The sequence below is a fragment of the Polistes dominula genome, unplaced genomic scaffold (assembly GCF_049000335.1).
Source record: "Polistes dominula isolate Pdom_NZ unplaced genomic scaffold, Pdom_raw_medaka contig_26, whole genome shotgun sequence".
In the NCBI taxonomy this organism is placed as follows: Eukaryota; Metazoa; Arthropoda; class Insecta; order Hymenoptera; family Vespidae; genus Polistes; species Polistes dominula.
Genome location: NW_028300939.1, coordinates 2,558,990 through 2,631,078, shown reverse-complemented (window position 1 = coordinate 2,631,078; position 72,089 = coordinate 2,558,990). Strand labels below are relative to the sequence as shown.

Below are 72,089 nucleotides of genomic sequence, written 5' to 3'. Positions count from 1 at the left end.
TTAATTTTATTTATTTTAATACTAAAAATAATTTTAAAATTATTAAAAAAATAATAATTATATTTATTTTAATATAAAAATAAAAATAATTTTAAACCTATTAAAAAAATAATTGTATTTATTTTCATAATAATTTTAATAAATATATATATATATAAAAAAAAATAATTTTATTTATTATTTAATGTTAACTCTAAATATTATAATTTTATTTATTATTTAATGTTAATTCTAAATATTATAATTTTATTTATTATTTAATGTTAATTCTAAATATTATAATTTTATTTATTATTTAATGTTAATTCTAAATATTATAATTTTATTTATTATTTAATATTAATTCTAAATATTATAATTTTATTTATTATTTAATGTTAATTCTAAATATTATAATTTTATTAATTTTTTTAATAGTAAAAATAATGTAATAAAAATTAACACAAAAAAAAATAGTTTTTTTATTTATTTATTAATATTAATTATAAATATATATTAATTTTATTTATTTCGATAATATTTATCATATATAATAATTTATAAATTTTGTCATAAACACACAATAGAAAATATTAATCAAATAGTCAAATAATCTTCTAATAATTTTGTTTTTTTTTTTTCTTAACTAAATTATCATCCTCTTGACTTATTTAAGATCTTCATTAAGTGACGAGAACTTAAAACAAGTCATTCGATTCTTATCGATTACTTTAGTAGTTACAGTAAACGAAAACCTATGAATATCGATCGAGAATAAGAACCAGCGATAACCCACATTCCGTTCAATTCATTTCATCAAGACGAATTGATAAGAAGATTTATCTATTAATTATAATTATAATTAGATAATCGTTTGACACAGATGAAACAACTTAGAAACTAAATACGAGTTAACTGAACAAATAAGAAATGTTCTCATTCCGCAATACACAAGAAGATCGATGTTAACGATAATGTTACCATCGAAAAGACGTCAATGATATTTATGATTGCGAAATTTTTCAAAAGTCATGACCTTGACATTTATTCATAAAATTATTCAACCACGAGTATGATAAGAATACAAAAATGATGAATATTCGACTGATTAAATCGTCGCATTCGAATGCGCAAAAATTTCGAATTTAAATGACAATAAAAAAGAATTCGTGAAATATTTATTTATTTTATTTATTTATATTTTTAAATAATAAAATGTGTTAATGTGTATTGGGATTGTTCGAAAAGTTCAATGACAATTTTTGTAAGTGGTTTATTTAAGTATTTTTGGGTTGAAAAATCCTGAAAAGTTTTGGTAGGAAGAAATTTTGAGGTTATCCAGAAAGATGGCGTAAAGGTTTTGAAATAGAATGGCACTTATATTTTATTTAGTAAATATTTAAAAATAAACTAATAATTTTGTTTAGTTATTTAATATTATAATTTAATTATTTAATAAAAATTAGAAGTAATAATATTTAATTAAAAAAAGAAAACTTAAATGCGTTGCGTTGCGTTGCGTTGTGTTGCGTTGCATTGCGTTGCGTTGCATTGTGTTGCATTGCGTTGTGTTGCGTTTCAAACTTCCGTCAAATTAAAATTCCATTTAATTAAAATTAAATTGTTTAATATTTGAATTATTTAATTAAAATTAAAACATCACACAAACTAATAATATTCAATAATAAAAAAAAGAAAATGAAATGCGTTGCGTTTCAATCTTTCATCAAATTAAAATTCAGTTTAATTGAAATTAAATTTTGTAATTTTGTAATTATTTAAATTGAAAAAATTCAATTTTTTATTTTATAATTATTTAATTATAATTAAATTTTGTTATTTTCTAATTATTTAAATTAATAGAATTAAATTTTGTATAATAGTTTTTTATTTATTGTAATTAACAAAATTAAATTTTTTATTTATTTTAATCTTATAATTATTTAATAATAAATTTATAATATTAATATAATATTTATTAAAATTTATTAATATTTAGTAATATTTAATTTAAAAAAAATAACTTAAATGCGTTGCGTTGCATTACGTTGCGTTGCGTTGCGTTACATTGCGTTACGTTGCGTTGTATTTCAAACTTTCGTCAAATTAAAATTCCATTTAATTACAATTAAATTTTTTTAATATTTGAATTATGTAATTAAAATTAAAACACCATAAGCACTAATAATATTCAATAATAAACAAAATACTTAAATGCTTTGCGTTTCAATCTTCCAAATCCGTCAAATGAAAAATCCATTTAATTACAATTAAATTGTTTAATATTGTAATTTATTATTTAAATTGTTTTTAAATAATTATTATTTAAATTTTTATTTAAATAAAATTAAAACACTAATAATATTTTTAAAAAAGAAAAAATTGAAATGAGTTGCATCGGGGTTAGATCAAAATCGTCACGAACAACTTTCTGAACAATCTAATAATATTATTACGCGTATTACATATAATTATTATAAAAACTGTAAAATATTATTATCAATTGTAATAAATAAAAGATAAAAATTTTAAACTCACTCCGGAGACAGGAATGACGTGAGAAACCATTCTGGTTCTGGTGTCCTGTGATGAAGAATAGTTCATAAAGATGTTCGCCGCTGTGGCTGCATTTACACGATGCTGCTCGACGAAATCCTCCCAATAAACGGAAAGACCCTCCACAATTGCAGTTGTATTTGTAAGTTGTATTTTTAATTTTTTTTTTGTTTTCTTTTTTTTTTTTTAAATAATTATTGCCTATTATGGCACTTGAAAAAATGCGTTCAAACTCGAACAACAAATTATATTTTTTTAATTATTTTTTGTTTGTTTTTTTTTTTCAATTGATCTTAACAATTTTATGATCCAAACTTATTTCTTTGCTTGTATATTTTTTTTTTTCAACAAATTTTGTATTTTAATATATTAATTTCTAATATTTTAATATATTAATTTAATTATAAAAAAAAAAAAGAAAAAAATAACCCCACAAGAAATTTGCAAAAGTTTTACAGAAAATTTCAATTTTTTCCCTCAACTCGAATCTCTCGCTGATTAAACATCAACGTATGATTCTATGTATATGTGTGTGTGTGTGTGTGTGTGTTGTATATATGTGTCACTTTATATTATTTCTTTTTTTTTAAATTCCTTCATCAAGAAAATATTACTACGAAGTCACGATCACATCGGTCGTTGACCTGTAAAAAAAGAAACATAAGAGAAATTCTCTTTAAAGATTATTTTTGCACGATCATTTATTTGTATAGTAATTAAAAAAAAAAAAAAAAAAAAAAATTCTATATTAAATGTACGAGATATCTTATTTAAAATGAATGAAAAGTGATAAAACAAATATTTCATATAGATATAGTATTTTAAAATGAATAATTATTGAAAATTATATCGAAATAATAATCATAATAAATATATATATATTAAAAAAAAAAAAAAACAAAAATAAAAAATCAATAATAACTAGTATCACATTTGATGCATCATTTGCAAATGCATTAAGAGGTCAATCCTAAAAAAAAAAACCTTGTTACTCTCATTTTTCTTATTTCAATAAATTTCATTAATTAATATAATTATTATTTATTTGTTTTTTATTTTAATAAATTTTAACATGTATTATTATATTTTATTTTACGTTACATTTCTATTAACACACATGAGAAACTCAATGTAATTGTTTTCTACACAATTATATTCATGATTATACAATTTGTATTTAATATAATTAAAGTATAACCTCTTATTAAGGAGTTTTATAAATAATATAATTAATATAAATTTAATAAACATTATATTTCAATTGCAACACGTGAGAAACTTAACATAACATTTTTCTACACAATTATATTTATGTATGGTCACCGATACAATTCAAAATGTGCCTAATATTAAAACTGTGGTCATCATCCAGAATACAATTTTTGAATGCATCAGCAACTTTAGATATATTTAGGATCGATCATGAACCAGATGAAACGAAATTAACGAAGAACTTAAGCAAAGAAATCAATTTAGGCAATGTCAATAAATTACTCAGCTTGCAATTGCTTTAAAATCAGGATATACAGGACAATCATCCTACCGGTAGTCCTTTATGGTAGCCAAACGTGGTGTCACTTACGTTACGGGCCCAAAAGAAATTGAGGCTTTTCGAAAATCAAGTTGTTTCGTAAAATGTTCGGTGCAAAACGCGATGAGCAAACGGACGAATGGGAAAACTTCATAACATGGAAGTACACCGACTGTACAACAAAACCGGACATCATTAACGTCGTAAAATCATGCCGATTAAGATGGGCAGGATGTCACGTGGCGTGCATGGGGGTGGATCGAAGGGTGCATAAAATACTGATCGGTATACCGAACGGGGAAAAGACCATTTGGGTTGACCGAGACGTAGATGGGAGGACAATATTGTTTCGGGATCTTAAGGAAGTGGGCTACGAAGACTGCGAATGGAGGAGTCGCGGCTCAGGGATGGGATTGGTATTTACAGCAATGAACTTTCGAGTTCCTAATGCCAATTAATAATAATAATATAAACGTTATATTTCTATTGACACACATGAGAAGCTCTATGTAATATTTTTCTGTATAATTATATTGGATTGGCATCTAAGTGATTGCAAATTTGAAATAAGAATGACAATTCAAAATTGTTGCTTCAAAATCTAAGTTTATTCAATTAGGTACTGTCCATTTTTGTTGATGATCTTTTGCCATTGGTCAAGTACCCATGTTCATCAAATTTCTGATCTTTGCTATGAAAGAACTGAATTAGGTGTAAAACAAAATACACAATGACTCTAATAACACAAAATATTGAAAAATATTGATTACATCTGTATTTAAAGTTAAAAAAACCATTGACTGGTTTTCAACCATTAAATATATATTTATTCAATATTTTGTACTATTAGGGTACTTAGAGTTGCCAACTTAATATTTATGATTACACATAATTGATATTAAATATAATTAAAATATACTTTTTATTATTATTATTATTATTATTATTATTATTATTACAGTATTATAAACGATATAATCCTGTCGACAGGTTGAACAGATTGAATCCGATGTTTTAATGTTAAAAGACAAAGAGAGTTTAAACGAAGTCGACAACGAAACGTGGATTTAATGGGTTTAAAAACACAAAAAGGGGGGAATGAAGGAAGTGAAGAAGGGGGATGGTAGAAGAAAGAGAAAAAAAAGAAAAAAAAAAGGAAGGAAGGGGAGTATAGAACGTGTTCTGTCGTTGAATGATGATGACTCTTACTACGTAAAGAAATAAGTCGTGAAACACGAGGAACGTAGTCGTTTCGTGTAGATGACGAGAACGCGACAGCTGAACACTTAGGCGACCTGAATACATAGTAATACATAGAATCCAATGAAATAGTCGAAGAAAAAAGAAATAGCATCATCTTCTTCTTATTCTTCTTATTCTTCTTCTACTTCTTCTTCTTCTTCTTCTTCTTCCCTAGGGAAACATCCAAACTTCCGTCGGTTTTACGAACATTGACTTAGATACACGAGTCTTCCTTTCTTTTCAAGAAAAATTTATTATTATTATTTCTATTTTTCTGTTCGTTTTTATTTGTTTGTTTGTTTGTTTGTTTGTTTGTTTGTTTGTTTGTTTCTTCATTTTGTTTTTTTTTTTGGGTAAACTTAATCAACTTTTTGTGATTCAAATTGGAAATTCATCGATATCGTTCGTTTTGATTGATTATTTAGAAATATTATTCAATTTTGGATTATTTTGATTATTATTATTCCATAGTAGTAGAAAATATTGAAAAATATTGAATACGTGTGTGTATTTAATATTAAAAAGAGATTCATAATGTCTTTTTATACTTTTTAGAAGTGCCACGGAAAAATATGTTGTTAGACACCTTTTCACAATTTCATCAAACTTATATGTGTACTGATTTCTATCTTTGAATATCTTTTGAACGGTTAATTTAATCGTCAAAACATAAGACACCATTTTTATAGAGCACTTAATTTCCTACAATAATTTCTATTGCGCATTTTATAATAATCATTTATTGTCGAGTTATAAAATTATTCATCAACAAAAATGAAATTTGTCTTATATTTGTCTAATCAAACTTAAATCTTCAATATCATTCAAATGGTGAGATTTACGGAAAAAATATAAGATACCATTTTTGTAGAGCATTCAATTTCCTACAAAATTTGTCTAGAACATTTTTCTCTACAATCAATAAATAATAAGTTATGAATTTTATTCTATTGGACTGAGGAAAAAAAAGTAAAAAAACTGCAATGCGAAGGATCTTTTCCCTATTAAAATGAAGAGCTCATATTTGGTGAGAATTTTTTTTTTTAAGGTGTCTACCAACCCATTTTTCTGTGGCACTTGAAAAAAAAAAGAATCAGTCATTTTTTTGACCCACCCTAATATATATTATATACAGGGTGATTCTAGTAATGGGAACATAGAATTAAAAAAAAAAAAAAAAAAAAGAAGAAGAAAAAGAAAAAAGAAAGAAATGAAAAGTAATAAAAAAAAAAAAGGAAAAAAAAGAACAAGATAAACATATAAGTAAACGAATTTGTATATATATGAAAATGATTATTATATTTTAATATCTCGTAATATAAGACTCTCTCTGTCTCTCTCTCTCTCTCTCTCTCTTTCTCTCTCTCTCTCTCTCTCTCTCTCTGTCTCTCTCTCGTGCCTATTTCGTTTTATTAAACATAAGTGTGTGGGAGATCATGAAGAAGTTTGTAAACTTTGTTCCATGATCTCTCAAAGATTTGTATGGTCTTGACAAGATGTTTACTAAACATAGCGAGATAAATATTTCTTCTTTAAAACTTCATTCAGATAAACGTCTTTTCATATGCACGCGCGAGATACATAAAAAGAAATTAACAGGAAGAGAAAGATAGAAAGAAATTAAAAAAAAAAAAAATAAAATAAACTAAACAAACATAAGAAAAGAAAAAAAAGAAAATTTCCAAAGATCGTTGTCCTTTTTCTAATTAAATCCAATGTTTATCGATAACCTTTGAAATTGAATCTAATTACAAAACATTGCACATTTCATAAATAATATATATATATACATAATTATTTATATATATATTATATTATAATATTATTAATATATTAATATTTAAATATTAATAATATCTAATTATTATTTAATTATTATTTTATTATATATAATATATATATATAATAAATATATTTATTATATTTTATTATATATATGTATTGTTATATTATTTTATTTTATTAATATTATTATATTATTATATATAATATATATTAATATAAATTATTAATATAATAATATATTATATACTTTATACTTAAATTTATACTAATATTACTTAAAATTATATAATTATTGATATATTTATTATCTTCTATATGATATATTTATTATTGATATATATATTACAATAAAATTAATAATATCATGAATTTTATATATATATATATACCATATTTGCAATAAAAAAAAATAGTTTTTTTTTAGCAAAAAAATTATAAAATTTAAATATTAGACACAAGTGTCAGAATACGATGTGATGTTTAAAATGATTGAAGATAACTGAGAATTTTTTTCATGAAAATAATAAATAAAAATATTATTATCATCCAAGCTGGGAGAAATTTAGCGACGTTAGGCTTGCCGTCGGATATTTTTTTTAATTGAGAATAATACCTCGACACACAAAAAGATTTGAATGAATGTAAAAACATATGTAATTTCAAAAATTAAATTGAGGTGGTCTTTTAAAAACTCACAATTGCAAAAAATGCAATGAACATTTACGTATTATCAATGACATATATATATATAAGTTCAAAAAATACTTTTCAATTTGAAATATTGATAATATACATTATCTTATACTTTGCTAAAAAAAAAATTTAACAATCTAATATCTATAAAATAAAAATAACGATAACGTTTAAAACAAAACAAAAAAAAATGACAATAAATTAATTTATACAAAAAGAATTTTTAAATTTGAATTTACATTTGACCGACGGAACGTGTACAATGAAAACAAAACTCTTTCAAACAAGAAATGTAATATACCTTTAACAAAATTCTCAATCATTATCTTTAAGGGGCACCATTAATACAAAATTTTGAAATGATCGAACTTATTTTGAAAATAACATAGTCAAATTTCAAGTGCACATCTCAAATAATTTTTCAGTTACAGTCATCTAATATTTCTTCATTTACAACGATTCAAATCACTAACTTAAACTGTAAAACGTATTTTTCTCGAAACTATTAAGTGGACTGTAAAGTAATGTCGCTTTTTAACCTCAAAATTTGAACGAATAAATTTTTGCAAACAAAAACGTTTTTATTATTAATCAATCATTATAATTATTTATATTAAATTAATTAATCACGTAGTGTCAACTAAACCTTTTTCTATCTGGTATGCAAAATTTTTTTAATATCGTAACGATAAAAATCATCAATCGGTTTTTTTTTTGATTGAAATATTAATATCAAAATTTGACGTGCGTAGTAACGACATTACTTTTCGGTCCTCCTAAATACATTTTCCAAAATTTGCTACAGTTACAACTCGAAGACAAATCATCCGATCGATTTGATTCTTGTTGCAACTTCTTTTATATATATCTCTGCATAACATGAAACCGTCCAGTTTTTCGATCGAATGAAAAAATGTAATTTTGACAGGGCCCAAAAATCATCAAATTTTGGCGCGAAATTTGAAACGTTTATTTTTCTAACTCCATCATTTTGTTCAATTTCAATTTTCGACCGAGGTTCATGGTACGGGAAATTGCTTCTAATTTAATCAACTTTTTGGTCTTTTTGATTTCATGCACTGTGAAGGTCGCCATAACTGCAGCAGTGGGGGGGGACTTGGGAGATTGCGAATAACTCGCTTAATTTTCAATTTTTTGGTCCCAAAATTTAATCATATATTTATTACATATCCACGAATATAATTTAAACGATAAATTAAACATGTAGTTATACAATTCAACAGGATCAAAAAGAAATGTGTTCTGATCTTTTTTTTATCTATTCAACTGTTTCTATATTACACAAAGTTTTTATATATTAAAAAATAAATATTATTAATAAAAATATGTAAATAAATTTAAAATATATATATAAGATAAAGATATTAAAGATAAAATTACATTTATATAAAAAAGTTGTATATATACAACTAATATATAAAGATATATTTTTAAATATAAAAAAAAACATATTTTAAATATAAAATAAATAAAATATAATTTATAAATTATATAGATAAATACATATATATATATAAGATAAAGATAATAAAGATAAAAATTACCTGTTAATAACTTGCACTTAGATGAAAGAAACCAATATGATATCTTATTATTAAATCCCTCGAAGAAAATCATGCAGTATAACAAACCAACAACAACAACAACAACAAAAAGAAGAAGAAGAAGAAGAAGTAGAAGAAGAAATCAAAAAACAACTAAACAATAAACTTTCGTGATTGTTTGTAAACAATCGTTGAAGAAAATCGGGGAGAACACAACGAAGTCCTCGGGAACCGATCACGCGACTGATTCGATCACCTCGCAGTGGAGTCACCTCTGTCGAATCATAATTTTCAATCGGCGAAGGGAAAGAGAAACAGACTCAGAGAGAGAGAGAGAGAGAGAAAGAGAAAGAGAAAGAGAGAGAGAGAGAAAGTACACGTTTACACACACACACACATACACCACATTCACACGTGCCACATCTATACACGGGAATATACGTCAAAAGCGCCGCCAGCTAAAGGAGCTTTCACGTCGAGAGAGAGATGGGAAACTGAGATCGAGAGAACAATTTTGCCTTTTACTCTCTCACTCTCTCACCCTCACCCCTCCTCTCTCTCACTCTCTCTCTCTCTTTCTCCCTCTTCTTCTCTTTGGTTACGTAGTGGTAGAGGAACGCGTAGGCGGAGTTTCTGTTCTCCTCTCAAACGAGAGGACATCTCGATCCCTCCTCCTACTCTTTTTTTGTATTTTTTTTTTTTACTCTCTCTCCTTCTCTCACTCTCTCTCTCTTTCTCTCTCACATACACATACTCTTTCTCTTATATGTTCTCACGTATACAACATATTTAAACATATTACTTATATACACGTTTTTTTATTTTCTTCATCTCTCTCTCTCTCTCTCTCTCCATTTAACCAATCATCTTCCTTGATTTTGTTCACATGTATCATCGATAAAAAAAAATAAAATCATTATCTGATTGATCTCTTGATTTAACACTTGAAATGCGGGCAACGTATTTTTACGTTTTTCGTAGTCTGTTAATGGAACGCGGATCACGTATAAATACGTATTCAGTAGATTTGTGATTTATAGCAGTTAACGTATAATTTTGACACAGTATGAAGTAGACATGGTTTTTAACTATGTATATGATGAATTGTACATTTTTCAATACATATGTAGTATATAATACGATAAAAATGCAAAAAAATAAGATAGAAGAAATTTTTGATCGAACTCTCGCGCGATTCTGAAAAAAAAACGCCCGCTGCACGCGTAGTTTGATGACGAAGTATACCCGCTGCATGTCGAGTGTTAAATTTGATTTTTCATTTTTTTTTTCTTTTTAGGATTAACAAAATTGTTTAAAGAAAAGATGTCAGGTATTTAATCTTTTAATTTAGATTGAGAAAGGTAAATTAAATACACGTTGATAATGTGGAATAAATAAATGCGAGTGGGAGACGAGTTTTTGTTAAATGAGTCACAGAAATGTTTTCAAATTTTTGTCTTATTTTTTTTTTCTTTTTTTTTTTTACTAATCTAAAATGATACAAGTCTGACAGAGTATAAACAAAAATAAAAAGAATTCAATTTATTGAAAAATATTTGTCATTTTCTTTAAATTTAATTTAAAATATCATTTGTGTCAGATATAAAAATAATTGAAACAAGAACAGGAACGTAATTCGTGACGTAAAAAAGAAAAAGGTTAAGAAAAAAAAAAAAGAAAAAAAAAGAAAAAACGCGCGCGTTATGAATTTAATTTAAATCGAAATGTGCATTTCGTAATTGAATTCAGAGAAAAAATCGCAATTGCACAATCTGTTACGGTTACATCGGTTGACAATTTTAAACGGTTTACAATTAACAGTTCAAAATGCTAAGCGTAACGATCCTCAAAATTCATGATCGTGCAAAAATAATATTACGTCAATTGAAACCATAAAAAAAAAAAAAAAATAATAATAAAAAGAAAGAAACAAGAAAGATCGAGGCGACACGATTAAGAAATTACATTTTTTACATTGAGATTACAAAACAGGAATGCAAATTCGTTCAATCTTTTCAAAATTTCATTACGAAATAAGTTTAGATATTATTTAAATAAAATTATCTGAATAATATCTATTTATCTTAAAAATTATTTTTATTTTTTACAAAATGTTTTAATCAAATTATTTTTCATATTAAGTTTTCAATCTAAAACTTTCAATCTCTCTTTCATCATTTATCATTTTATTGAACAAACTTTAATGAACGACACTCACAATGAGAAACTTATTGAAACCTAAAGAGAAAATCTAACCTAACCTAAAAAAAAAAAAAAAGGAAAAACAATGGAACTTCAGATTAAAAAGGAAATAAAATCCAATAAAGAAAAATTCGATAAATTTTAGTAGAAAATATCGAAGAGAAAAAGATAAAGTGAAAGAGAGAGAGAGTGAGAGAGAGAGAGAGAAGGATAGTTCTTGTTCGCGAAACCATTTCGGTGGGAGAGAAAAGTGGTCGCCATGCTTGGGCGTAGCTCGTTCAACCACTCGAGCATTCTGATTGGCTGGAGAGTTTCGTTCAACTCGACGGTTACTCGCTCGTACATTTCTCGCGCATCCTCGTTCGAAGGTTCAACTCGTCGAAGATTGTATCGTGAATCGAAACCTTTTTGGGGTGGGGGAAAGGATCGATGCAACGAGCCTCTCTCGAACCAACCCTTTAACTCGAAGAAGAAGAAAAACGATCCGATCAGAATAAAATGATCGGCAATACTTTAAATACTTGCTAAGAAAAAAATTCAAAAGAAATATCAAAAGAAACAACAACAAAAATATAATTTAATCATTTAATATCAATTTTTAGGTTAATTTTCATTTATTTCAAATGATTTCAACATAAATTTGACGAATTATTAGTTTAAAAACGATGAAATTTCGAAATAAAAGAATGACTTTGATTGGATTATATGAAAAATCAAGATGGCGGACTATATAATCGTGACTACTAGCATCAAATATCGATTGATGAATAAAATAAAAAAATCACGTGAAAGGTGTGCGACTATTATAAAAAAAAAAACAAAAAAAACAAAAGAAGAAGTATATAATTGAATGTTTGTATCGATATCTCGAAAGAATATTTTTCAACATTGGTGTCGTACTAAGCGAATCGAGTTGTTGATTGAAAGTGCGGTCTTTAACAGACGTCAGTGTTGCCAATATGGCGGCGTATTGTTGAAATAAGCACAATGACCGTGTTTAACGATACGTTAAGCCGATCCTACGATTGTTATTCTTGTAAAATTATGACCAAGTGATAAGAAGAGTGCAGCACGTGCTTTCGACCTGTACTTAACAAGCGTTGACTCTTTTGTATTAGCAAAAAAAAAAGAAAAAAGAAAAAGACAAAGAAAGAAAGAGAGTAAGAAAGAAAGAGGAAGAGAAACAAGGAGGGGTTCAGGGTAAGACGCAGGAAATAAGAAAAAATAAACGCTGTTTTGATTAGTCAGTGTCAAAGCAAACTAAGCCTTAAAACTTAGGGAATTTTTCTTTTTCTTTATCCCTCTTCTTCTTCTTCTTCTTCTTCTTTTACCTTGAAAAGTGGTTCTCTCCCTTTTACTTTTTTACTGCCGTTTTATGATCGTTGCCTTTTTACAACAGTGGGGGGGGGGGAGGGCGAGACAGAAACGATTACTACGCTGGTCATATTTCATGATTTCTTTTTCTTTTTCTTTTTCTTTTTTTTTTTTCTATACTATTCGTGAACTTATAATACAATATGTTATTTAATATCTTAAATAGGGAAGTTTAAACGGTTTAACTACCATTTATAAAATAAAAATATACAAATAAAACAAAAATATAATAATCATTTCCTTTTTTTTTTTCTTTATCAGTCATTTTTGTTCTATATCAATTAAGATCACGATCGGAGCAAAATATGATAAGTGAAAAATGCGAGGCTTGCAAATAATAATAAAAAAAAAAAAAAAGAAAATAATACGGTGTTTTCGATAAAGCACGCTCAACGTTAGCACACGTTAAATACGTGAAGTATAAATGCGGAGTCGAAGGAAAGAGGAGAACATTATAACAGTCATAGTTTTTGAAGGGAGTCATAAATTAAGGCGCACGCCAACGTGTATCAAGCTTTCGTCTTAAATCTGACAGCTTTATGCTTCGTTGCATTAGAGGAATTAATTGTTTAGGTTAAAGTGATCGACTGCCGAACAATATTGCCTTTCATATGAACGATATCGATCTTGAAGCGTCGATTTATTACAAAATACGAAGTCCCCTTACTTTAAATGGAATCTTTTAAAAAGGGGAACGATATTATTAGAACGATTTCTTCATTCTTTATTTATTTATTCATTAAGATTAAAGGAATTATGTTACTTATCTAAAATATCAAACACGATATTATATATATATATATATATATATGTGTTTATAAAAAGTTGGATTATAATGATAATGATTTAACACGTTGAGCGCCATGCCCATTTTTAAGGAAATTCCCGTCAGGCCACGTGCGCTACTTAGATGTACATATGTTATAAGCTGTCAGTCATTTATGACTGACGTGGCCTAAACGTAAAGTCTAGTGTCACTCACCGATGACTGACGTGGCGCTCAACCTGTTAAATATTGAAACTTAGTAAAGAATATTTAAAGATTTTGAATTTTATTTGAACGATGACGCCATCTCATGGTTATTATTTTGTCGGTAACTATTTTACATCGACAGTCGATAAAACAGATTCACATTTTAATATAATAAACTTATCTTAATTATAACTTCTACCAGGTACTTTACACCATGCATTTTTTATACTACAATATAAACTGTTTTATCGACCGTCGATATAATGAAACCTAATTATGTTATCGACATAGTAACCGTAAAATGGCGTCAGTGTTTACATTGTCATTTGTAGATCAACAGTAGATAGAAATGTCTTATATAATATTTTTACAAAGAATTGAGTAGAAAATAATTACTTATATTTTAAAGAATATTTTTTTGATTATTGTAAAACAGTGTCATATTCATAAGTTCATATATTTTAATATTTACAATTATTTAAATATATTTAGAAACATATAACCTAATTTTGTCTCAAGTGCGTATTAAGTTTGTTGTGTTTAGTTGTTCTATTGAACAATACACTGACTGAAGCAATCTTTTTAAAAATCTGCTATCAAAGCACAAGATTAGTAACTACGTTAATCGTGTATGTGATTTATACTTTTTCTTTCAATTATACATTATCAATAAATTAAACAATTAAAAAGATGATGTCAGAAAATACAGAAGATTTTGATAATGACAGTGATTTAGAAGAAAATAATGATACAGATGAAGCTTATGGTGTTCGAGATTGTACACTTTTTTTGATTGACACATCTCCTGAAATGTTCCATAAAAATGAAGATGGAGTACCATATTTTGTATCATGTTTAGAGGTAACACACATTTCATTTGATAATTTCACTTAACAAAACATTTTATCATTAAACTGTACAATTAATAATTTCTAAGTATACTCTTAGCCAAAATTTTTCATGTTTATATATTTTAAAAACCACACGTTTTTTTTATCTACTCCCTTTATTTTTTTTTTTTTTTACAGGATTATATTTATATTTTAAAACAAAAATTAGTATGGAACAGACAAGATTGGATGGGTTTGGTACTTTTTGGTACAGAACAATGGGATATGAATCCAGAAATAAAAAACATATTAACTTTACAAAAACTTTCAGTCATTGATATAAACAAATTAAAAGAAGTTGAAAAAATACGTGAGTCAAAAATAATAAGTCTTAATCATTAAATGTTATAAAAAATAACTAGAAGATATGTAACCACATTATAATGTTTCATTATACAACAAACCTATATTCATAATTTTGCTATTGAATATTATTTGTCATTTGAATTATTTATCAAATTATTTCTATAGGAGATTCCAAATGGAAGGATTATGAACAAATGAGTTCGTCTACTTGTTATCCACTGCAAGATGTATTATGGCACGCAGCATTAAATTTTTCATCAATAAATATAACAATGTCAGCACGTAGAGTTATATTATTTACATGTCATGATGTTCCACCATTGACCAATGAAGATGAAAAGCATCGTATCAGAGCTAAAGTATCAACTTATAATAATTTAAATATATTACTTTACGTTGTTGCTTTAGGACTAAAATGGGACGTTGAATTATTTTACAAAGATCTTGAGATGTTATCTAGAAATCTTAATAAAGAAGATTATCAAAGGACTTCTTATAAAGATTTATTGCAACAAGTTAAACGACCATCTAGACATATGGCAAAGTTACCATGGAGACTTGGCAAAGATGTTGTAATAAATGTTGATATATCAAATCTTTGTGTGTAGGTATTTTACTGATATAATAATACATGGTGTGTGTCTAAAAAGTACGATTAATGGTCTCATTCTCAAAGGAAACAAGAGTTACCAACAAAATACCTTTACTGGCTTTCAAAGTAATTCGCCACATCTGACGTCGGTTGTTCAGCTGTTGGAAATTGTCAGTAAACGCTTCTTGTGGAATTACTCGAAGCACTGCGGTCTCCAAAATCCCCACTCCCACTTAGGAACCCCAAAATCGTTGCGAAGGATAAGCCTTTCAGGACTAATTTAGGCTGAGGAAACAGAAAGAAGTCTACTGGCGCCAAATCTGGACAATAAAGAGAGTGTGCAACCAGTGCAGCCTTACAAGCACCGTGACCTTGTGTCTAGGGAGAAAGTTGAACATTTTGCTCCATTTTGAGCTTCATGTTGCAATGACACAAGTTCTGACACTGACCCTGTTTGCTGGGTCGCAGGATTTACCATCATTTCACTACAGTGAACGATGTTTGTTGACATGTCTTTCAATGTGTATGCACGAGCACCACATCCTTGTTAGTGCATTTTGTAAAATATGGGACCATTCATCGAACTTTTATAGACACACCATGTATTTTGTTGTTCTTGTACATTTTTATATTTCAATCATAATAACTCTTGTTCATGTTTAATAATATTGTATTATTTATAATGTTACAGTAAATCACAAAATATAAAAAGCATAGCAATGGATTCAGAAACTAATGCTCCTTTGGTTTCATACACGTATCTTCGAAGAAAGGAAGATACTGATGTAGAAAAGGTTTGTTTTATGTAGATTTTTTAATACTTTGGGTATATTTGACGAGTTAGACTCGTCATCTGTTTATTTGAAAGAAGTTATGGTGGACGAGTCTGACTCGTTATCTGAATGAATTAAGAAATTTGTATAAATATATAAATATTTCTATTTTGTTTGTTTCTTATAATAATAATAATAATTATAGTTAAGGGGTAATATTATATTAATATTATTATTACTATTATTTTATTTATATTACATTATTATATTATTTTATATTATTATATTATGTAGGGGGGGCCTTCGGGGTAAACACCCTAAAAGGGTATACCTGAAATAAACTTCTTATCCTATATCCTATATTATTATATTATTATATTTATTTTATATACTACTATAATGTATACTTACTATACTTAATATTACTAATATTATTATATATTATATTATATTATTATATATATATAGTACTATTATTATATATACTACTACTATTACTTAAAGAAAAACGAGAATAGTATAGAAATATAATAGTAATATATAAATAGTATATAAATAAGATATAATATAATAGTATATAAATAGTATAGTAATATAATAGTATAATAAATATGATATATATATATATATATAGTAGTATAATAGTAATAATATTTATTTAAATTTTGTAATTGAAATGTTAATTATAATTGCAAAAATATATATTTATATCATCAATATAAATATATTCCAAATAAAATGTATTACATTTGCATCTGTTCTAAAGATAAACAATAATACTGTATATTTTCAGGATGAAGATGACGAAGAGAAGATTATTATGCCATTATTACATGCAGATGTGAGAAAAATGAAAAAATTGGGCAATAAAGAAATATATTTTACATTAGATGAAGTTAAAAGTTTTGAAAATATTTATGAAATGGGAATTGATTTAATTGATGTTGAACCATTGTCTTGTGATCCTATGTATCACTTACATGCACCATATTTTGTTTCTTGTAATAAAAATTGCAGTGAAGGTAATATTATATTAATATTATTATATTACTATTATTTTATTTATATATTATATTGTTATATTATTATATATACTACTATTATTACTACTGTTATTAATACTTCATCTAAAGCAAAACGAGAATAGTATAGTGATATAATAATATAATAGTATAATAAATATAATATATATAATATATAATATAAAATAACCATATATATATAAAGTAGCACAAAATATTGAAAAATATTGAACATATGTGTATTTAATATTAAAAAGACATTAATTTGTCTTGTAATGATTACGACTAATTAATGTCTTATTAATTATGTCTTATTTATTATTAATATGTCTTTTTAATATTAAATACACATGTATTCAATATTTTTCAATATTTTCTACTACTATTGAAATAATATAGTAATATAACATTTCTTTTGTAATCTTATTTATTAGGTGAAAAATTATTATTTGCTGGTCTATTAAATAAATGTGATCAAAGGAAGCTTAAAATAACATGTAGAGTAACCATAAGACAAAATTCTGGATCATATTTATACAACATGATACCAATGCCCGATGAAGGAGGATTTTATTTATACAAATTACCATACAATGGTTCGTTTTCACAATTCAATCATAATTTTGTTGTTGTTGTTGTTTTGTTTAAAAATTACATAATTGTTTATTTTACTTGTTTAGAAGAAGTAAATGATTTTAGTGAAGAAATGTATGAACATGCGTATAATGATCAAGACAACAAAGTTCCAATTAATCATGAAGCTGTTGAATTGTTTGAAAAAATGATTAAAAAATCAACTCAAATTTATGATCCGGAAAAGTATCCAAATCCAGCATTGCAAGTCAAATTACAAAGTATAGAAACATTAGCTTTGGATTTGGATGTACGAGATCCACCGGAAGATCTTACACGTGAGTATTGTAATAATAATTAATTAATTATAAATAACAAGTGAAAAAGAAATATTTGTAATGTAATTATTCAGTTCCTGCGGAAGATTTGCTTCAAGAAAGGATTGGCGATTTAACGAAACAAATTAATGAAATATTTATCGACGAGGAAATCGAATTTGAACCAGCAAAGAAAAAATACAAAGATAATAAAAATTCTACTGATAAATCAATCGATGATGTAAATGTTCTTGAAATTATCAAAAGAAATCAGGTTATTTTCTATTATTATTATTATTATTATTATTATTATTATTATTATTCTACATTATTTACAATATAATAAAATAAAAATATTAATTTGAAAATAATTTCTTTCTTTTATAGTTGGATAAATATAAAGTATCAGATTTAAGACAATTTTTGCGCAATGTTAAATTATCAACAGCTGGACGTAAATCTGAACTCATAGAACGACTTACATCATATTATACATAATAATGTAAAACCAAAAACAATTTGTTTACATATTTTTTATTGTATTGTATTTTTAGCACAAAATACGGGTTTTGTTTTGTTTTGTTGTTTTGTTGTTTTTTTTTAACTGTATCGATATAATTTAATCAAATAGTTCAAATTTTACAGTCACTTTTTTTCTTTCTTTCTTTCTTTCTTTTTAACAGAAAAAGTGTTTTACTTTACAATTCAATGCAACAATTTTGCATTTTATTATTATTATTATTATTATTATTATTTGTGTTACATTCCTGTTGATTTATTAAAAATAATGTGTGTTTTTTCTTTTTCTTTTTTATTTTAAGTTATATTTTCATAATTATTATTCTTTCAAGAGTTATGTTCTTATAATAAAAATTATACACACATTTGTTGTAAGACAAATGGCCATTACTGATGTAACATCTTATCAAACGTTAATTACTGCAAGGATTTATGGATACCATCAAAGGATATAATTGGAAATATTGAATTCAACATATATTCAGTATTAATATTCTAATCCATACTAATTATAAGCTGATTATTATGAGAAGACCTACAAAGTTTATACACGTTTATATATCTTTATTTTAGATAAAAGATGAATAATGTTATAAATATAATATTTTAATATAACTTTTGTAATATAAAAATTAACAAAAATTATTTATATTTATTTATTAATAAAATAAATATCGAAAATAACAATTTTCTATTATTAATACAACTATTGCTATTGTAAATTTGCAAATATCAAAATGATATATTATATGATAAATTATTTGATATGATATATTATATTATTATATATTGATATATATATTATTATATGATATATTATATGATTAAATGATAAATTATATGATATGATAAAATTATAAAATGTAAGATTCGCGAAAGCTTCTTAAATTCTTGCGCGTACTTGTCATTGGTCCGTTTCACTAACAGTTTGTCCAATGATAACCAATCAAAAAGAAGATCGTCCATTCAAACGTAAAAGAGAAAATAACTAAAACAAACCAATTTGATTAGTTGAAAATCATGTAGAAGAATAAGTCCAAAGATAGCCAATCAAAAAGAAGATCAATTATTGAAAGGTAGAAAGAAACTAACTAGGAAACTAGTGTGGCTAGGGAAAAATCAAGTTGGCGGATTGATAACGCAAGCAAAACGGGTTGTCACACAAAGGGAGAAAGCGAAGTTAATAGTGTATTGGTACTAGAAAGATAGAAAGAGATAGACAGAGTGAGTTTCTGTTCTTAATCATTTCTTATTCTACCTAGTTCGGTTCAGTACAGTCCAGCTGTTCGTCGTTTTTGATAGTCTCTGACGAATGATTTGTTCGGGACAGTAATAAGTTTTTGTCGTAAAGCAGAGGCAGAGGGGGTATTAGCGCTGGCGCGGCTTCATTGCTAAACTCGGGGGAAAATGATGAAAAATTAACGCTTCGTGCTATATGTGTTGCACATAATATATATATATACATATACATATATGTATATATATATAACGATAAGCCGAATCCGAAGTGTTCATTCCAAAGTCTTTAAAAAAAGAAGCTCATTTTGAACGACCTATAACGGTATTATATCGAAAGAAGGAGGAAGAAGAAGAAGAAGTAGTAGAAGAAGAAGAAGAAGAAGAAGGGTGGCCTTCGGTGTATGACAAAAGGCTCCTAGTGAAACAGAGAGAGACAAGAGACGCCGTTGTACGCAGTAAAGGAGAAGAGGAACAAACAGTCGATTTTTGTTACGACCTACGAGATTGTAAAAAAGAAACGACTACGACGAGTGACGAAGAGTGAGGAGGGGAAAGAAGGAAAGAAAGAAAGAAAGAAAGAAAGAATAAAGAAAGAAAGAAAGAAAGAAAGAGACCGAAGTTAAAGAAGTCGTAGCAGAGGAATCGTATCGGGTGGCGTGGTGTTTCATTTCTCTCTCTTTTTTTTTTTTTTCTACGAACCCTTACGTTTTGTTTTTCTTTTCCTTCTTCTTCTACTTCTTCCTTCTATCCTTCATTAAATCTCATTACTCTTGCGCTATTAATTTTTTGCATCAAACTAAAGAGAGAGAGAGAGAGAGAGAGAGAGATAGAGAGAGATAGAGATAAAGAGATAGAGGTGTTGAAAAATTAAATTACAAAACTGTCAAGAAATTCATTCAATTCGACGATTTTGGTGCGACCAACCCTTTCGTCAGAGGGATGTCTACCCCTGCAAGAAGAAGACTAATGAGAGATTTCAAGAGGTACATTCTTTTTATTATTATTATTATTATTATTATTATATATATAATTCTTTTTATTTGATTCATACTACTACTACTACTACTACTACTACTACTACTACTTTGTACGTTTTTCATTTATTATTATTGGTGTCTTTAGAACAATTATCCTTAATTTATTAGGATTAGTATAACGGAATCTTCTTTAAATGGAATAATAATACACACTATTACAATTACTGTATATGTGTGTATTTATTGTCTATGTATTTGTTCCTCTATTGCTGCTGCTGTTTGCTGTTGCTGTTGCTGTTCTCGCGGGAGAGGATGAATTCGAGTAATCCGAGCATACGCAACGTGCTAACGTCATTGTGAAGACCAAGTTATTATTAGGAACTTGTGCTTGTGAACAGAGTGCACCCTGTTTTAATGTTTCTTTCATCTACTATTTTACCAAGCAAAAACTTTATACGAATAAATCCTCTTTGTTTATCTATTTATTTATTTATTTATTTATTTATTTATTTGTTTGTTTATTTTTATACAGTTTTTGTTTTGTATTTTCAAGATTTTGCTTTCGTAACAAAAAAAATTCATGATCATTATTGTATTCAATTGAAAGATAATTTATTTCATTTTATACTATATATTATACAGTATATTTCATTTCAATTTGATTTTGTTTTTATTCAAATAAAATATATATCAAAATCTTGTTGTAATACATTTGAAATGAATTTAATTCAATTTGTATCATATTTTTGGAAAAAACAAAAAAACAATCAATCATTTTTAATGACTGTAAATATAATTAAGGATTAGAACAATTTTATGAATGATGTCAATTTTGGCACAAGTTTTATTTTTCGTTAATATATATATCTAATAGTCTTTTTTTTCTTTTTCTTCAAGTTGCAATATTCTAATATATATATATATATATATGTATGTACATTTGTTATTATGTAAGTTTGCTAAAATTATGTTTCATTGATTTTATTGATCTAGCACACAAGTAGAAGTCTAGCATTCATTGCGAAAGAGTAATTATTACAGTAATGATAATAATATATAAATGATCTAATATAGTAAATATCTTTATAAGATAAATATACAAGTTAATGTAATTAATTAATCAAATATATATATATATATAAATATATTTTGTTTAAAACAGATTACAAGAAGATCCACCTACTGGAGTATCTGGTGCACCTACGGACAATAATATTATGATATGGAATGCGGTTATATTTGGGTAAGAACCTCACACTTGATTTACTCTTATAGTATGTTAATATTAATTTACATTAGCTTTGTTAAAGTATTGTAAAGAAGAACTGTATAATTTTAATCTTTAACACTAGATATATCAGACCAGACCAGACCAAACCAGACTAGACTAGACCAGTCATTTTGACTGGTTAGATTAGATCAGTCATTTTGATTGGTCAGGACCATTTCAATTCAAAATTTTGTACTTCATGTAACATTTGATTTTCAAAATGATGTTATGACTTTTTTTTTAGGTACAAGTAGACAATACATTTTTACATTTTATGAACTTAATCTTTTGTTTATATTTATTAATAACAAAAATAATGTTTGTCATGGACACTTATAACCAGTACCAGTCAAAATGACTGCTTCATATTTCTATGAAGAAATTCAATGATAACATAAAATTGGGCTAACTATAACAATCGATGGGTACTGTAATGTTTTATTTACACAAATATGATTTTGGGATAATCATGAAACTAATACAAAGTGGCAAACTTTGTATAAGTGCACAAGGACAATTTTGTTTCAAGTTTCGAAATTTTGGGGAAAAATTGGACAATTATCCAAACAAAATTGAAGACTTTTCTTGCAATATTGTACGCAAATTGAAGAAATACAGCATGTGGCTCGTTTATCAAAGTTATTGTACCAATTCAATGGATGCACACTTACCGTTTACAAGAACAAACCAGACAAAACATAAATACATCAAAATTGATCAAACTGTTAAGAAATGACCTAAAACTGTATAATTTTATAACAGAACTAAGTCTCTGATCAAATGACACGAAAATATACCGTGAAATCTAGTTCCAAAAGATGGCCACTTCAAGTCTTCCAATGGATGCACACTTAGTGTTTACAGGAACAAACCAGACAAAAGATAAACACATCAAAATTGATCAAACTGTTAAGAAATGACCTAAAACTGTATAATTTTATAACAGAACTAAGTCTCTGATCAAATGGCACGAAAATATACCATGAAATCTAGTTCCAAAAGATGGCCACTTCAAGTCTTCAATATTTTACATTTAGCCAGAGTAAATTGCTTGGATACTGTATAAAAATACAACAGAAAATATCTCTCAGAAAGGTTGTTTCGATTAGCAGAAGAAGTTGCTTCAGAATATCAGACTTCAAAGCAAAAACCACACGAAGCTGACATACCAACTACAAGTGGCCCAGTTTCTGTATAAAAATGTTGTCAAATAAAATATTGCAATTATAATAAAACTACAAATATTTACAATAGATGCAAGAAAAAGTGTATACGGAAAGTGTAAATACAGTAAAATCTACATAAGTAGAAATTGCGACCAACAAACTAAATAATTAAGCGTATTGTTATTTAAAAATGTCTATAAATTCATTTATACATTAAAATTATTATTGTTAAACATGTTTTGTTATTTTTTAAGAGTACATAAAAAACTGGAAGCCTCAAAAAGTATTTTTTGTTTTATACAACAGTCATTTTGACTGGTCTGGTAGAAATTAGTTATATTGAAAATGGTGGTATATCTAGTGTTAACATTATAATTAATTACTATAATTAATATTATAGTTCTTAATCTTTACAGTAGCTTCTTTAAAGTATTACAATGAAAAATTGTATAATTTTAATCTTTAAAAATACTTCTGTATAAATTAAGACACTACTGTAGTCATTGATGACTTGAGAGTAAGAATATCGTACACATGCGAATGATTTAACACTATAATTAATTACTATAATTAATATTATAGTTTTTAAGCTTTACAGTAGCTTCTTTAAAGTATTACAATGAAAAATTGTATAATTTTGATCTTTAAAAATACTTCTGTATAAATTAAGACACTACGATAGTCATTGATAACTGGAGAGTAAGAACATCGTGCATATGCGAATGATTTATCACTACAATTAATTACTATAATTAATATTATAGTTCTTAATCTTTACAGTAGCTTCTTTAAAGTATTACAATGAAAAATTGTATAATTTTGATCTTTAAAAATACTTCTGTATAAATTAAGACACTACGATAGTCATTGATGACTGGAGAGTAAGAACATCGTACACATGCGAATGATTTAACACTATAATTAATATTATAGTTTTTAATCTTTACAGTAGCTTCATTAAAGTATTACAATATGAAAAACTGTATAATTTTAATCTTTAATTATACTTCTGTATATGTTAACAAACTTACTAACTAACTATATATTATTATTCATATTTAATCTTAATATAATTATGAATGATAGTATAAATATTAAAATTTGAATTTGTTTTAGGCCACATGATACTCCTTTTGAGGATGGTACATTTAAACTCACAATAGAGTTCACAGAAGAATATCCAAACAAGCCACCTACAGTAAGATTCGTTAGCAAGATGTTTCATCCTAATGTATATGCCGATGGGGGTATTTGCCTTGACATTTTACAAAATCGTTGGAGTCCTACATATGATGTTTCTGCTATCTTAACATCTATACAGGTAAATTATAATTTATTGAACACTTTGACTACCATGTTGATCATATATGACCAGCCACAGTGGTCACAGTTTCTCTTAAGACACCACAATGTAGTCATTGGTAACCAGAGTGTATTACAATTGTAAAAAACTAAATGAAAATTGAAAATTAGTGTATTTGAATATGGCCGATATATAAAAGATACTTTAAAAAAAGTGTTCTATTGAATAATTACCATTTTTTATTATTATTATTATTATTATTTTGCTATTATATTCTTTGAATAATAAAAGTGTCATGGCGTCTTAGGTAAAATATATGATTTCAATATGGCAGTCAAAAAGTTGATAGATATCTTTAATTATTTCATCATAATCTTTTCAATTTTATACAGAAATATATTTTATATAATATACAATATATTTTGATTCGTATTCAAAGAAAAAAAGAATTAATTATACGAACAAAATTTAATTGATAAAAATGATGAATAGAATTGAATGCATTTGCATGAAAGTAACAAACATTGTTTACACGTACATAAAAGTAATTTTCAATCAAAATAATTGTTGTTAAATTATATAATATACATAAATGAATAGTTTTAAATTTAAATTACATTAAGTAAACTTATATCATTTCAAATATCTGAGATAAAACAACTTGAAAAGATATTATGTGTGATATCACATGAAAAATCATGAAGGTAAAAAATGATCCTCTCTAAGATTATTAAATGGATAAACAAAACAATAATTAATAATAACTTTTCATTATTGTTTTAATTGTTAAATGTAAACTGTTGAAACTTCTTCTTTTTTTTATTTTTTTTTATTTTGAATTTTCAAGCAAATTATTTTCTTAAAATAAAATGGCGAATTGTTCAAATTTTCTCTTAACAGCGGTTGCAATTCAACAAAGTCTAGCGTAGGTCATTGAACAAAATGTGACATGCACTTGAAAAATGTTTACATTCTGCTGTCTTAGAAGAAAGATTTGTCATTAATTCATTGTCAAACAAAAATAGTATTTTAACCAGGTGTCTGTCCAAAAAAAAAAAAAAAGAAAAAAAAATTGACATGAACAATTTTGTCAATAAAAAAAAAAAAAAAAAACAAAAAGAATAATCAAATGTTAAATTAGTTGTCTTGTAACGAAATACGACTTATGTGGTTGCAGTCGCTGTTAAGTGACCCGAACCCGAATTCACCTGCCAACTCAATGGCAGCACAACTGTACAAAGAGAATCGACGCGAGTACGAGAAACGAGTGAAGGCTTGTGTGGAGCAGAGTTTTGTGGATTAGTCACAGAGACGTTTATTCATGAGAGATGCTGTCAATGCAGCAGCATTGATTCAACCAACCTCTACAGCCATTAGAATATGATGGAGGAGAGATGTGTGCAGCCTTACCAAGGGAGCTTGCGCTGAATCTTTTAGCATGTTTCTTCCAAAAAAAAAAAGAAAAAGAAAAAAAAAAGAAGCTCTATTGAATTACAACCAACAATGTGCAACATTAGATCGAATTTTTACAATGTTGAATAATAAATTATTATAAAATTGTGTAATTTATTTATTTCGATATATTTGATGATAAAAATAACATGATGAACAACAACAACAACAACAAACAAAAATCAGTAATATTAAATAATAACATTACATATGTATATATACATATATATATGTATATATATATATATACATATATGTATTGACTTTTTGTTTCTGTGCAAAAAAAAAAATATTAATACCTTTGAAAAAAACAAAAAAAGAAAGCGCAGATTTATAGTTTTATTTTTTAAATTAGATTTTAGTAGTACTCTCTTTGTACAATACGTAAATTCATATATATGTATATATATATATATATATATATACATATAAATATTATACATATATACATATATATATATAATTCGCGCTATCGTATAACAGACACGTTGACGTGCGCGCACACACACATACACACATAAAACATTACATACACGCATTACACACACACTTAATAATAAATGCATTATTTCACTTTTATAGTCTTATTACTTTTTTTTTTTTTTTCAAACCTTTTGTTTGTTTCTTTTTTCTTTTTTTTTTAATGTTTTGTCCCTGTTCTTTTCATTTCAGCTTGAAAATTGAAACTTTTTAATAATACACCCCGTAGTGTGTACAAATATAATTAATGTGTGATGTATTTATACAGTTGTTCCTCCTCCTACTTCTTCTTCTTCTTCATTATTTTCTTTTGTAACATATTGTTGTAATATTAAAAAAAAAAAAAGAAAAAAGAAAACGTTGATTATACTATCCTTTTTTTTTTCATTTTATTTGTTACAGTCATTACTGGATGAACCAAATCCAAATTCACCGGCTAATTCTTTAGCAGCACAATTGTATCAAGAAAATAAACGTGAATATGAAAAGAGAGTAGCTACAGTTGTTGAACAATCTTGGTTAAATTTTCAAGAAAGTCATACGGAAGATCCTCGCTGACATTAAGTATGCCTTTTCTATTCTTCTGTATTTTTTAATTATACCTTGTGTTGTGTTACATTTCAAAACAAATCTTTATGTTACACGATCAATGTTAAAAATCTCCTCTGGTCACTGTAAAAGCACGCAATTGGGAGAGGGGGGATTGGTAAGACAAAATTGTCTTTTTATGAGGAAGAACAGTTCAAACTCTCCTTGTTTTGTGTTACATTTCTAAAAAACAAATCTTTATGTTACACGATCAATGTTAAAAATCTCCTCTGGGCACTGTAAAAGCACGCAATTGGGAGAGGGGGGATTGGTAAGACAAAATTGTCTTTTTATGAGAAAGAACAGTTCAAACTCTCCTTGTTTTGTGTTACATTTCTAAAAAACAAATCTTTATGTTACACGATCAATGTTCAAAATCTCCTCTGGTCACTGTAAAAGCACGCAATTGGGAGAGGGGGGATTGGTAAGACAAAATTGTCTTTTTATGAGGAAGAACAGTTCAAACTCTTCTTGTTTTGTGTTACATTTCAAAAAAAACAAATCTTTATGTTACACGATCAATGTTAAAAATCTCCTCTGGGCACTGTAAAAGCACGCAATTGGGAGAGGGGGGATTGGTAAGACAAAATTGTCTTTTTATGAGGAAGAACAGTTCAAACTCTCCTTGTTTTGTGTTACATTTCTAAAAAACAAATCTTTATGTTACACGATCAATGTTCAAAATCTCCTCTGGTCACTGTAAAAGCACGCAATTGGGAGAGGTGGGGGGATGGTAAGACAAAATTGTCTTTTTATGAGGAAGAACAGTTCAAACTCTCCTTGTTTTGTGTTACATTTCAAAAAACAAATCTTTGTTACACGATTAATGTTAAAAATCTCCTCTGGTCACTGTAAAAGCACGCAATTGGGAGAGGGGGGATTGGTAAAACAAAATTGTCTGTTTATGAGGAAGAACAGTTCAAACTCTCCTTATTTTGTGTTACATTTCAAAAAAACAAATCTTTATGTTACACGATCAATGTTAAAAATCTCCTCTGGTCACTGTAAAAGCACGCAATTGGGAGAGGTGGGGGGATGGTAAGACAAAATTGTCTTTTTATGAGGAAGAACAGTTCAAACTCTCCTTGTTTTGTGTTACATTTCTAAAAAACAAATCTTTATGTTACACGATCAATGTTAAAAATCTCCTCTGGTCACTGTAAAAGCACGCAATTGGGAGAGGTGGGGGGATGGTAAGACAAAATTGTCTTTTTATGAGGAAGAACAGTTCAAACTCTCCTTGTTTTGTGTTACATTTCTAAAAAACAAATCTTTATGTTACACGATCAATGTTAAAATCTCTGGTCACTGTAAAAGCACGCAATTGGGAGAGGGGGGATTGGTAAGATAAAATTGTCTGTTTATGAGGAAGAACAGTTCAAACTCTTATATAAATATGTATATATGCAGATATAAGAGAAAAAACATATAACCAGATATTAATGATACCTTGATAAGAGTAGATACTAATTAAGAAAAGAAAACATTTACAGTGTTATAATAAAAATGATGATGCTGATGATGATGATTATGATTAATTTCAATGTTAAAATAGAAATGAATGAATTCATTCATTTTCATATTTTTCATTAATATTCGTTTGTTTTTGTTTTTTGTTTTTACAGAAGACAAGAATAATTAATGAATCACAGTTAATAATTAACACTAGATTTTACAGATGTTTTATTCATTATTATTTTTTTTTAATGATTTACGTATATTTCATTACGTAATTAAAAAGCACAATATAAGTTTTTTAAAAAATAGTATTTAAATTTGATAAATATATAATAATCAAATATGTTCAATGATCAATTTGTAAATCTAGTATTAATATATTATTCTTACACACGATGATTTATTTTACAAATATTCTTTTTTTATATATATATATATTGTATATAATTTCACTAAAGAAATATTCCAAGACTTTATTTATAATAAAATGAATTTTTCTCTATAAAATATATTTCAAATTTATCATTTCAGATTTTGTAGTCCTGGAATGACATGGAAAACTGCACTGAGCAAACTTATGTGATCTATATTTATAAGTATACAATAAATACGTGTATGGTTTTGTTGTTTTTTTTTGTTTTTTGTTTTTTTTTTGTTCATAATAAACTACACACACTCTTTAGGTGCTTTAACATAAATAACAAAATAATGATGATAATAAAAAAAAAAAAAACATAAAATAAAATACACATATATATATATGTACAAATACTCTTTTTTGTATTATTACAAACAAACAAAACAAATAAACAAACAAACACAACGTGTCGACATTAATAAGAAATTATAATATTGCAAAATGTTGTAAAATGAGTTTTACCTTCTTCTTACACACATTGAAAATAATTTTGTTTTTATAGAGACAAATGAAAACTGAACTGTATAACTTGATAATATAGAATTTATGTTATAAATCAAGGGCATTTGTACGTATATTATTATTATTATTATTATTACTATTATTATTATTCCTGTTTTGCGTCTATTCGATAGAACGATAGAACAATTAATGAAATGAAAAAAAAAAATTTTTGTTAAGTTTCCATTTACTTTATATATATATATATACTGTATACTGTATTATTTATATCAACGGCTTCAAGCAACAATTTAATCATTTCATTTTATTTGATTTTATTTTTCATATAATTATGTTTATTATTTTAAAACATAAATTGTGAAGATTTTAATCTTAAATCAAAATTTTTATTTAAACATTATTATTATTATTATTATATAATATTAAATAATAATGCTTGAAGTCATTGAAAAAGAAAAAAACAAAACAGATATATATATATATATACATCATCTTATCATACATTTAAATAATTTTGGTTTTTAAATTATATTTGACTTTTGTTTTCTTTACTTTACTTTACTTTATTTGTGATAAATATTTTGGAAGAAAAAAAAACTTTAAATTGAATAATAATAATAAGGAAAAATACAATTTTTAATAATTAATCATAATGCAATTTAACCAACTGTAATCACAATTTGTATAAAATATAATAATAATATTGTTTGTTTTTTTTTTTTTTTTTTTATTGTTTGTCTTCAAATAAATTCTGAAATATATTATATTTTATGTTGTACTTTTATCTTATATTTTACACATATAGATTTATATATTAATTAATTAATTAATTAATTAATTAATTAAAAACAAATATAATAATTAACATAAAAATAATAATAATGAGACTTATACAGCTCATTTCATTTACGTTTTTTAATATACATACTATTATTATTATTATTATTAATATTATTGATATTACATTATTTTTTATTTATTCATATACAAGAAAAACAAAAAAGAGAGATAACAATATTTTTCGATAAATTAATATAAATAATAAGATACATGTGAGAATTTTAAAATAACAAAAAGAGAAAACTTAGATGAAAAATTATATTACAATTCTCGACAAAAAAAAAAAAAAAAAGGAAAAAAAAAGAAAAAGAAAGAAAAACAAGAAAGAAAAATAATAATAATAAATTCTATTGAGAACGTATCCCCTTCCATGTCATAAAAATTATTAAAAATTATATGTTGCGCCACTTTAATATTGCCAGTTATAGATAGAAAGATAATTTGTTTAAACAATTGTTCTTATATAATATATATATATATATCTTCTATATCTATGAATTATCTTATTATTAATAAACAAAACAATTTGAATATTTCATCAAGAATTTTCACAATGTCACATTGTCGTTTATAATTATTTAAGAATTGTTATAATTGAATAGTATGTAAATACACTAAACACCATTATTCTTCTTATACAAATTAATTACATAGAATAATTATTAAGAAAACATTTTCTCTATAAACTACTTTGTTATTAAATATATCGAGAGACTGTAATTATTAATTTTAGATTTTTGATCTTTGGATTTAAACCAATTTCAATGGTGGTATAAGTCAAATTGTCAAGTATCATTTATATACAGTATGAATTAAACTAAATATCAATCATCTGAATAACTTTTACAATTTATTGTAGAAGTAAGATGTTCACAATAATTAATTGTTAATACAAGAAGAAGAAGACACTGTTTGTTTTTAAATTATTCATCAGCAGATAATGTGTTTTACATGTTTTTTTTTTTTTTTAATTTGATTGATTACAAAACATAAGTCTCTCGTATTCATTGTCTTGTCTATTCTTCTCTTTAACATTATTTTTCAATCTATTTCAATAAAATGATTTTAATAATCAACAATGTAAATGTTAAATCAAACTTTCTAAGACAATTTTAACAAATGTTTTAGAGAATATTTGTTTTTTAAATAACTGCAAGCATATATATATACATAAATATATAAATACAATAATAATAGATGTTAGATTATTTAGAAACCAAATGAAAAATCAATATGGATATTTATAATAAAAAAAATAAAGGCAACTTTCATTCAAATGTGTGAATAACAAGAATTGAAAATAAAATGTGGACAAGATCAATTATAATTTCATTTAAAATGGAAAATATATATGGAAGGTGTAAGAATACACTTATGGGAGAAATGCAATTAGACCAAAAAGAAAATCAAAAGTCTCAATTATCTGTATATGAGTTATATATATACTAAACTACAATCTAAAAGTGATGTTACTGATAAAGTTATATGAGATAAAACTTTAAATTTTATTTTAAATATTATATATATATATATATTTTTCTTGTGTCATTAAAATTGTAAAAGTTATTCAGATGAACAATCACTTAAAGTTTGACTCATCCTGTATATATATATATATAGATAATTATTTTTATTACTAATACGAAAAATGAAATTCTCAATTCTAATTTACATTAAATAATATTGTTTTGCACAAAATTACTTTTTGATTGTTCCAAAAGTTTTCAACAAGTAGTAGTATACTTTGTTTGCTACGATTTTTCTTCTTTTTCTTTATTATACCTTTCAAGTTCTTTCAAAAATTGTGCTTTCGGTTTCATAACATTTGGACGATCTCCACGACACTTTGGACAAAACCATTTTCCTTTTGGTTTAGTACTAAGTGATACACAAGAGAAATGGAACCATTCTATTGGACATAAATCATTATCACAAAGTATCATTTCTCCATAAGAAATTTGATCGCAAAGACAATAAGTAGGTTCATCTGGATCTATCGCAAGATCATCTTCCAATGGTGGTGGAGTATCCTCCCTATGTTGATTATGTTGATTTCCTTGTCTAGATTTTCTTTTCTTCTTTTTACCTGTATTAGTTGTTGCTGTTTTCTTTTGATTACCATTACTAGCACTGGTTAAAGTATTTGATCTTGTTTCAGATACTACAATCATATCCATCGCATGTCCTGATTCAACCAATGTTTCTGTTCTTGTTCTTCTAGCACGTTTTGGTAAACGTTCACTGCTATTCGCATTGGTCGATGAATTCGAATTAATATTCGAATTTGATTCACGATTGGATTCACAGTTCTCTTGTTCTTTACCAAAATCTATTAAAAACATTGTGTTAAAATATTATTATTATTATTATTATTATTGATTAAATGTTGTTATTGAATATTTGTAAGAAAAGTGAGAGTTATTTTATAAGAAATAACAAGTATATGTGATGACATACCTAAATTACGATAATCTACTTCAAGTTGTCTAGATTTACTGTCTATTAAATCTTGAACCTGTTGTACAATTTGTAATTTTTCATCACCAATTTCTTGAGCAGCAATTAATGCTTGTTGAACTCTTGCAAGTGCTTTTCTTCTTACAGTTGAATCTATATCATTTCTTAGGGTATCTTGTTGTTGGTCTACTTCTCTCAAATATGCTATGTTAGATTGAAAAAGAAAAAAGATATTAATATAAATATATTGTAAACATTTAACATATATATTATCTTATTATATTACAGTCTATATATATATATATATATATATATATATATATATATATATATAGTTAATTTAGTATTATAGTTTAGTTAACTTTTTAGTTATTTTTAGTTAACTTTTTTTTAGTAATTTTATATAGTTAATTTTAATTTATATTATTATATATATGGTTAGTAATAATAAAATATATATATATTTAGTAGTAATAAAATATATGTATATATACATTATAGTAATATAATTTTTTAGTTAATTTTTTTTAAGTAATTTTTTAGTTAATTTTAATTTATAGTAATATATATATATACAGTTAGTAATAATATATATATATATATATATATATATATTATAGTAATATAATTTTTTAGTTAATTTTTTTTAGTAATTTTATATAGTTAATATTAATGTATAGTAATATATATATATATATATATATTTAGTAGTATTAAATATATGTATATATATATTATAGTAATATAATTTTTTAATTAATTTTTTTTTTAGTAATTTTATATAGTTAATTTTAATGTATAGTAATATATATATATATATATATTATAGTAATATAATTTTTTAGTTAATTTTTTTTTAGTAATTTTATATAGTTAGTTTTAATTTATAGTAATATATATATATATATAGTTAGTAATAATAAAATATATATATATATATATATGAGTAATAAAAATGAAAGAGATTTTGTGCCACGAGGTTTGAATCATATTATTATTTATATAAAACTTACTTTGACAAGTGGCATCTAATTCACGAAGACGCGAAACATATCTCTGCAAATCATTTGGTAGATTTTCCACACAATCCAAATAATTTTCAATATAAGTTGCTGAATAAAGGGCCTCGACGACCGCTTGATTTAACATTTTTTTTCTCAGTTTTTCGTATCACGTTTTAACAGAAAAAATATTATGTGTATATCTATATACATACATAAATATAATACATATATATATATATATATAGATATATATATATATAGTAGATATTTTTATGCACGTAAACAGCATTCACCAATGATGTAAATTGCACACCAACTAAAGTCAACTTTCTTTAAACGTCTTTTAACATATTACTTTTTTCTAATTACGTTTTTCAACGAATATTGTTAAACTGTTATTGTGTATGTAATAATGCGGTTAATTTACGGAAAAAAACAAAATCACAATACGTCTGTTTTTATACGCGTGCGCGACACATATAAACGTTTTTTTTTTACTTCTTCACTGTTTTTATCTTTTCACCTCTTTCTTTATTCTTTTTTGTTTTGTTTTGTTTTATTTTGTTTTTATGTTTTTCTTCTTCTTTTTTCTTTGTTTTTTTTTTGTGTCTTTTTCATCCACATAAACAGACGTTTCGAAAGTCGTCACACCGGTTTCTTCTCTCTTTTCCTCTTTATTTTCTTCTTCTTCTTCTTCTTTTTTTTTCTTTGCATGCCAATATGTTCCACCTACGTTCATAACCTATTCACGTTTAGAATAAATAAAACATATCTCGTTCGTCGAATATCACTTTGTTTTTCTTCTTCTCCTCCACTTATTAATTACACACATACGACGTTATTTATTTATTTGTCCTTTTTTTGTATTTATTATCGTATATAACACTATTTAGTAATATAGGTTATAATTTGACAAAAATGATTAATCTGACGCACAATAAACGTTAGTAACACCACGCATTCCAATTTACGTATCCTACCTAAAAACACATGTTTTAGAAGCAAAGCTACAACATTAGCCATAATTTCACGTGAACCAATGAAATAACTCGATTAACTCGAATATGATCGATATCGTCAACTCGATTGAACGCCATCTTGTGTCGTCGATAATTATAATTCTTTGGATAACTTTTTTATTCGATTTATTGTCAATGCATTTATAATTAGAAAAATTCAATATTATTAGATAAATAATTATTATCAACATTATAAATGATTATTTTCTTTTTGTTTATCAAAAAGTCAACATTTTGTTTTTGTCGTAAAAAATATTCTTTTTAAGATTAACCAATGGGAAAACGTTTAATTTTTCATAGACATGTTTTCATTGGTGCATTTTAAAAGCAAAGATTATATATGTTTAATATTTTTTTATTATTCTTCTAACGTTAATTGTATTCATTAAAATAAATAAACGAAGCTTGAATTTTGATTTTCTTTTTTTCTTAAATAATATCTTTGAAAATAAATATTTTTAGGAACTAAAGAGAGACAGAGAGAGAACATTTGCATTGCAGGATGTGTAAGGTAGCGACATCGTTACTCGACGGGGATAGAATGAACTACGTATGAAATTTATGAAAATGTCGATAATATAGATACTCTGTTAAGAAAGTTTAACTGTTACCGACGAAGCATTTACAGAAAACTGTTTTCTTTTCTTGTAATACAAAATGACTATTTATATGTTACAAAAATGGAATTAACTTTCTTTTAATTCTTCAGATATATATTAATTTATAATATTTAATTTTATTTTCTATTCGGATCTCTGGCAGGGACGTTGATGTAACAATTCGACCTATCTACTTTAATTTTGAATTTAGTCACCAGATAGCGTATTCAAGTGCTACAGATCCCAATAGTTTTATTTTTTTTTTTTTTGATATATTACTCAATTTATCACCTGTTTAAAAAGAGATAGAAAAAAAAGCACAAACTATTTTAAAATAAATTTCATATTTTATTCAATATTGATTGAAACGAATTTAATCGAACAATTTCTATTTCGAAATTATTACTAAAATTACAAGAGGCCACTAAAGAGGACAAACTCATCATCCATCATTCCTTGTTGCGATGCATCATGTTCATCAAACACTTAAATCTGTTTGAAGTAAGGCAATCGTCGATAGGACGAATTCAAATATTTTCGTCCATCACGTTGAAATTGTTCCTTCGACGAACATCTTTCCCATAATTTTCTAGCCAAATAAGAATTACCTTCAGCTATTTTGTTTATTATTCTTCCTTCACTCTCGAGTATACAATGCAACATTGTACTCAACTCTTTACGCATGGTTTTCTTGTTTCTTCGTCTCAATGAGTAATCTGTCAAATTAAAAAAACAGAAAAAAGAAGAAAAATTGAGAGAGAAAAACAAAGCTGACAATGGAAATTAACCCTACATTTATTAAAAAAATTTAACCCCTTAGCACTCGGCAGATTAAGTGACAACTCGAGTGGCGCTGATACGGCGCCCAAGCTGATTTCAAGTCTTTTGTTTACACCATCCTGCTTATTTACGATAGATGATAAGATATTTATTTTAACGTTGAATTATTACAGTTTTATAAATAATTACAATTTAAAATTACTTAACATTGTTATTCAATAATATTAAAATTTATATTTTTACTAAACCAAGTTATTGATTATTCCTTCTGAACGTTTCAAAATTGTTCGTTTAATTTTAACACGTTGACGCCGGCGTCGATTTTCAGTGTCTGCGTTGTGGGGCGGCACTCGAATCTAAGATGCGCTTCATCTGGCGGCGCGTGATTTTTGCCTGTTCAAACCTGGACCAAGATGGACCACCGGTGGTACGTGCCGCCCGATGGGACAGTCAAGCGCGGGCCACCGGTGGTACGTGCCGCCCGATGGAACAGTCAAGCGCGGGCCACCGGTGGTACGTGCCGCCCGATGGAACAGTCAAGCGCGGGCCACCGGTGGTACGCGCCGGCGTGAACGTGTTAAATAACTACCCCTTTCCCCCCGCCCCACCCCCCACAAGGCAATTTTCTTATTCTATTTTAAAAGAAAAACTTTACAAATGTTTTTTTTTTAAATAATTGTTAACGATACAATAATAATTGCGAAAAGTCTTTAAGTAAATGTGTGCGCAATAATCCTATACCCAAATGAGAACTTCAATTAGCAACAAGTTCGTGTATTACTCTTTCTCTTCGCATGCAAACTTATTTTCTCATTTGCGATTCTCTCAAAAGGCTATATGACCCTCGACTTTTAAAGAGAGGAGGAGATAAGTAAGGGGGTGGGAGGGAAAGAGGGGGGAGGAGAAAGAGAGAGAGAGAGAGAGAGAAAAAAAAGAAAAGAAAATAAAAGCGGGAAACCTTTTTTTCTTTTCCCATGCAACAACAAAAAGGGAAGGTGGGAAGGGGAAGGGTAAGGAGGGGAGGGGATGCACAAAGTTGAATATCTAATACGTCTAGCTTATGTTTATCGCGTGTTTACTTACGTAAGCATTAATAATACTACTACTACTACTACTACTACTACTCATGACGGTATTACAGTATTAACGTTATCGTCACACACAAAAAAAAAGAAAATCCATCAGATTGATGATATATCTTTGTAAAAAGTACATTGACTCTGTTTTTAAATGAAAACCGTAAAAATGTAAAATCCCTTTTCTGTGTTAGGTTGCGTCATCTTGTGATACTCTTGTAAAGTGCCTGTAGGCAGAGTTGAACAGAAAGATAGAGAGAGAGAAAGAGAGAGAAAGAGAGAGAAAGAGAACTCGGAAGGGTTTTTTGCAGGAAACGTACTACGCGGCAAAAAAAAAAAAAAATAGCAGTAATTTCTGTCCCTTAGAGGCGCACGTGCGCCAGCCGAAAATCTCGGATATATTCCCGTTCGTCGAGCCGAGTTGAGTAGGATTTCCCTCATTGCGGGGCCTGTTTAAACAAGGGGAAGCAGAGTCATTGTACCTATACCTTCTCTCTCTCTTTCTCTCTCTCTCTCTCTCTCACTCACTCTTTGTTCTATAGAATGAGAAAGAGAGAGAGAAAGAGAGATATTCTTCTTCCCTTGTCTTGCAAATGCAGCTGCGTGTATTACACATACGTAATATGGAACACTGGCCACGTTTATGAAAAGGTATGAGGGTAATCGCTACGATAGAAATATACTTCTTCCTTTTGAATAAACTCTGACTGTAAAAGGAGCAGTAAATTGCTTTCTTTTCGGTGTCTTCCATTTTATACGTTTTTGTTAAGCAACGTGTTTGGGGAACTTCGAAGAAGTCGTGTCTCGTATAATAGTTGATCTTTTTGTAAATATTTAGTTATAGGGTTAGTTTTGTTATAGATATATGTATATGTTCCTTCCTGTATTATATATTATTATACATACATATACACACGTGTGCACGACATATTGGTAATAATAATAATAATCGTTCACATTTATATTTTTGACAATAACAAATGAAACTTTTTTAGCATTCGACATTTTGGTTGACGATTTTCTGAAAAATATTCAACGGTGTTTCGTCTCCTTTTTTTTTTTTATCTCAATCTTTTATATTTTTGTTTTTAACGAAATTATTTCAATCAACTTTTTCGTATGTTAATTTTATATTCAAAAAAAAAAAAAAGAAAATTGTAATTAATTTTAGAAATAATTTTAAACGAAAAGTTAATACTCAATTGAACAGTTGCTTTGATTTAATCTCATTTATTATTTTTGATTCCTTATAGAAGAACACTTAAGAACTTTTAACGTTTTAACGATAGGAAAAAAGAATAAAAAAAAAAAAAAAATAGAAACAGAGAGAAAATCCAGTAATAGTTAATAGAATTGGTAAATAGACTAACGTGAAACAAATATCGAGTGTTCGAGTTTACTGACGTTTTTCCAAAGGGAACATATTTTATTCATAAAACCCAAAAAAGACGGCAAAATGTTATCGACGATTTGCTTCTTTTTTTGGGAGGTCTGGAACTGTCCTTTAATGTTGACGAATCCAAAAAAGAAAAAAAAAAGAAATAAGAAAAGAAGAAAAAAAAAGCGAATGAACTACGAAGTTGAGTTCGAGTCGAGTCGAGATTTTTCTTTGTTTATGTTTTTTTTTCTTCTATTTTCGTCGATTACTTAATCCTTTGAATGCTAAAGGCGTATATATACGCTCTCACAAATCCATCAATATACACGAAAGGCGTAAATATACGCCCTCTGTATTTTTTTTTTTTTTTTTACTATAATACCATAGCAACTAAATATTGTGCAATTATTTCAATAGTCGTTTAATTAATTACTTTTATATTTGAAATTCGTCTATTTTTATTATTTACACTTTTCCAAATTCAAGCAATCAAAATCGTGGCCCTTGCATAGCGGCCCGTTGCTCCGTTGCCTATCCGTATACAGGGCTCCGTTGCTTATCCGTATACAGGCTCCGTTGCCTCGCCATCTACCGGTTCGTTGCCTGAACTACCCATTTTTTTTCAAATCACTCCCTATTCTAAAGAAGTTTTCACTTCAATAAAGGTCACCGGTATGGTCTCTGAGTGGAATAGCTGATAAAAAGTACACTTTTCCAAATTTAAGCAATCAAAATCGTTGCCTTTGCATAGCGGCCCGTTTCTCCGTTGTCTATCCGTATACAGGGCTCCGTTGCCTATCCGTATACAGGCTCCGTTGCCTCGCCATCTATCGGTTCGTTGCCTATTCGTATACAGGCTCGGTTGCCTCGCCATCTACCGGTTCGTTGCCTGAACTACCCATTTCTTTTCAAATCACTGCCTATTCTAAAGAAGTTTTTACTTCAAAAATTAGAAAAAAATTCATAATTTTTATTTAATTTGTCATTATTATTATCTGTTTTGGTCAGAATAGTCGAATGGAAAAACAGTCGAAGCGACTTTACATGCGAAAATAGCGCCATTCATATTAATGGATAGAGACCCTGTAGGAGGGACGCGCCATGTGGATTACAAGGCTGAAAATATCTGCGGGGGACAGCTTCCGTTGCATTGCGCAGCCATGTTTATCTTTAGTCTGTATTAACGGCTGTGATTAGTTTAAGTTTGGAATACTTCTAGTTTTTATTGTGATATTTATATTTAATTGTTTCGTTTTGTTTTTTAGTAGTTTTCTATAAGTGTAAGTTTAATTTACTCATTTAATAATTACAAGTGTATAAATGTACAAACCTAACCTATAACTTATCGTTTGTTTACAGACTTATTGCCTATTATCAAATCAAACTTAATTGAATCTTTCTTATCTGAATTTATAATAATTTTTTTTTGTGTAACCTGTTCTATTTTAATATAAATTTTTAATTATCATTAACAATATAGTTCATTTTTTTTTCTCTGTATTTAATGCAATTCATTATTTCAATGTTTGAATATTTCGCGCGCAATCACGTGACTACACGACGAGTTCCTGTCCCCCAGTAATGTACATGGCCCGTCCCTCCTATAGGGTTTCTATTAATGGATTGGTTCGAGAGTGCACCGCAGTCAAAGGGTTAACCAACAAAAGGATAAAAGAGGAGGAGGGAGATATAACAATAATTATTTCAAATGATATATAATATATAATATATATATATATAGCGTGAAAACTTATCTCTTTATTTCAAGGTTCACACAACTGGTAAATATAATCCGTGCCGTATGTGCAAGTGGTACATGAAAAACGGCTTACTTATGCTTAAAAGTATGAGGATTATTACACATATGTTAAGTCGTATTGGTAATGGTGTTTGAAAGGCTTGGTTGAGGTTGAGATTGGGAGAGTGGGCTTGGGTTGGATAGTAAAATAAAAGTATTTTTATTGATTAATTAGATACAACAAATTAATTACACGATTTTAAACCATAGATCGAGTCAAGAACAATACATAAAGAAAACTATCACGAATTTTTCTCGCAATATTTTACGAGACAAATCGATGATTTCGATAGAAGCAAAGAGAGAAAAAAAACAAAATACACGAAAATAAGGATAAAATGTATTAATGAACACAAAACACAAAGAAAAAAAAAAAATAAACAAAAACAATTAGAAGAGAAATAGAATAAGGGAAAGAGATGTGTGGTGTGCTAAAACGGTAAATGTAAGTGGTAGTGGTGGTTGTGGTTGGTGTTGGTGGTGCTAGTAGTAGTAGTAGTAGTGGGTTAGAAAAGGTGGAACGACCGATGACGGAAAAATAATGCGAAAAAATTAATTCAAATTCGGCTGATTCGACATTAAACTCTCGATCTCCCTGATCGTCAAACTTTTTTTTCGGAGAACCAATACCAAATGCTAAAAGAAAGAAAAAACAAACAAAAAGCTGCACGTTGAGACGCAAGCATTACGTGTGTGTCACAGAATGTTAAATTATTCAAAATCATATAGCCTGATACATTGGTATATATACATATACATATATACATATATATATGTTACTATGTGATGTATAATATGTACGTACGTATATATATATATATATATATATATATTTAATGAACGTGTATTTATAGCAAATACGTGCGATGGATCCAATTGATCCTTCTCCTCCTCCCCCTTTTCCACCTCCACCTCCACTTCCTCCTCCTCCTCCTCCTCCTCCTCCTATTTTTCCTTCCCAGACGCGACAAATCAACTTCAATTTTAAAAATCCAAAATCTTTCCCTTCTATACGATAAAAAAGCAACCCTCCTTCCCCCCCCCCTTCCAAACTTTGACAATACTTTTACGATTCCTTTCTTTCTTCTGTTACACGATTATTTTTTTTCTTCTGTGTCCTTTCAAACGCTGCTTGTGTTTAAACAAAAAAAAAAAAGAAAAAAAGAAAAAAAAATAATCAAACAACGATATAAACATTCCGATGATAATCCTTTACGATCTTTTATAGGAACAGTTTGAATAGAATCCTTCAAGTTCAACTATCTTGGAAGATTAAATCCAGGATTATTTTAGATGGATGGACAGGTTTGATGTTAAGTCAAAGTAAAAGTTCGATTGAATTCGACGAAGGAAGGGAAGGGTGGGGGCCGGGGGTTGAATTAAGGTGATCGGATTAATTTTCATGATTGGTGGAATCAAAAAAAAAACCATATATTGTTGTTGGTGACAATATGTGGGAAAAAAAAACATAATATATATATATATATATAGATTGTACTGAGAAGATTGTCTCATTGTTTTACGAGAAATATCAATGATAATCCTATGCAATTATGTAAAATACAATTGTGTAAAGTAAATTTGTGCAGGTTCGGGGGTTGGAAGGAAAAGAGGACGAGAGAGAGAGAGAGTGAGATAAAGAGAGAGAAAGAGAGAGAGAGAAAGAAAGAGAAAGATAAAGAGTGTGTGTATATATGTGAGAGAGAGAGAAAGAGAGAGACTAATTTGGATAGAATCGCGACGCGAATAGAAACACATAGAACAACAAACGATACAATAACGAACAATGCGTGTGATGGGAGAGAGACTTGGTCGTGTCGTCGAGTAAAGCCGAGTCGAACGAAGACATATCGGGTCTAATGAACCTTCACGACACCACCGGCGCCATAAGCACCCGCTAGAAGAGCTTGCGTACCATACAAAGATCCTGCCCTTAGTCCAAGTCCAAGTCCAAGATTTGCAGCAAGTAAATTAGGCGCTGTCAAAGCTGACCCACTTACGAGAGAGGATCGAATTAAGGGTCCACCAATAGCAATCTACAAATTAAAAATTATCATTAGTGTTTATTTACTTCAATGGCACATAGTTTTGTTCAAAACCTTTTCATCTTTAACACGTTAAGTGCCACGTGAATTATTACGGAAATCTTTGTCAGGCCACGCACGTGGTCGTATGCGTTAAACAAGTTCAGTGTCAGTCATTTATGACTGACGTGGCCTGAATGGGAAGTTTAGTGTTAGTCACTTATGACTGACGTGGCACTCAACGTGTTAATCCAAACTTTAACCCTTTAAATTACGAGCGCCGTATATATCCGGCATCCACGTGATAACTTTTGTGTAAGAGTGCCGGATATATACGGCATCTGTGCGTGCTTGTGCACGTGCTTCCGTACGGTGAAATTGTTACGGTTACGATTTCGTATTATTAGTTTAATCAATTCAATAGATTTATCATATAAATCAGATTGGTTGTTAGTGTAGAAAAAAGTAAGATCAATGATTGATTAATAATGAAGTATAATTTACCTGAGGACGTAGAGCTACTGCGCCTGGTGCTGTAGCAGCTGTAAGTACTTGTCCAGGACGAGCAATGAGTTGAGGTCCTGTTGCAACTGCAACGGCAGGTCGAGAAGCGGCTACAGCAGCGACCGGTGCAACTGATGCAGTAACTGGTACGGCAGTTTTTGTGACGGTTACGCTAGGATCCTTTTGTACGACGGCATTAAATCCGTTGATTGGATCAGCGGCATAGGAAACAATACGTCGAGAACCATCAGGTTCGATAAGACTGTAACTACCTTGAACTACATCACCACTGCGTGTTTCTTCTTGTGCCTTGTTGTCACCTGTGATAAGTGATTACAAGTTTGATGATAATAAATGAACCATATATATATAGAATTGTTACAGAAAATATAATATGAAAATAAAGAAATATTTACCAGTAAGTCCGTCGGCAACGCTATAACTAAAACTGTATTGAGGATTGGGATCGTAATTTTCTGTTCTGATAACAGTGGCTGGTGCTGCGGCAAGTCCAACTGTGGCTGCTCCTGGCAGAATACCTCCGTGACAGGCTGCCAGGAGAGATGTAAAAAAACCAAGAGTCTGCATATTAAAAAAAAAAAAAAAAAAAAAAAAAAAACAGATATAGATTAAATATGGTGTAAAAGATTATCTGATATATAATCTTATTATTATATTTTTTTTCTGTACGTTTTAGTGGACAAGAAATTCATGCAAGGATTCATAAGTCAGAAATGATTTAAAAATATGAAATGGGATAAAGAAAGAAAAGAGAAATGGATTAATTTAGTAACGCTGGATTACTTTGAAATCCATGGTAATTGGAGTCTGGACGTTTGCTGGTTGCTGCCCCGAAGACTGCTTGCTAAGAAGGACCGTGCAAGCTGACTTTATACCAATCGGCATCGGTTGTCCTCTCTCCCCCTCTCAATATTCTATTCGTCATACGTATTTTCTTTGTGTGTGTTCGAGTGTGTGTGCGCGTGTGTATGTGTGTGTGTGTTAGACGCATACAAAGTGATTGCACTCGTACTTGGGTGATTTCGTAGGACTCTGTTCTACGCGATCGTGCGTAGGATATTCGTCCTATGTATTCCGTTTTCGTACAATTCCGTCGTCTAGAAAGGAAATCCCGTGATTTCATCTTGACAAAGAATTTTCAACAAACTTCAACGATTCTTTGATTTTACGCTTTTCTGCTTCCCATTTTTTTTTATTTTTTATTTCTTTTCATAGCATTTAGAATGTTTGTATCAACTTCAATCAAATTCGTTTGAAATTTGTTGCAAAGTTTATGCACGTGTGTATTATTTTTTATTTTTGCATACTTTCGAAGAGTATATTCTTTTTTTTTCTTTCTTTTTGTTTTTTTTTTTACAGCTGTATAGATTTGATTTTTATTTCAGATTATTTATTTATTTATTTTTTTTATTTGTTATTATTTAGTAAGTTGACGTTGATTCATGATGAAAGATGTAGACATTTATCAAGGTAATATTTTGCGAATAGGCAAATATTTATATAAGAAGAGGTTAACTTATGCGCATACTGGATCATAATACAAAATCTTATTCTTGATCTAGGTCGCTGTCAAAAAGTTTGAAAAACGTTATCTTGTAAGTAACGTTCTAAATTTGTTGGAAAACGACCTACTTCGTAGTGTTAGAGATGGATTTGTTGAAAATTAAATTGAAGAAAGAGAGAGAGAGAGAGAGAGAGAGAGAGATAGAAAATTGGGTTGTCAGAGTGAAAGAATATGTAAAAAGGGCAAGTCCATTTTGTTAATCGTTAAGACATTAAAATCTACTATTAAAGTCCTTAGCTAGGTCTTCCTTACTTTTGTTTCCATTAAAATACGAACGGGGGATGATTCTTAATTTTGTCCAACCTCGTTTAGTCCACGTTACGATCGACCCAGTCCAATTTTATTACTTACTTGATAATATCGCATTAATTTGGAAAAGTGCTCTAGTTTCTATTAATATTAGAACCCTTTTCTTTTCTTTTTTTTTTTTCTTCCCATTTATTTTCTTTTGAATCAGATACAAATTCACGACCTGGATCTTGGATGTAACAGGTGTAGATATACAACCTTAAATAGAATAAGTGAGATGAAAAACGTAAATATGTCAAATTTACAAAAAAGGTCACCAGATTTCAATGTGTTCGTGTTTCATTTAACATTTATATTTTACTTCGGTGTGTTTTATTAAGAATTTATCATGAATAAGATCTTCACTGTATGACAAATTTTTCTATTCAAATAAATATATATATATATATTGGGTTGTCCTGAAAATTCGTGCCAATTTTGACGAAAGATTGAAATGCAACCTCCATTTAAGTTTCTTTTTTGTTATATATTTATTACATAATAAATATAACTATATATATAATTATAAAAATAATATAATAATATATAATAATAAATAATAAATGTAATAATAAATATAATAATATAACAACTTACAAATTTCGTGCTTCTCAAACTTTTCAGGTTTTTTTTTAGCAAAAGAACTTTAATGCCATCTATCGAAAATCGGCACGAACTTTTGTGTTATATATTTATTAAATAATAAATATAACTATATATATAATTATAAAAATAATATAATAATATATAATAAATAATAATAAATAATAATAAATATAATAATATAACAACTTACAAATTTCGTGCTTCTCAAACTTTTCAGGTTTTTTTAGCAAAACAACTTTAATGCCATCTATCGAAAATCGGCACGAACTTTTGTGTTATATATTTATTACATAATAAATATAATTATATATATAATTATAAAAATAATATAATAATATATAATATATAATAATAAATAATAATAAATATAATAATATAACAACTTACAAATTTCGTGCTTCTCAAACTTTTCAGGTTTTTTTAGCAAAACAACTTTAATGCCATCTATCAAAAATCGACACGAACTTTTCGGACAACCTAATACTTTGAAATTCATTATATCTCCTTTATTTAAGTATTTCTAAATTTTTAGAATATTTCTGATATGAATTTTCTAATCAATTTAACAAGAATAAAACTATGATTAGATTATTATAAAAAAAAGTAAAATAAAGTAAATAACAGAGAATGAAAATTGGTACATGATTTAATATTAAACGAAGGTTACATCAACTTGGTAACCTAATTAAAGTTACATATAATAAAAGAACAAGAGATATCGGTGAGACGTTTATCGTAAGAGGATGATTAGGTGGTATCAAATGATGACGATGTGTAAATTAATAATCGATATCATTGCAACATTTGGTAATAAAATCTTTGCTTGGTTTGCGAGGACATTTGACATAGTGTTATACGTTGAAATCAGGATCGAGATCAAGATGAAGAAACAAATAAAGAAAGAAAGAAACAGTAATAGAAAGAAAGAAAGAAAGAAAGAAAGAAAGAAAGAGACAGAGAGAGAGAGAGAGAGAGAGAGAGAGAAGGGTGGTTAGTAGCTAACACGACCGATACATGTAGGTCAAGTAATTCGAGTGGTAATTTAAGTAGCACCCAACCAACGTAGTTGCTAAGAACGTTCTTCGTAATTCTAGATCGGCTGGTTTCACAAACACTCGGATGATATCTCCAGGTAAAAGCACTAAAAGAAGACATAGGTAGACGACACACATATACACACAGGTATCACCATTGCAGAAAGTATTGGTGAGGGGAGAACGATACCAAAGTTATAGAAGGGAGGGAGAAAAAGTAGAAGGTGGAGAAGGTGGAGGACTGATTCCTCCGATAAAAGCCACGTCGGCTGGCACCGTATGTCCATTTCCGAAGCTGGAAAGCGATTGAGAACGCAAACGGGGGACGGACCACCACTACGAGACACCTTGCAGTTGTGAAGGAAGATCTCTTCTTATTCTCGACTTCTTTATTTCTTCGTGGATTCAACTTGGCGCGTGCTAACCGAACGACGGAACGGATAGAGTAACCTTTGTTCTTCTTCTAAACTTTCATTCTAATCTTCCATACTTGAGGATTTTTCTATCTTTATCTTTTCTCTCTCTCTCTCTCTCTCTCTCTTTCATTTTTATAAAACATATATTGTGTAATCTTCTTAGGGAATTTTTTTCTTTTCACGTTAAACCACGTTCGTTTGTATACGCGATGATTTTTTAATACGTGATAGGGGTAGGTATATCTTTGAAAAGAATATATACGAACAAATTTACTCTTTTACTATTTCTTTTTTAAAGTGTGGATAAAAAGGATAGATCCTTTTTTTTTTTTTATATTTTCTTTTTATTTTTTGAAATGAAAACTTCTTTAGAATGGGAGTGATTTGAAAAAATGAAACGTGGCGCGATGTAACGCGGCGATGTAGCGCTCCGATGAAACGGCCATGATAAAAAAATACTAAGATTCGAGAGAAAGAGACGAATGCAGAATATCAGGAGTAGGATAATTGTTAAGTTTATTTGTTATAATATCGGAAATACCCTACGGACTTATCGGAAAGACCCTACGGACTTATCAGAAATACTTTACGTACGAGGTTTTTTCTGAAAAGTAGTGAGGCTTTTTCCGAAAAGTAGTGAGGTTTTTTTCCGATAAGTAAGTCCATAGGGTCTTTTCGATAAGTCCGTAAGCTCTTTCCGATAAGTCCGTAGGGTCTTTCCGATAAGTCCGTAGGGTCTTTCCTTAGAGTCTTTCCTTTCTCACTACATTTCGGAAAAAACCTCACTTCTTTTCGGAAAAAACCTCACTGATTTTCGGAAAAAACCTCACTACTTTTCGGAAAAAGCCTCACTACTTTTCAGAAAAAACCTCGTACGTAAAGTATTTCTGATAAGTCCGTAGGGTCTTTCCGATAAGTCCGTAGGGTATTTCCGATAAGTCCGTAGGGTCTTTCCGATAAGTCCGTAGGGTCTTTAGAAAAAATAGGAATAATATAGAAAAATAGAAAAGAAATGACACGTTTGGTAGAAAATAAACATACCATGCACCTTCTTTTTTTATGTCGACCGTCGATTGGTTTGGATCTGATTCTTTTGTCGCATACCTACGTGCCTTACTCTGTTTATTCTTTTACCTTTCTATCGCTCCTACCTACAAATATTTTGAGTATCGAAAGAATATGTGTGTTTATGCTTTGTAGTATGCAGTCGCACTCAAACACACACATATACAACCAGGAGCGATAACTACGAAGCATATCATAAAGAGCAGACCGAGAATAGGAAAAACTGTATAGCTATATTCCATCTCATTCTCTTGCTGGCTCAATCCTATATGTTTGTCTTTTCTTCTCTCATTATTTAGTATGGCAACCGTTTCATAGCTTCGTTACATAGCTCCGTTTCCGTTTATTTACTTTTCAGATCACTCTCTTTCTAAAGTCGTTTTCACTTCAAAAACATTCTAAAATCAACATAGTTTTCTTTATATGTAATATATTTTTTGTATGAAAAAAATTAAAATATAAAACTTAAAGTAAAGAAAATTGAATTAGAGATTAAAAGCAGTGTCTAGTCTTTGTGTCGTATCTCTTAAGGTTTAGCATAATTTTAGAAACTAGCGAGACTCAAAGTGGCGTTTAAGGAGTCGTTGGAGAGTAGTAGTAAGTCGGTTGCACTTCTCTTCTATGGTAACTGCAACGACCGCACTGACCGCGAACGTTTAATAGTCAAGACCCTTCCCTCGTGTTTCAACGCACTCGTCCGTGTAACACGTTGAAGGTACACGTTGCGTTTCATCACTATAAATGAACGATTCTTTATAATTATCTTAATCTTATCTTAATCATCGTGTATCATTTATCGAATTAATAAACACGATCATTCATCATTGGTGAGTACGATACACGTTTAGTTTCATTTCAATTTGACGACGATACTTTTTGCTTAAAGTCATGTACGTGATAAATGATCGGAAAAGTCGTGTAAAGAAATAAAAAATCCTTTATGTGTATGTATGTGTTTATATGTATAGATGTATATCTTCGATAAATTTATTCGTCTTCGTTGTTACAATCTATGCGGAAAATTGAATCGTTTTTAATCATATGTAGGTATGTGTATTACATTTTATTCTACTAATCGATCTTTCGTAGACATTTATTTATTCATATATGTTATATATATATATATATATTATAGAGAAATTACATTTGTATCATTCCACTATTAATGATGATCAAATTATATTCACGAATTGGATCGGATTAGTACCTAAATGTCAGTCTTTTATAATAAATATTGAACAAATTGTATAACTGGTCTAACTTATAATTCATCTTTATGTAATTAATGTAGCATATTGTCCGACAAATAATTTGCAATGATATTATTCACCGGTTTAATCAATTTAATTGCGTTTTGTTATCTTTAGTAAACAAGGATTCGTAACGAAATGAATCATCATCGTTCGTCCGTGTTAATCGTGTTAATAAACGATCCAAGCAAAATTCGTTGTTGCGTGTTATTGGGATAATTATTACCTAATCGAAAAAGTCATCATTGTGTTTTTCATCAAATTGACGATATTAAAAAGCAGATTGTGTTTTTTGTGTGTGTGTGTTTTTTAATTATCGAAACAAATGATTTTTAGTAATAACGTTTAAAGACGAATACAAATCAACGGTGTTATTATTAACACTATGACGTTTGGTGGTTCCACGTTAGAGCCATGCGAAAACTATTGGGTCAGTGCCGGTGGTTCTACGTTGGTGCCGATGGTTCCATTGTAGTATTCACAACTGTAAAACGAAAGTATGGAGGGTAAAAATAAGGAGTAACATCTCTGTATATAAAAAATGTCTGTCTAAATGCATTCAATTGGGGTGGCGCCACAGTAGCTAGAGGATACATTTTAAAGGAAGTGTCAAATATTATTAGAGTAGGATTGAGAACAAGGAACAATCATTGAAACAAGGAACACAAATCTCACAACCCAAATTTTACCCATAACTGTTTTGTTATTCGCATACTTTTTCATAAAATTAAATCGGCATACTTCAATTCGTTTACAATTGCTACATTCATGCCATACCTTCTGTCTACACCAGCGCCATTCAGGAAGGTTTTTCAACTATTATTTATAGAAAACGTTGGACACTTTTTCACATTCTCTTTCCATAAGAAATGTTACTCCTTATTTCTACCCTCCATAAACGAAAGTTAACACCTTAATGGCCACACGTCGGTGGTTATTAATTAAATAATAATTAATTAATTTAAAAAATGTAGATTAGACGTGCGCACGGCATAGTGTTAATTTCCCGATTATTATAAAAAAAAAACACACACACACACATTGTAGATTATTTTACAAAACAAGATGAACAACACTTTTCAACTTCCCCATTCTCCTCATCAATGTTAATAGATTTGGATTTACAAAAAGGACACCCACAACAACTATTCTTCAAAGAATTTTTTGGTAAGATAACGATCAGCATTAAGATCGGTTGAATCATTCTAAAAAATTTAAACAACCATAATTCGGTGTAAATGGCACCAAGAGCACTGGTAATCCATGGTGCATCCATCAGAAAGTAAAGTTTGAGAAACATAAAATAAGATTCTTTTGCTTTAGTCGTATTCTTGCTAGCAATGGCAGTTGACTTTCTTATTTTGATTATTTTATAAGTGGTATAAACAAATAGCATGCTGTTCATTAAACAAATGATAAATGGTATAGTAGCAACATAGACAATAACAGCAATATTAGGACCATTAGAAAAATGATGAAAATTTGGTTTGAATGGTGAATTATTTGGTACTAACGGTGATAGTTCAACGATAGTAGCAATAGCTGTTGGTACGAAGGATATTCCCCAAACCCAAGCGGAGAATATCAAGAACTTTCGTCTTTCTTGAGTCCTATACTGTTTGGGATCGGATGATGGCTTCCAGCGGAATCTGGTGATGACCAGGGTCATGTCGATGCAAATGACGAAGAGCCAGACTGTTGAAGATATCGATAGAAACATCAGGGTCAAGCAGGATACAGTATAAACCGAGAAATACAGGCTGACACGACATAGTAAAGACAACCCTATGGCGATCAGTATTAAGTTTAAGACGATTTGCAAAATGTTGTAACAGAGTACGGCCCTGTCGTAAGCTCGTTTACGTAGTCCCGATACAGTAGAATAAATCAAGACAACGATAAGATACGGTAGAATGTAGATCACGTTAGCGAATACAACAATGTTTGCACCCCAAAAACTCAAAGGTGTTAAAATACTTCGACAAGTTTCATCATCATTATCATCGGTATCATTTGAGTTATTAAATTCAACGTTATCGTTGATAAATTCGCATAAAATTTCATTATCGTTCTTGGTTATTTCTGGTATCATCGAACTAACGTTAAAAGATTCGTTACGATTGGGATACCTTCGGAGAATGACAAAACTATTGTTCGGCCGATACTCGAAACAAGCATCGAAGCATACCCATGAGTCCACCGGGTTACTCGTCGTTTCGGAATTATCTGAAAACATAAAATACATGCTGGTAGTAGAGAGACAAAGACAGAGAGATAGATAGAGTAAGTTGGATGGTTAAATAGCAATGTGTGTATGTATGTATGTATGTGTGCGCGCGCGCGCACGGTATCGATCCCCAAAGGGTGAGCCGCGCGCTCTCTGTTTGGATAATTTGGCCGGGACTACTCACTGCGTTCCTCTTTCTCATATATACACACATACATATATATATATCACAAGGAACGATTGTTTTGTCCGATCCTCGTGTTCCAGCCGATTGAAATTCCATATGGGAACGTTTAATCGTTCGTTCGTTGGTTCGGTCGTGATTTCGTTCGATCGAAACTGCCGTTTTCGAAGTTTCCTCGAACATTCACCGTGGTGGAACGCAAACCATCGATGCTTTCGATGGTGTATACTATACTACTACTTCACTTGGTGGTGTGCACCCCATACTCTTGGCTTCCTTCCCTTTCCCCTTCTCTCAGGCCCCCGTTGTTCGTGATTCGTGCTCGTTAGAAAAATCCCAACGCGAGAAAATCAAGCGTTCGAGATGTAAACCCTAACGGTCGATTGAGAATTCTATTCCGGCGTTTGAAATCGAACGTGAAATGGATGTTAGCTTGAGTAACTACCTGATTGAAAAGGAAATTAGAAACTTGTCTATCATTTTTTTTTATATTGAAATTATATAGTCATTTATTATTGGTTTTTATTGATCGATTCTCGTTTAACTCTTTGACTACATTGGACGTATCACTATGTCATGAATTTGTTTGGGTAAAGATGAACATGATGTTCTGATACGTCACTGAAACTGAGACGAGATTTAACTAAATTCATATTTTTGGTTTATTTTAGAAGAATTTTAATAATTTTTATATTATTATAATTAATTATTATAATATTTAATATATATTTAAATGTGTGTTATATTAATTTATAACAGATATAAAAAATTAAATATAAATTGATTTATATATATATAAAAATATTAATATTTAATAGTATATTTAAATATTAATTTAAATAAAAATTTATATTATATTAAAATAATTTAAATATTATATTTTAATTATAAATTAATTTAATTAATTTATTATTTTTAATTTTTTAATTTAATATAAATATTATTTTTTATAAATTAATATTTAAATTTTAAATTAAATTATAAAAAATTTAAATAAATAAAAATTTAAATTTAATTATATTAAAAAATATTAATTAATTATCACAATTAAATATTAATTTAATTATTAAAAATTAAATTAAATATATATTTAAATATTATACAATTTAAATTATGATAATTTTTTCAAAGTAATATTCAAATAAATGTCTACCCAAAGGCTTAAAATATCAGAAACTGAACAAGTATAATAATTGTACCTTTTTGACCCAAATTTACTATAGGATTTTTTAATTTGTTTTTGTTTGTTGTTGACCCTATTTATTAAATAACAAATATAAATCTGATGAAATTTTTACTGACGGTTGTAAAGAAGAAAATGGAAAAAAAAAGAAAAGGTGTTTAATGTTATTTAAATATTCAATGGGACAAAGTTGACGAGTAAGAGAGAAAGAGAGAGAGAGAGAGAGAGAGAGAGAAAGAGAGAGAGAGAGAGAGAGGATATCTCGTCGAGTTTTAATTTATTTTTTATACCTAGTTCATTTGCAGGACCCAGTATTTTCTTTTTTTCTTTTTCTTTTTTTAAAGTTTTTATTATGTCCCGTGAGAAAGATTAAATAAAGACAATGAATAAAAAAAAAAAAAATGAAAAAAAAATAGTAATTTTTTATCTTATGTGAGAAAAATAAAGAAAAAAAAATAAATATTATTCATGTAAATTTATATAAACTTGAAGAAGACATAAGTGTCACTTGAGTTCTACTGAAATCATTATCTCGTTTCTACGAATATGTTTATCGACAATTAAAAATAACCAATTACGTAAAAAATTATAATGGAATCTATTTTTATTTTATCAGAATGCTTTGGCATAAACATCATATCCAGTATCATCATACTTTTTTATGAGCTCGTAAAAATTTAATTAGTCATTCCCCTATGTACCGCGAGAGATTCCTATTTAAAAAAAAAAAAAAAAATTTATATCGTCTGGGGTGTCATTGTATCTGATGGGTACGAATTAATCAATTTTTATTCTCTTCAATTTTTCCCTGTATATTTAAAAATAATAATAATAATAATAATAATATTAATTGACGTTGAACATTTCCAAGATAAATCGTAAAAAAAAAATATTAAACAAAAATGAAATAAATTTCGTGTACACATTACACCATATCGATATATATATATATATATATATATATATCAATATATTTTACTGTTTTATTATATTATTAATTATATTAATTTATAATAATATAATTTAATACATTATTACATTAATAATTATATTAGATTATAATAATATAATTTAAATTATATTATTATATTAATTTAATTATATTATAATATAATTATAATTTAATATATAAATAATATATATAATTTAATATATTGTATATATATATATAATTAAATAGATATTAATATATTAATATTATTATATTTTCTATTGATAGAAAAGTATATAATATTTATATTATGATGCTATTTCCATATAGTATATCAAATTATAATAATATAATTTATATATTATACTAAATTATATTATAATATAATATATAAATAATATATATAATTTAATATATATATATATATATATATATATATATATATATATACAATATATTAATATTTTTTTTATTATATTATATTATAATATTTATTATTAATTATATTCAAATTATAATTACAATTATTTTTTCAAGACTGCTGGGATTCGAACCCGCGATTCGCGGATACGAATCCAAGACTCTAGCACCGAGCCACGAACAGTATAATTACAATTATATTAAATATATAATTAAATAGATTTATAATAGATATTATGATATTTTAATATTATAATATTTTCTATTGATAGAAAAGTATATATATTTATATTATGTGATGCTACTTCGATATATATTAAATTATAATAATATAATTTAAATTATATGATTATATTAAATTATATTATTTTAATTTAATTATATTATAATATAATTATAATGTAATATATATATATATATATATATATATATAATTTAATATATATAAATACAATATATTATTATTTTTTTTATTATATTATATTATATATTTATTATTAATTATATTTTAATTATATAATTATAATTATATCATATATATATTTATATATAAATAGATATTAGTATATTAATATTATTATATTTTCTATTAATAGAAAAGTATCGATTTTTGATAATTATGCATAATATACTAATTTTTTGAATAAAATCAAACTATACATCTATGATTTATTATTTAATATCAATAATGTCAGATCTCGTAAGTATAAAACAAAAAATGATTAATTTCAGATATACCCCATTAGCATATAACAATTTGATCGCGAATTAAACTAATATAAATGATTTTTTGTCTGTAGTTTTATTATGTCAAGAAAAAGATGAATAAGAAGAAATATTATATATAGATATATATATGGAGTAATAAAAAAGATATAAATTAAATTAGTAAGAGCTATAAAAGTGTTAACAACCGTAAGATGTTTTCAGAATAAATTGGTCGTTTTCGTTGTGATAGTCAAAGGCCACTTTCTCAGTTCTCGAATAAGAAGAAAATGAAGAATAAGAATAAGAATAAGAAGTAGAAGAAGAAGATGAAGAAGTTTTTCGATGAAAATAGAAATTACGAAAGAAAAAACAAAGAAGGAAAAGAAAAGAAAAGAAAAGAAAAGATAGAAAACTCCGTAAGGGTTTTGTGAAATAGATGTAATAATAATAATATAAAGGAATAAAAGAAGTTGTCAGAATAAATATGAAAAATAAAACGTACAATTGACATATATATATATATATATACATAGATGTACCTTCGATAAACGAAAGTGTGTGATTTGCATTGTCATTGTCGTTGTGTGAAATGGTACAGCATCTCGTATTCTTCTTATCTTTATCTTCTTTTTCTTGAGATTCTAAAATGCAGCATCTTCCACGATTTACTACGATCATGGTTGTGGTTCTGGTAGTAGTAGTAGTAGTAATAGTAGTAGTAGCTTCGCTTACAAGAATCGTGAAACTTAGGATGGTTTCGACTAAGATGAAGGACGTCAAGAGGATCGAGTCTAGTTTACCTATCACCATCTTTCTTTTCATCTACTTCTACTTCTACTTCTTCTTCTTCTTCTTCTTCTTTTATTTTTAGAGTTCGATCAGTTTCTTAAACCGAGAACAAGAGAAAGATCTTCGTAAGGTGACAAACGATTTGTCCGTTGTCTTTCATAAATCTTCTTATCATCGAACAATTCTTCAACACGAGTATTAAATATTTCTTTAGATGAAAGTAGGTTAAACGTATTCACGTTTTACTATCCAATCAAACGACAATCTTATATGATAAAACAACACCAATTTTTTTTTTTGGTAATTAAACGATAATATAATGTATAACTGAATTTATATAGAAAACAAATCAATGCACTCGCGATAAAAACACACGCACATGTTGTTTCTGTATCTTTTCAAAAGTAACCTTTTTACACTTGTCATTTAGTAGACTGATTTAATACACATACATATGTGTATTTATGCGAAGATGTTTGATATATATATATATATCGGTGAAGTTACTGAGAATGGGTTGGTGAGTCTTCCGAAGTACGAGTAAAAATATTTCAAAGTTGTTCACAGTTTTTATAGGATTTCCCCTTTTTCTCAATCGTTACAACATATATTTATATATATTCTTGTATGTGTATGTATTATCATATATACGATTGTGTATAGGTAACGGTATATATATATGATTACATATGTGATACTATATATAAGATTGTATGTATTATAGTGTGTACGATTGTGGAGGTAACAGTGCGTATAACCATATATATATATATATACATGATTAGATATGTGATACTATATATAAGAATGTATAGGTAACGGTGCGTGTAATCGTATATATGATTGGATATGTGTGAGATTATATGTGTGACCATTTCTCTTCTCGTGTCCTCCAACACATTTGCTCACCTTTGAGACCATGTCGCGTGCTGCTGTTGTTGGTTCTTCTTCCTCTTCTCCTTTCCACCACCCATTCCTGTGTTCCATCGGTCGTAAAGAAGAAGAAGAAAGAGAGAGAAAGAGAGAGAGAGAGAGAGAGAGAAAGAGAAAGAGAGATAGGACGTGCGACGGAATAATTATCCTTCCTCGTGACATCAGAATATTTCCCGCGCTCTTGCTTCATGCCAAGCTGTTGTAAATACCAAGAAACGTCCACGAGGAATGGGAAATATTTTGTAACGTTGCGAGCATACATCACTGGTTTGCCTCGGACTCCTAAAGATAATGAGAAGGAGGAGAAGGAAAATAAAAAATACATATATATATATGTATAGAGACAGCCAGACAAATCGATTGACAAATTGACCAATAACAAGAAAAAAAAAAATAAGGAGAAGAAGAAGAGACGAAAAAATCAAGTATTTTAATAAAAAAAAAAAAAAAAAAAAATGGAGAAGAAGAAGAAGGAGAGAAAAAGAATAAGAGAGCAAGTATTTTAATAACAAACAAAAAAAAGCAAAAGAAAAAGAGAGCAGAGTTAGAAAACTAAGCTTCGAGATGTAAATATATCGAAACAATTGAATTGTAATACAGAGCTATCAATTGAAAGAACCTTACAGAACTTAGATAACCTCTAAATAAAAATCTTTAAATTAGTAATAAAAATTAATAATTATAAATAAAAATTGTGCTATGTGCACAAAGTTGGGAAAAAATCACGCGTGAAAGTAAATTCATTTCATTAAGATAAGTTGTGTTGTTTTGAAATTATTAATGGACAAACATATTGTGACACTAAATTTTTATGTATAAAATTTAATTAATTAATTAATTAATTAATATATATATAGAATTAAATTATATATTGAATTTTATTAATTAATTAAATAATATATAGAATTAAATTATATATTGAATTTTATTAATTAATTAATTATTTTTGTTTTATCGGTTTCACGTTCTTTCGTTTTACGATTTTCAGATCACCCTGAATCTAAAGAAGTTCTCATTTCAAAAATAAAGAAGAAGAAGAAGAAGGACAGAAGAAGAAAGACAGAAGAAGAAAAAGCAAATTAAGTATTTTAATTAAAAAAAAAAAAAAAAAAAAAATAAAGGAGAAGAAAAACCAAATATTTTAATAAAAAAAAAAAAATAAAATCAAGAAGAAGAAGAAAAAGCAGCAGCAGCAAAAGACGCAAGTATAAAAATAATAAAAAATAATAAAAAATAAAAAAAATAAAAAAAAAAAGAACGCTAAGAGAGTTACATTTTTTTCTTATTTTTTTTTTTATTTTTAATTTATTCTTATTTTTATTATTTTTTGTACATTTTTAACTGTAATGACGAATTACTCGTCAATTTTTAAAGAACACATTTACTGTTGGTCATTGCCTTTTTTTTTTTTTTCATCGATTTCTAACGAATTTTTTTTTTTTCTTGGATTCTTTTTCTTTTTCTACCAAACAGGATTATAGTACGAAGAGAAAGAGACAATTTTCAGGATTTACCGGCAGTTCGAGTAGATGAAAAATGTTTGTTTCGTATGTGGCGGCTTTAGAGAAGTCTTCGAGTGGTGGAAACCATTTCCTGCCGGCTGTCTTAACGCTTCAGAAAAGGTTCAAAGTGTCTTTACAGAAAACTGAAAAGAGAGAGAAAAACCTCAAAAAAGATACAGAAAGATAGAGAGAAAAAACACAAACATACACACACACACACACATACACAGACGCAGACACATATGACTAGGGAACATAAATCGATATCTTTTTATGTCTTTTACTTTCGACGTGTCACATTGCTGGATCTTATAATTTAGATATGTTTTTGTTCTTCTTTCATTTTTGAAATTTTATTTAAATGAAATAATCGTTAATATTTGATTATTAAATAAATAAATTTGATTAATCAAATCAATGATAGAGTGAGTCGAACAATTTGTTTGACAATGTGTGACAATTCTGTGTGACAATGAGTTAAACGTGTAAATCTTTTATGAAAGTTTATCACAATTTACATGTGACAACGAAAATAATGATAAAAAAAAAAAAAAAGAAATCACAATTCTTTGACATAAAATAACTTCAAACAAATTGTTGACATTAAATCATTTCTTTGACAATGTTTCTCTCTTCTACATGACAGTTATCTCGAGTAGTGTCATCAGATAATGTTTTTATTATAGATTCTTTATATTCTATTCATTATTTTTACATTATTATTTATTAGTGACATGTAAATTATCATTGTAATAATGATTATTATATTGGAGTGAAAAAACATGTAAAAATAACAATCTTTTATTTTAAATTCTTCTTTCTTAGAAATACTATTATTATTGAACACATGTGCAACAGTTAAAATAATGTAAAGAACATTTAATTAAAGTATTTTGATAAATGAAAATGTTTCATTAAAGCATAGGAGCTATAAAATAATAATAATAATAAAAGGAAAACAAAACAGATACAGTTGTATAGTTTTAATTTCAAATTATCTTTATATGTATGTGGAATATTATATTCATTTCCAACATCCATAACATTCAAACAGTCATATAGACAACATTGAATAAAAGTATTTTTCATAGAGATTAATGTCTCAGTTAAAAGGTGAATCTTGAAGAGAAAGGTACATAGATCATATGTAATAAGTTATTAGATAACAATATGCACTTATATTAATTATTTAACAATTATTTTATCATTCTAATATACTCTAATTACATTTCAGATTGTTTCTATTCATATACATTGGTTTAAACATTTCATATGTTTTAAAGTACATTAAATAGAAAATAATTTTGATTTATTATAAATTTATGTTTCTTTTTTCATTAGAAATTAAACGTACACGTTATTCATAATTATTTTAAAAATAATGAATAAAATAAAGAGAATGTAGTATCTTATAGCATAGAAAATCATGTGGAATAATCTTCGTGTGTGAATTGTGTATAAACGTTATTGTGAATATTTTTAAAACAATTATGCATCTCTGAAAGTATTTCAATTGTGAGGATTCTTTATCGATACAAATTTTGGGAATGTATTCTTTCATATGTTGCATTTCATATTAGACATTTTTCTATCGACAATTCTCTTCTATACGATTTTGTTCTTTTGTGCTAAACGACAAAGATCTCTTAATGTCTACATTGTCTTTATTCTATTCATTATTTTTAGAATAATCATAAGTAACAAGTAAAAATTTAATATGTAATCAAAAAAAGAAACATAACTTTATAACATATCAAAATTATTTTTTATTTAATGTACGTTAAAACATATGAAATGTTTAAACCAATGATGACCGTTTTCATGTTCAAAAAAATGAATTAGCCAATCACAGCCAAGCTTTCGTCCGAATTCTTCAGTTTCATGGCGTCATTCGTGGAGAACACATCGGAGTGTCATCGTCCCGTTAAAATCAGGTAATTAAAAGATATTTTGTAAGATTTACACCTTCCTATTATAATATACAAAGGATGTAAGGATCAATTTTGATTTTTTGAATATATTTTGACAATGTTTATGCTCCTATATCGTATTTTTAATCATTTGAAATTTTTCTTTATTATAGGTGGAAAGAAGATTTACTGCGCATCATTTTCGCGCATGCAGTATTTTCGCGCCAGTCTTACGCGCCTGTTTTATGCACTGCAATATGGCGAATCTTTCGAACTTTTTAATCTGTCATCTGTATACTTGTTGCAGCGGATTTTGTTATCCCGTTAATTTCAGGTAATTGTTTCAATTAATATTTTAATGTACACCTTTCTGTTATATATTAAATGATATATAACGAATGTTATATATCAAATGCATACTACATGCATAATTTTTATACGTGTTTTCATACTTTACTTTTTTTTTAGTTTTTCGAGCTTGTGAAAAGATACAACACGAATTCACTAACCTTTTAATATTGTGGCAACTTTCTTTATCTTCTATATATACGTCGAGGTGAGCATTATGTTTTTTAAGTATAAGCATATAAGCATATAAAAATACTACAGAAAGAGTGAGAGAGAAGGAGTGAGAGAGAGAGAGAGGAAGAATAAGAAAACAATACACTCGACATATAAGCTATTATAAATGTGTATTTATATTTCCAAGTATTTCTTGAGTCGACGACAAAACGTAAACAGCCGATAACATAGGTATAATAGCCGAGCGTTCGACACTCCCGAGGTCTCCTCTACCAAGGTTATGTAGTAACGTATCTCGTATTCGTCTTCTATCCTTCGACGAGACAACATAAACGTAAAAGAAGTGTATTAAATTATTTAATAATTTTATTTCTAACGTTATCGTTTTGATTTTAATAGTTTAAAAAGCTTTTCATTGCATAGAATGGTATAAAAACTGGTTTATTTTTTATGTTACTCTTTATTGCATTTGCTGATACAATTACTGTTTTATTTAGACAACTTTAAAGATTTTTAATTAATATTTATACTAACATTACATACTTAATATGTAATTTAGCAAGCAAATAGTTGCATACTTTGATCAATTTCACAAATATTTAATAACTTGAATACCATTCTATCAAAAATATTCAATGGTTTTAATGTGTGCCCTGCCTTCAGAAATGATTTACAGGAAATATTGTAATATAGTCTTTAGTATGTTTCAGCTTTTCAGACTTTTTATTTAATTTTATTTTATACATCGTCATCCTAAGGGTAGGATACCCATCCTGCAGTCATCAACGAAGACTAAAAGTAAGTATATTTTACTATCAAACATTTCTATGATAATTTCAATTGATTTTTATTACAACAATGATATTAATTGTTCTTTTTCTTTTTCTGTTTCAGAAAATCATTGCAATCGAGCGCGTAGGCAATGAGGTTCTCGTGTGTTGCATCGTGTTAAAATAAAATATAAAAAAGTCGACAAGTAGATTCAGTGTTGATCGTCGTATGTTAAAGTTTCGTTTGCTCGGTTAAGAAACTCGCAAGTTTCTTTTATTCGGTTTAAACATGTGCTCATCGTCATCCTAAGGGTAGGATACCCATCCTGCATTCATCAATGAAGAAAAAACGTAAGTCAATTTTTATATTAAACATTTTCTCAATAATTATAATAATTTTTATATAACAACGATTTATATTATTTTGTTTTTATTTGTGTTTCAGATCATCGTTGGAATGGTATTCACATTTTATTAATTAAATTCATTTAGAAATTCGTTTAACACTAGATTTGTTCAGTATTTTTTAAAAATTTACAAACATTGTTTGAATGAAAAAGTGGGTAGAGGAGAGGAATTAATATTTATGCATATTTCATTATAGCATTAAAAATTAACATATATTTTAAACAAATATTCTACTTTAAAATTAATTAAATTTAAATTTTTTTAAATTACAATTAATTAAAATATTTCTATTTTATATATATATGTAACAAAAAAGTTTGAAATGAATCATATTTGTTCAGTCTATAAATCTAGTGTTAATTGAATTAACTGAAAAGAATGCAGTTTTATGGTCATTATTTGTGCATTGTCGTCGTCATCCTAAGGAAAGGAGATCCATTGTGCATTCATCAATAAAGATTTTAAGTAAGTATATTTTTGTATGAAATAATTCCTTAAAAATTTTTCATGGTTTTCTGTAATAGTAATGATATTAATAGTGTTGTTTTTTATTTCAGTTTCAGATTGCAATAGTGCGCGAAGCAATATGTGCAGTGTTTATGGTGGTATTATCAACTGCGTGCAAAGCAGTTTTTGAATTAGTTGTAGAATCAGTGATCGGGCGAGTAATAAATTAAAATCAAACGCGAATTAGAGTCAGTGTTGTTCGTCGTATAATAAAATTTCGGTTTCGCGATAAGAAACTCATCTATAGTTTCTTATTTTCGTTTATACCGCGTTTTTAGATTCACGCGAGGTGCATCACCATGGTGCAATAGAGCTGCATCTCATTGGAATGCATTGTAAGTATTCATTTGTATTTACATTTTATTCGATTTTATTTTATATGATTTTAAATAATATTCCAAATAACTTATAGTTTTGTTCTATTTTATTTTACAGATATAACCATGGATTCTCTTCTTTTCAAAGATGTTGGATGAATTCTTCGATGGATTTTCGATGGATCTTCTTCAATGGCAAATCGAGTATCGTCTTCCATGGTCAGACTATAATACTTACTGCGAAGTAGGAGTGTTTTGGAGCCATCGCAGAACTTCTTAAACCGTGAGTTTTTATTTAAAGTCCCTCCAGTGCTCAATCATGCCGAGGATGAAAGGTCCAAATCGGCACGAGTTACTGGTTGTAATTATTTAAATAAATTATTGACGAGCACATGAGTAATTCCTTTTTAGGAGTTACTCATGAAAATTGTATATTTTATTGTATGTTTTATTATTAGTTCAGGATAGGTTTTCTTGTCTCATCGGTTAAATTCATTTAATTCATAATGCAATTAATAAATGCACTCTCTTTTTTATTACGTTTATAAAAGCATGTAATAAATGTCTTACATTGCATTGCTTCGTACATAGTTTATCTAATCGAAATTAATTTTGATATATCAATACTTTGATATTTTAAATAAATGAGCAAGAAGACAAACTTATTCGCGACGGATAGACTTTGGCAGTTAAGTGGTGGCTCAAAGCCCAGTTCTTTCATTAGAACAGCCAACTTAATGAAAGGAGTCGTCCGAGGTTTGCAAAAAATATCCATCATTATTGTAGAGTCTTTTAATACAACCTTTACCTCGAAGCTATAATTGTTTCATATGGGGTAACTTTTTTTTTTCATTCGCTTGTTTAAGTCATTATTCACCAAATGACTTGTAGAGTCCTTAGTCGCTTAGATGAATTTTTATTAAAATCTTTTGATATATTTATATATGTGTTAATCATATTTTTTAGATCAGGATTTTCAGCTACTAATATACTAATCTCCCGTTTCTCCCCCCCCCATACTTTCTGCGTTCTCATCTATGCGTGTGCCCAGGTGTTACACGTATGGGTGAGAAACAGTTAGCGTGGGTTTAGTTTTAGTTTTTCCCCTATTGGCGGCTGTTATTGTGCTAGTGATTGCACGATGTACTTTACACCTGTGTGTGCGTATTAGGTAGTGTGTATTGTACATCGTTTCGCGATATTTTTTATTCATTTAATACATTATTAAATACTCAAAGCACTACTTCCTCATATCACGTTTTTGTGTATTCTTATATTTATATTAAATATTTCTAATTTGTTTGATAATCTCGTTTGCATAGTAGAGTTACTGCATTTATTTGTGGAAACTTTAATATACTTGTATATTACTAGTATGCATATATATGCTAGTGTATACTTGTATTTTTGCTTTAGTTTTTTATGCAATAATCATTAGCCTTGGCAGTCGATTACAGCAAAACGTACGTATACCCATTAGCATATAAGTTTAGAAAACGTGGTTGAACTAGGGTGTCGGAGGTGCCCCGGGGCATGCTCTCTAGTTTAGGCTTTTGCACCCTGGTGGTATGTGTGAGAACCGTGGAGTGAGTGGGTGGGTATGTATGTTTTTTCTTAAAATGGGTAAAAATATGGATAATAGGCAGGCAGGTAGCATACTTCTTGGAATGAATGTGAAAACTTTAATTTTAAGTAGGTAGGATCCAGGAAAGGCATTAGACTTCTAGCTTCCACTCCGGAGTGGAAATTCCGCCTCCTGGTTTATACAGAATTGTTACAAAATTTGATCATCTCATTCTATATTATGTTTGATTTGTTAATTTATTTTGTAACTATTCTGTGATCTTTATTATGTATCATGATTCAAAGGTATTTGCAACCATTTGAAAGATTCATTTCTACTTCGATTCTATCTCGAATGAGATAGAGTCGAATCACATTCGCAAATTCTTTGATGCATTTGATACTTAGTTTTAAGTATTTCAGGATTAGCACTACGCACTATCGCGATTTCGTTTTATAAAATGGAGATATTTTATATAATTAACTAATAAATTATTAACGAATTAATGAAATGAAAGTATTGCAAGAAAATGCATTACATTTATTGCAATTTTTATTTCAATTCGATTTTATTACTCGATGTTAAAAGTGCGAAGTGTTATTAGGTCATCGAGGGAAATCATTATCTGCTTGGACATTCGATTAAATGTTCTCGTGTATGATCAATAAACTCTATGTTCATTGATGGTCCACGAGCTAGAAAAGTGAACGCGAAATGTAAATTAATTTTGTAATAATTGAGAATTAGAATCATAATAAAATAAAAGTTTATTTGCAAAAATAGTATGAAAGATCTTATCTTGCTCGCACGTAGGAAATGTCCAAATGCAGTTTTCATGGAATGAAGAAAGAAGAGGCTTAATGCCGAAGAGGCCCCCACTTAATTGTGGCTCAAGAGGGCAACTACAGGCTATTGAGTTATTTTCAAAGGTTCAACAGCAAGTTTGAACCTTTAGAGAATGGCTCTCTAGTCATATTTTATATTTTATTGTTTTACTTTTTTGCTCGTCATTAATTTCTAGTTGTAATTGGAGATGATGGACCATTCCATCTCCTTGGGACACTAAATTCGTGTTTATATCGTCAAAAAGATGCATATGTGTTTAATTATCTCGAGTCAAAATATTTAAATTCCATTTTTATTAAATTTTGAAACCTAATTATCGTCTTTTAAATATTAAAGTAATCTCTCTTTTTTTTTGTCTTTAAGATTTGTCACTTAAATCGCATTTTATTAAATTTGTAATTTTTTCTTTTTTATATAATGCAGTTTAAAAAAGTATTAGTTATAATAATTAATAGATATTATTTTCTCTAGTAACTTAATATTTGTACTTTTATTTTTTTTTATTTTTTGTAAATGTAAAATCACGCGTTTAAATTTAATTTTATTGCAACTTTAAATATAGATTTGAAAGAAATAAATAGAGAATTCAGTTTGAAAAGTGCATCTGCGAATTGGACGATTCATATGTCAGGCTATTGTATCTCACTTGATTCTATAATTAATATAGTTTTCTTTTTGTTACAGGTGATCATCGTTGGATTTAACAACAAACCTTTAAGATCTTTTTCTATTTTAGTTCTTAAAATTGTTTCATTTTTGTAATATATGTATGTATAATGGCATTTCTGAAGGCACACACAAATACTAAATATGCATATACATTGTTATTTGAAATTCTATAACAAGAATAACTGTAAATATTTGTTTTAACCAAATTAATATTTAAATTAATATTTCATATACCCGAAAAATTAAATATTTCACGATTTTTTAGAAGAATTTTACAGTTAATATCGGTTACTTTTTGGACACACACAGCTTCATTAACCATAAACTAATACACAACTACACTTAAATGAATAAGAATCTAAGTGATATTTCCACTCACGTTTTTTTTTTTTTGCAAATGACTTAATATATACGACAAATTTAAATAAATAATAAACATTTTTCATAGACAATTATAAGTGTGCACAATTTGAAAAAAATCAGAGTGGGCCTTACCTGATAATTCACTGGTTAGATATATTTACTTGTTCAATGTATATGCTTGAAGGTAAATACTTGATCAATAGAACAAATAATCCAATGATATATACAATGATAATTTTAAAATCAATAAAAAACGAATAGTAAGTATATATAATAATTATCTATGTTCCATAAAAAAAAAAAAATAAGATTAATTCAATTGAAATTAATAAAATTGATAAAAAAGGAGTAATGATTGGTTATGTATATCGATTATAATTTATGTATTTATACATTTTCTCTCTCGAATGATTAATACTAACATAAGAAAAATAATAAGTTCTATTTTTAATGAAAAATGTTGTGAAAAAGAAAAAAATCGAATAATAGCAGGAAAATGTTTCTTCAAGGAGTTCCTCTAAACACAAACACACACACACACACACACACACACACACACATACATACATACACATATAAACATATATATGCATTTATGACACTTACACTTGCATTTATATATATATAAGTATAGAAACGATTAGAATAATGCACACTATTGGTTAAAAATCTGAGAATGTGGAATGATTCATATATATTGTATGAAACTATGCTCGCTAATTATTGTCGTCAGTATCGGTTAATGTATCGAAGAAGATGCACGTACGTAACACGATCATCCTTACGAGTTTCCTCATATTTGTTGCAAATATTAATGCAATACCAGTTAAACGTTTAATTAAATGGAACGAATATAATCAGATAGATTTGCCAAGAAAATGTTGCATAGAGGATTATCTTTTTGACGATGAGTTGATGACTTGCGTTAAGGTCATTAAGGATGATGATTTTTCGGAGGAAATGGGAACGGAAATACGTGCTTATGAGCTACCCTGCAAGATGGTTGCTATCATATGGATAGAAAATGGAGCCAACAATTCTTGGACTTATACGACGGATGATTTCCCAAACGATTACTGTCTCGAAACTACGATGAATAGGACACAAGTGTTGGCCAGGTGTCCAGGATTGTCCAAAGTGAATGAAAACACGTCGATCGTTTCAATGATGAAAACAAAAACATATAACGAAACGGCGAAGATATGTAATGACGAGGATAGTATTAAAAAATGGGATCTCGTATTTTGGGGTTCTCGATCATATATGGCAACGAATGCTGCTCATATGATAATAAGTATCATCGTAGTGTTAATATATTTGTTCATACCAGAATTACGTAAAGGTAACTACAATCATTCGGTTCTTCAACACAATATATCCTTATTGGGATTGGGTTGTATATTATCCTACTTGTGTTATTGCAAATATCCATTGGCCGATAATCTCGTAATCATTCTCTGGCTTTCCTTACAATTTTTCACCGTGGCTACGTTCTTTTGGTTAAATGTGATCTGTTTTGATATGACATTGTGCATCACGAGATTCCGTTGGACCGTAGGACTCAGTGGTAACAAAGAAAAAGACAAATACAAGAGAATATTAATCTATTCCGTTTTCGCATGGGGTGGTGCATTATTACCAACAGTGGTGGCTGCAATCTTCGAATATACACCAGGAATACCAAAGAACTTTCCGATGAAACCTAATTACGTTAGATATTGTTTAGGTCCTAATCCAATAGTGAATCTCTACTTTTTCGCATTACCATTAATAACATTGTTTTGCAACAACGTATTATTCCTTTTTACGACGTACAAAATCGTACGAATTCAACGTAGCACTGAGATAGCTACGAAAAATCAAAGTAGTGCATTAACCAAGAAATATTTCTTATTCTTAAGACTATATCTGTTCATGGGTGCACCGTGGTTCTTTGGATCACTTTTAGCGTGTCTCAACAAGTTGGTCATTTTAAAGCTCTGTAGACTAATTCAACCTATACTTTGGTTGTTCATGTTGTTAGCAAGAAAGGATATCAGACATAAGATTGCTAACAGATTCTGTTTTTGTATTAAATCCAAGGATCACAATGGAACTACTTTAGCTGGTACGGATTAGTTTCATTTCAAGATGATCTCACCGATAATATTCTGATTAAAGATTTTTCAACAGTCTCAAGGTTATTATGTTCATCGTTTGTTCGTTTAATAAGTCGTCTGCATGATTTTGCATTCGTGATGCACTTGGACTATATATATATATATGTATATGTTTTTCTGTGTGTCTCACTCTCTCTCTCTTACTCTTGTTAACTCGTGTTTGTTCTCGTGAAATTCATTAACATTTACGTTGTGTAATACATCTTGTGAAATCGTAATGTTACGGGGAAAAACTCAACTCAATTCAACTCAATTCAACTCAACTCGACTTGGTTATATTCTTTTTCTAACTTTTTATGTCTTTTTATATGCAGGAGTAAGTGAGAGGTAAAAGACTACTTTTGCAATTACGAAATTGAGATAACTTTCTTGCACGAGATAGAATTTAGTGACTAGTAGTGAAAAAAAAGAGACCTTTTTTCTCATCCAAAAAAAAAAAAAAAAAGAAAAACTAGACGAATAAAAAAAGAAAAAAAAAGGAAATGGAATGATATGATGGACGTTAAGTATGACGTAGAGAATGAATTTTTTATTGCACAACTGTTGCGGAAAAAAGAAAACGTACGGGAAAATGATTTTTCGATGTATTTAAATTCGATTGACTTCATCTTCTTCTTGTGTGTGTTTTTTTTTTATTTTATTTTATTATCTCGTCAACGTCTCGCGAAGAAAATGGTTTGATCCTTGGTTTTATTATTCCATGGTTTTTTTTATTATATTTTGACTACTTGCTTGTTCGAAAATGAAGGAAGGAAGGAAGGAAGGAACGAACGAGGATTACGGTATCGAAGTGGTAGGAGAATCAGAATTGCTATAGAAAATGTTATGAAAGGGATGAGAAAATGTATGGGGAAATATAAATTCACGAATTCAACATTTGACCGTTGGGTCAGCACGAATGACGTCGAAATTTCGTCTATGGAAAATTGAAGTAGCGAAAAATTCACCGTTTTCTTGTTTTTTTTTTTTTTTTTTTTTTACATATTTCTTCGATATTTATTTCTATTCTTTTCTTTCTTTCTTTCTTTCTTATATTTCTATTTTATTTTTATTTTTATTTCTTTTTATTTTCGTTAAAATGAAAAAAGAAAAGAAAAAGAAAAAACAACGGAGGAAACTCTCTGATTTGATCTCAATTATTTATTATTCTTTTTTATTTTCCTTATTTTCTAGGAAATATTTCATCGTATTATGTAAATGGTATTATTTATAAATGACACAAATTCTGACTTCTTTTTAAGTATTAATTTAATCGTATTTTCCTTTTTTTTTTTTTTCCTTCTGTATTATAGAAAATAATTTAATTTGTAATTTGTAAATATAAATGTAGATTATCAAATAAATTAACGTTTTGTGACTTAAGTAATATTTATAATAGATATTAGTTTGATATTAAGAAATATTACTTGCAAAAGAAAAATGGACAAAAAAATAAAATAAATCAAAGTAATTTTAATAATAATAATAATAATAATAATAATAATAATAATAATAATACTAATAATAATAATAATAAAATGTTTACATTTTAAGAAAAATATTTAATCGTATAATATGTAAATATATATTATTTATAATTAACTCTCACTTCCTTTTAAGTATTAATGTAATTGTATTTTTTTTCCTTCTGTATTATATAACGTATATAATTTGTAGTATTAAATAAATGTAGTTTAAATATATAATAATTAACGTTTTTGAATGAAATAATATTTAAAAGATACTTGTTGGTATTAAGAAATATTACTTACAAAAAACAAAATGTATCAAAGTAATGTAAATAATAAAAAATAATAATAAAAAGAAACTCTTTGAATTTAATTAACATAAATAATATTTAAGAGACATATCCATTCGTATTAAAAAATATTACTTGCCAAAGAAAAATAGAAAAAAAGAAATAAATCAAAGTAATTTAAATAATAATAATAAAAAATGTTTACATTTCAATTAATTATTTAATCGTATTATGTAAATATATTATTTATAATTGACAACAATTCTCACTTCCTTTTAAGTATTAATTTAATCGTAATTTTTTTTCCTTTTGTGTTATAAAAAGTATTTAATTTGTAGTATTAAATAAATGTAGTTTAATAATTAACATTTTTGAATGAAATAATATTTAAAAGATACTAGTTGATATTAAAAAATATTATTTGCAAAAAAGAATTCATCAAAGTAATTTTAATAATATTAATAATAAAAAGAAACTGTTTGAATTTAATTAACGTAAATAATATTTAGCAGATATTAATTGATATTAAAAAATATTATTTGCAAAAAACAATGCATCAAAGTAATTTTAATAATAATAATAAAAAAGACTTCCTTGAATTTAATCAAACATATTATTAAAAAAAAACTCATATGAAATAAATAATTTGGAAAACATTTTAATTGGTTTAATTTGTGTCAATGAAAGATCCAAAGATTTTTTAGAAAAAAAAAAAATTATTAAACAATTTCTTTAACATAAAACAAAAAGTGTTAGAAAATGATAAACAAAAACAAATATTTATTTAATTAATTAGCATTGAAAATTTCTTTAACCTGTTAACAGGGGGAAATTCCCTAGAATTACGTAGTAACTCTTTTTATTATTTATTTATTGTATTATTTTTTTATTCGTATTAATTAATTTATTTATTCATTTATTATTTTTTATATATTAATTAATTTATTTATTATTTATGCTTAATATTTTATTAAACAATTATAATATTACATTATGAGATTTGGTTAAAACGTAAAAAAAAAAAAAAAAAAACGAATAAAACGTATGAACATTTCTCTATCTCTCTCTCTTTTTTTTTTTTTTTTTCTAAAAATTACATTGAAATAATGAAGAGTTTAACGATTGAAAATAGAATTTTATTAGAATGCGCTGAGGGTGACTTCGATATAAAGGTTTGCGTGAACGTTTCAGTAACTTTTGTGTGAATTCTCGCAGTTGGTTTAACGATGCCCACAAAATCATCCTGTATTTTCGTGTATTGGCCTTAACGAGAACGACCTATGTATTATTTAATGATGACGGTTGATCAATTGACCAATATATATCGACAATTAATTTACCGAAAACGTTTTGGACATTGAGAGCTTATGATTTTCGCTTAACATTCAATTTTACAGTAGGTATGTAGAATTTACAACTGATTCGGATTTCAAACGTTACGTTTAAACTGTGAATGATTTGTCATTGTAATCATTTATTGAAACATCTCTAAATGCAAATACATATATATATATATATACATACATACCATATATACAGGGTGATTCTTAAAACGAAGGCGGGGAAATAAATTCATTTTTAATTAACAATAGACAAATGGCACAATGGACAAATGTCAACTTTCTATGAGCTTACATTTTTTTTTTGAAAATGCATCGATGCACCCGCTAGATGCATCTATATATGCATATATATATATATATATAATTTATTATCTATTGTTTGATTTCAATTGTATATCAATAAATTTATCAATTATTTATTATTATTATTATTAATTCGACAGATATTAATTATTTAATTTAATGTATAGAAAAAAAAAGTATTTAACATTTTTTTTTTGTTTAATTGTCGGAAATATATAAAGAAGAAGATAATAATGCGAACATGTGTGTGTGTAGGTACGTTCTATTTATCAAAGGAAGAAGATATCTTTGTTCACGAAAATGGATTGGTTTCTCGTACGTAAGAGAAATAAAGGGAGAAAGGGAGAAAGGGAGAAAGAAAGAAG

At 27.7% G+C, this 72,089-nt stretch overlaps 7 protein-coding genes across 12 annotated transcripts in view; 3 read left to right on the top strand and 4 right to left on the bottom strand.

Annotated features, from left to right (window-relative positions):
• The window catches only part of LOC107071230 (uncharacterized), a 39,874-nt gene extending 30,042 nt beyond the window's left edge, over positions 1-9,832 (bottom strand). For 4 of the 5 annotated variants that reach the window (XM_015330026.2, XM_015330027.2, XM_015330028.2 and 1 more), the window contains exons 1-2: positions 9,352-9,832; positions 2,518-3,179 (exon numbers count right to left, since the gene is read on the bottom strand). In XM_015330026.2, coding sequence (XP_015185512.2) covers positions 2,518-2,583 — 66 coding nt within the window. In that variant the 5' untranslated portion in view covers positions 2,584-3,179; positions 9,352-9,832. Of the gene's footprint in view, positions 1-2,517; positions 3,210-9,351 lie in introns of all 5 variants that reach the window. The other variant, XM_089171491.1, reaches the window with a different exon arrangement.
• A 4,380-nt stretch (positions 9,833-14,212) lies between these two features.
• Positions 14,213-19,579, top strand: LOC107071226 (DNA repair protein Ku70). The gene is made up of 9 exons (XM_015330022.2): positions 14,213-14,761; positions 14,929-15,100; positions 15,262-15,700; positions 16,380-16,482; positions 17,255-17,483; positions 17,918-18,079; positions 18,164-18,394; positions 18,469-18,647; positions 18,761-19,579. The coding sequence occupies exons 1-9, from the start codon at positions 14,591-14,593 to the stop codon at positions 18,869-18,871; spliced, it is 1,797 nt and encodes a 598-aa protein (XP_015185508.2). The 5' UTR covers positions 14,213-14,590; the 3' UTR covers positions 18,872-19,579.
• A 442-nt stretch (positions 19,580-20,021) lies between these two features.
• Ubc6 (ubiquitin conjugating enzyme 6) lies at positions 20,022-29,491 on the top strand. Of its 2 annotated transcripts, XM_015330012.2 has the most exons (5): positions 20,022-21,114; positions 22,271-22,351; positions 24,661-24,865; positions 27,182-27,343; positions 29,357-29,491. In XM_015330012.2, exons 1-4 carry the CDS (start codon positions 21,071-21,073, stop codon positions 27,335-27,337), a joined length of 486 nt encoding a protein of 161 aa, XP_015185498.1. In that variant the 5' UTR covers positions 20,022-21,070; the 3' UTR covers positions 27,338-27,343; positions 29,357-29,491. The 2 variants fall into 2 exon arrangements, with proteins under 2 accessions (XP_015185498.1, XP_015185499.1); XM_015330013.2 differs by lacking the exons at positions 27,182-27,343; positions 29,357-29,491 and adding an exon at positions 26,025-26,876 and having other exon boundaries at positions 20,027-21,114.
• LOC107071229 (inhibitor of growth protein 1) lies at positions 28,728-35,074 on the bottom strand. The gene is made up of 3 exons (XM_015330025.2): positions 34,016-35,074; positions 33,003-33,206; positions 28,728-32,874 (listed from the first exon to the last, which is right to left on the bottom strand). The coding sequence occupies exons 1-3, from the start codon at positions 34,149-34,151 to the stop codon at positions 32,297-32,299; spliced, it is 918 nt and encodes a 305-aa protein (XP_015185511.1). The 5' UTR covers positions 34,152-35,074; the 3' UTR covers positions 28,728-32,296.
• A 4,494-nt stretch (positions 35,075-39,568) lies between these two features.
• Positions 39,569-45,684, bottom strand: CPR5 (cuticular protein 5). Its single transcript, XM_015330021.2, has 4 exons — positions 43,989-45,684; positions 43,601-43,766; positions 43,185-43,504; positions 39,569-42,692 (listed from the first exon to the last, which is right to left on the bottom strand). The coding sequence occupies exons 1-4, from the start codon at positions 44,088-44,090 to the stop codon at positions 42,513-42,515; spliced, it is 768 nt and encodes a 255-aa protein (XP_015185507.2). The 5' UTR covers positions 44,091-45,684; the 3' UTR covers positions 39,569-42,512.
• A 2,307-nt stretch (positions 45,685-47,991) lies between these two features.
• On the bottom strand, positions 47,992-56,387 carry LOC107071202 (uncharacterized). Its single transcript, XM_089171520.1, has 2 exons — positions 55,621-56,387; positions 47,992-51,654 (listed from the first exon to the last, which is right to left on the bottom strand). The coding sequence occupies exons 1-2, from the start codon at positions 55,901-55,903 to the stop codon at positions 50,477-50,479; spliced, it is 1,461 nt and encodes a 486-aa protein (XP_089027646.1). The 5' UTR covers positions 55,904-56,387; the 3' UTR covers positions 47,992-50,476.
• Positions 56,388-66,937: 10,550 nt separating this feature from the next.
• Positions 66,938-69,313, top strand: LOC107071232 (G protein-coupled receptor Mth2). Its single transcript, XM_089171490.1, has one exon. It carries the CDS (start codon positions 66,938-66,940, stop codon positions 68,297-68,299), a length of 1,362 nt encoding a protein of 453 aa, XP_089027616.1. The 3' UTR covers positions 68,300-69,313.
• Positions 69,314-72,089: the final 2,776 nt, after the last annotated feature.

Bases quoted from the DNA above. Each gene is read 5' to 3' on its own strand.
- CPR5 (XM_015330021.2), bottom strand. From the start codon at position 44,090: ATGCCGATTGGTATAAAGTCAGCTTGCACGGTCCTTCTTAGCAAGCAG. The intron at 43,767-43,988 runs GTAATCCAGCGT...TTTAATATGCAG, and splicing joins CAATTACCATGGATTTCAAA to ACTCTTGGTTTTTTTACATC. The intron at 43,505-43,600 runs GTAAATATTTCT...CACTTATCACAG, and splicing joins CGTTGCCGACGGACTTACTG to GTGACAACAAGGCACAAGAA.
- LOC107071202 (XM_089171520.1), bottom strand. From the start codon at position 55,903: ATGAAAAGAAAGATGGTGATAGGTAAACTAGACTCGATCCTCTTGACG. The intron at 51,655-55,620 runs GTACATCTATGT...TTATGTTTTCAG, and splicing joins CACACTTTCGTTTATCGAAG to ATAATTCCGAAACGACGAGT.
- Ubc6 (XM_015330012.2), top strand. From the start codon at position 21,071: ATGTCTACCCCTGCAAGAAGAAGACTAATGAGAGATTTCAAGAG. The intron at 21,115-22,270 runs GTACATTCTTTT...TGTTTAAAACAG, and splicing joins CTAATGAGAGATTTCAAGAG to ATTACAAGAAGATCCACCTA. The intron at 24,866-27,181 runs GTAAATTATAAT...TATTTGTTACAG, and splicing joins CTATCTTAACATCTATACAG to TCATTACTGGATGAACCAAA.
- LOC107071232 (XM_089171490.1), top strand. From the start codon at position 66,938: ATGCACGTACGTAACACGATCATCCTTACGAGTTTCCTCATATTTGTT.
- LOC107071226 (XM_015330022.2), top strand. From the start codon at position 14,591: ATGATGTCAGAAAATACAGAAGATTTTGATAATGACAGTGATTTAGAA. The intron at 16,483-17,254 runs GTTTGTTTTATG...GTATATTTTCAG, and splicing joins AAGATACTGATGTAGAAAAG to GATGAAGATGACGAAGAGAA. The intron at 18,395-18,468 runs GTGAGTATTGTA...GTAATTATTCAG, and splicing joins TCCACCGGAAGATCTTACAC to TTCCTGCGGAAGATTTGCTT.
- LOC107071229 (XM_015330025.2), bottom strand. From the start codon at position 34,151: ATGTTAAATCAAGCGGTCGTCGAGGCCCTTTATTCAGCAACTTATATT. The intron at 33,207-34,015 runs GTAAGTTTTATA...AATCTAACATAG, and splicing joins ATTAGATGCCACTTGTCAAA to CATATTTGAGAGAAGTAGAC. The intron at 32,875-33,002 runs GTATGTCATCAC...TGTTTTTAATAG, and splicing joins AGTAGATTATCGTAATTTAG to ATTTTGGTAAAGAACAAGAG.